The 72,089-nt window shown below is 35.5% G+C and overlaps 3 protein-coding genes and 1 pseudogene across 4 annotated transcripts in view; all 4 read right to left on the reverse strand.

Moving 5' to 3' along the window:
* Positions 1–719: 719 nt before the first annotated feature.
* Positions 720–2,093, reverse strand: LOC133300994 (stemmadenine O-acetyltransferase-like; annotated as a pseudogene).
* Positions 2,094–18,416: 16,323 nt separating this feature from the next.
* Positions 18,417–22,111, reverse strand: LOC133301004 (disease resistance protein Roq1-like). The gene is made up of 4 exons (XM_061500601.1): positions 21,497–22,111; positions 20,281–21,388; positions 19,801–20,073; positions 18,417–19,685 (listed from the first exon to the last, which is right to left on the reverse strand). Exons 1-4 carry the CDS (start codon positions 21,988–21,990, stop codon positions 18,549–18,551), a joined length of 3,012 nt encoding a protein of 1,003 aa, XP_061356585.1. The 5' UTR covers positions 21,991–22,111; the 3' UTR covers positions 18,417–18,548.
* A 17,121-nt stretch (positions 22,112–39,232) lies between these two features.
* LOC133300996 (uncharacterized) lies at positions 39,233–41,248 on the reverse strand. Its single transcript, XM_061500588.1, has 3 exons — positions 40,968–41,248; positions 39,387–39,814; positions 39,233–39,291 (listed from the first exon to the last, which is right to left on the reverse strand). The coding sequence occupies exons 1-3, from the start codon at positions 41,246–41,248 to the stop codon at positions 39,233–39,235; spliced, it is 768 nt and encodes a 255-aa protein (XP_061356572.1).
* Positions 41,249–68,806: 27,558 nt separating this feature from the next.
* LOC133301001 (BTB/POZ domain-containing protein At2g30600) overlaps positions 68,807–72,089 on the reverse strand; it is a 6,861-nt gene continuing 3,578 nt past the window's right edge. The window contains exons 6-12 of one of the 2 annotated variants that reach the window (XM_061500597.1): positions 71,957–72,004; positions 71,803–71,861; positions 70,586–70,718; positions 70,410–70,484; positions 70,247–70,327; positions 69,618–69,686; positions 68,807–69,251 (exon numbers count right to left, since the gene is read on the reverse strand). In XM_061500597.1, the coding sequence (XP_061356581.1) occupies positions 69,033–69,251; positions 69,618–69,686; positions 70,247–70,327; positions 70,410–70,484; positions 70,586–70,718; positions 71,803–71,861; positions 71,957–72,004 (684 nt within the window). In that variant the 3' untranslated portion in view covers positions 68,807–69,032. Of the gene's footprint in view, positions 69,252–69,617; positions 69,687–70,246; positions 70,328–70,409; positions 70,491–70,585; positions 70,719–71,802; positions 71,862–71,956; positions 72,005–72,089 lie in introns of both variants that reach the window. The other variant, XM_061500596.1, reaches the window with a different exon arrangement.

Below are 72,089 nucleotides of genomic sequence, written 5' to 3' on the forward strand. Positions count from 1 at the left end.
AAAATTTTCAAAATACTATATATATTCTTCTTTAAACAACATCATTTTGGTATTGTTGGAAATAACTTTATCTCTTATAATTGGAAAAAAAACTCTCTTCTTTTTTTGTGTCATAAGTTATCATTGCTCTTATTGATTCACCTTCTTCTTTTCCTTATAGTTAGAAGTTCCTTAATTATTTACCTATTCAACCTTAAATAACATTCCTGAGAGAAGGTACGATTATGATGTGGCTGACCACCACCGTACAATTCCTTCTTCATTATTATTATATCTCGCTTCAATTAACACGCAGTAATTCCCATTATTTTACTTCACGTCAAGCAATTCTATTATTGAAACTACAAAAGGAAGTAGGATGACGGGGAAACAAAGGGAACCTAGAAAAAAAAAAAAAAAAAATTAAAGACCAAATTCTAGCTGATATTTAATGCAATTCGTCTACCTATCAACTTCTATTGGCCTCATTTTATATAGAATAATCAATAATGTGCACATTACTCTATACAAGCCATTGCAAATTCTCAAATCAAATTTATTCTCATATTAAAATTTATTTTATTATAACATATTTAGAAATTTTCCATACATAGAAAATTTTAATCATTAACCAAATTCCACTAGAATCTTATCCTCTCAATAAGTCTCACAAGCCACCCCAACAAGATAAACTAGTAAAGCATCAATTACACAACCTCACAAATCATCAAGAAGAACAATCATGCATTCGACATATAATCATTTAGTTTTAAAGGATTTGGATCTAAGGTAGCGAAAGTAAGGAGCTCCTTGTCTTGTTGCAATATGGCCATATCATCTTCATTTAAATAAACCCAAGCTTCTATTCCACCGCGTGATGGCGTATCCAATAGCAAAACATTGTTTATTGTCACGAGATCAGCTTCTGATATTGGAGGGCGAGACAACCAAGTTGGTTTTCCCCATCCATAATCAACATTATAAAGACCAAAGTTACACCAACTTACATAGTTAATGTAGTTCACTCCTCTTGGCAATGCAATACTTGAGTCTATCTTATCCATCACCTCTTTAAAAGCTTCACAATATCTAATAAACCCTCCTTCGCCTTCTAAGCTTTTAACAAAGTCAGAGTTAATAGTTTTCAATGCTTCCCTCCAATTCATCACCGAGTCAGGTAACTCCTTTGCACTCATTATTAGAACAGCAGTAACCCAACTGAAATTACACATATACGATTCTGGAAAAGTAGGAGATGCCCTTCGACGCATATTTACTGAATAGGTTACCAAAGTAGGTCTTTCTAAACCAGAGTTTGCCTTGAATGCCGATGTGGCACATTTGCTTATGAGGGATGATACTACCTCCACTCGAGTTGGGCTTTGCACACCTAAGCTAGACACTTGGCCTTTTAACTTAGAAATAGCTTCTGCATCAAACAAAAATCTCCTCATGAAAGGTTTACCTTTGTACAAGAATGGGAATTTCAAAGTCATTATGTTTGCATCTTTTGGGCATGCATCATTTTGGGGGAAAGGAGTAACAAAGTTAGGAAGTGTATGTTGAAATTCCCCACGAGAGGTAGAACCCCAACTATTAAAAAAGAAACTCATAGCAGATGCATCCGCTATCATATGAGACACTAAGACACCAATCACCATGCCCCCACATGCAAAGCTAGTCACTTGTATCATAGCCATATATCCTTCAGTTTCTACTTCTGATGAATATTGACCTGGAAGAAATTTATGGATGAATTATAAGAAATTACATTGGTTTAAAAATTCAACCAGAGTACAACTTGCTTTGACCTCAGTGTAGTAGACTCCTTCATCATTGCAATCTATGGAAAGCTTGTCTTTCACCCTTCCAGCGAAGGGGTAAAAGTGAGTTAATACTTCTGATAAGGATTTCTTTAATTGTTTGAGTCTCTGTTCAGTGTTACCACTATCAGTGATGGCTTGAGTGCCCTGATCAGCAGAGTAGAAAAATCCAAAGGGTACATGTGAAGGATGTATAAACTGATCTAAAAGAGAGAGCTTGTGAGTTTTTAGGTGTATTGGTGTTGGGGAAGAGGGTTTGATGCATTCTGTGGATATTATTTCAAATTCCATTCTCTTGTTTGGTGCAAAAGTGATTGAGAAAATAAGAAGTGTGATCTAATCTGTTCTCTCCCCCTCTTTATATATAAGAAACATTTCAAAAAAATTTCCATTTTTTTATTATTTTGAAACTGTTTACTAGTTTTCAACACTTGAAAATTTTATTAAATGCATGTAATGAAATACAATTTTATTTATATATTGTTTGCATTAAATGCATTTAATATAATATATTTTCCAATTTTAAAATTATTTATTTGTATTTTACATTGTTTGCCTTTAATGCATTTAATATACTATATGCAAAAAATGTAAAAAATAAATAAATAATTTTAAAATTGGAAAATCTATTATATTAAATGCATTTAATGCAAACAATATATAAATAAAATTGTATTTTATTACATGCATTTAATAAAATTTTCAAGTGTTGAAAACTAGTAAACAGTTTCAAAATAGTAAAAAAATGGAAAAAATTTGAAATTTTCTAAAAAAATATTAAATACATTAATTATTAATTTTGAAAATGAAAATGAAAGATATCAATTAAAAAGGGGAAAAGTATTTCTGCAGTTAATGCAGATAAGTTATCTGCATTTACTTCCAAAACAACGTCGTTTTGGGATTGAAATATTAGAAAAATATAATTATAAAGACTATAATAACTCTGAAATAAATTAAAATTACAAAAACACCATGATTTCCGTTCAAAACGACGTCGTATTGGGTTTACTGTAGATAACTTATATGTAGTAACTGCATAAAAAACAAACCCAATTAAATTATATCATTCATTTTATTAAATGTGATTAAGTCCGACTCGAGATTAGTTCCAAAATTGACTCGAAAGTTGAATTACCGGAAGCGGACTTGCTCAAGAAAATAATTATGGTTGGTTTATCATTCATTTTGAATTTCCACCTTTGTCGTTAATTAATGTGTTTAATAACTTTTACTACATTATATTATTTTGAAAGTAATTAAACCGGGATTGAATTCTCTCATTAAAATTTCACTTGACTTGATCATGTGATATTTTGTATTTATATCTCTTTACATGTATTAAATAGATGAGGTCAAATTATCATTAATGAAGAAAGAGATAAATACAAAAATTTTACATGATGATCAAGTCATATAAAATTTTAATATAAGAGGATAAATTATGAAAAATATTTATTGTACTTATACCCAAATTTAAATAATTTTTTCACTTTCGTTTCCATTTTCATTATTTCAACTAATAAGTTTAACATTATATTTTCTAAGAAAATATCTTTCATTTTAATTTTCAACCTTTATAATTAATGCATTAATTTTTTTATATTTTAAAATTATTCTCTTTTTATATTCTTATGAAACCGTACTATTTTCAACACTTTTATAATAAAATGTATTTATTGAATTCAATATCATATTTTTAAATAATTTTCTTTTATATTCATTTATAGTGCTTCATTTTATGCATTTAATATACTAGATGTTTTTAAACTATAGCTTTGATTTCCATTTTCTTCCTATGTCATTAATGCTTTTAATAAATTTTAAAATTTTGGAATTATTTATAATTTATGTTATTTAAAAACCATTTCAACGTTCGAAAGTTTTATAAATTATAAAAAAATATTTATCGAACTTATATCAGAATTTTTTCAATTACATGATTTGCCTTAATGCATTTAACAACTTTGAGACTAGATTTTTTAACGATTGAATATAATGATATTTTAAATTTTAAAATTATTCCCATCTTATTTTATTTTTTTTGAAACTTTCTGCTATTTTTAACAATTTCATCAATGCCTTTAATAAATTATTACAAAATATCTTTATTGAATTCGATATCTGATTTCTAAATGAATTTTTTTTATTTTCATTTACATTATTTCATCTGCCTTTAATGCATTTAATGTACTAGATGTTACTAAATTATATCATTCATTTTTATTTTCAACCTTTGTCATGAATTAATGCATTTAATATTTTTTAAAATTATTTATATTTATATATTTTGAAAGCCTTTCAACATTTGAAAGTTTTATTAATACCAATAGTAAAATTTGGGTTTAACAAGTCTATTTTTTTATTTTCGTTTACCATGTTTACAATTAATGCATCTAATAGAGTAGAAGTTATTAAATTATATCTATAACACTGCAATTATTAGGAATATTTACACTAGAATAAAAAAAACACAACTAAACTATAGCATGCGTCTCCAATACACGGACACGTCACTTTCTAAAATATTTGTGTGTCGAACACGTGTCCGACACGGACACGCTCCGACACGCGTCTGACACGTGGTCAACATTTAAGGACACGCGGTCAACTCTCGGACACGTTCCAACACATTTTTCGGACACATTCCGACACGTTTTTCGGATACGCAGTCAACCTTTTCCGACACGCGGTCAACGCTCAGACACGTTTTTTTTAATCTTAATTTTATTTATTAACTAAATAAAAATAATAATTTGTAAATTAATTTTTTTCTGTTATGAAATATGATATAAAAAATTAACAAATTACAAAAAATTATTTTTATTTTTATTTATGTTATGAAATTTAAATATTTGATTAGTTATATAACTTATTATGGACTCTTATATGTATTAAATATAAATTATCTTATATATATTAAAAATTTTATTTAATATCAAAATGTGTCCCAACGTGTCAAAATATGACATTTTTTAGAACTAACGTGTCAGCGTATCGTATCGTATCGTGTCCCGTGTCAGTGTCCGTGCATCATAGGCATGCGTCTTTACATAACTATTCATATTCTCAGGCACTAACATTCTTGGCACAAAATCTCAAAACAAAAGAACAAATGTCTAGACTACAATAATGTCAAAACATATAAAATACATCAAAAACATTGTCCAAAGCGCACACTGACAAAAGTCTTTTAAGCTGTTATACTTGATCTGATATCCTGAAATGAAATCCTCAACAGGGGTGAGATGTGAATCCTAATAAATTATAAAACTATCTTGCTTTGTCGTAATACGAGATTATGTCCAGCTGATGATACCTAATAATAACAATCCTACTAATGATTTCTGTAACAGCCCGTTATACACCGGTATTGTTAACATTAATTATGATATTAAGCGCAGTTACAATCACAGCAATTCATTTATAAAAATGCGAGTAAACTTTTTCCGTTTATTACGCGAGTATTTAAAACAATAAAAAGCGTAATAACAAAAGCTGACCGTAACTGTAAACTATTTAAGGAATAATTATTTAACTACTTTTATAACATATTTTACTTCCCACAAGTCACTAAGGGATTCCCATAAACCCACTTAGCATGAATCTCACTTTTATGTTTTCTACCCTTCCGAACATGGTTCAGTCTCTGAATTTCTGCGGACAAACCTCATACGACAAGCCTCCCATATTTTAGTATGTTATTCTAGACTCAATTACCTTTCTAGGAAGCTATTACACGAGTCATAAAGTTCTCGTTTGCTTCGGATATCGCTGTTTGAAGTTGGACAAACAAATCTGTCAGCCAACCCCAAAACAACTCCAAACATCCTTAACTCAATCAATTATTACAGAAAGTCCACTCAACTAATTGCTCTCAAATTTTTATACAAAACATTAGACACCTCTAGCTTCAATTTGATATATCATACACCTAATTTGACCAAGAAATGAAGCGGGAATAATTTTCCCAAACTCGGTCCAGAACTACCACATGTGCAGTAACCAAATGGCCGTCTTGTTCTCTGCCTTCTACAGGCCGACTCTCAACCTTGAAAAATCCCAATTTTGAGACGAGATAGAGGACATCTCAAGCTTCAAAACAGCGTATGGCACGTCCCTATCGGACCTCTATGGAGGGAGATATACTCTCCCGAAGTTCGCCTAAATTATGCCAATTTCTAGAAAATTAGCCAAAGTTTCCTTTGTTTTTCCAATAATCCCCAAATTTTTACAAATGTTCTATGACCTCAAATTGTACCTAATAATCTTTGGGAGGCACACACACGGACCAGCAATGCCTTGGGGCTCTTACAACCCATCACAGTTTATATCAAATTACTCAATTCATATCATATTGCTTACTTTATTAACACTTAACATATTTCAATCACCAAAATTCATTTGCATGCATTTTCTAAACGTACACATAATCATAATCCTAAAATAGGCCTATTTCTCTTTCATCATATTACATGCTTCCATATTACATCAAGTATTCATGTACAAATTACAACTCCCAAATGAAATATTACACTTTACAAACCAAAATCTTCAAATACAACATAATGAATAAACCTCAAAATGACATATGTAACTAGACTTAGGCAAAATGACATGAACAAATATGACAATAACTCTCATCCTAAATTCCATATGCAATGTTCATGCCCTAAGTCTAGCCTAGGCCCAATGACCACCAAAATGCAAAATACATAGTCCTCCAGCTAATCATCCTACGGGCTTCTTGCCCGCCGCTCCGACGCCACTGCTACCTCCTGAAATAAAGCCTCCAAGACGGGGAGAGATATACGAATATATCTCAGTAACCCAGAGGTTCTAGAGAATACTCTGTCCAATGGCTCACTTCGATGCATATAAATAACATAACATAACATCTTGAAAACGGGATAAAGGAAGGGGTTTAGAGAAATAGGGGAGCATAAGGAAACAAAATACGACGAAGCTGGAATGGTCGATGCCAATACCACACAACATCTAGTCTATTGGCCCGACATATAAGCCTACGGGTTTCAAACCATGGCGTGTTCCCAGAACATCAAACCAAGGCACCCTCCATCCATATCCACCCGAGACTTCCTAGTGTGCTCCTATCCGGATCACACACCACGATCCCAGGTCAACTGAAACTCCCTCTCGGAGACCTATCCAGTGGAAGTTCATAACGCCCGAAGGCAACACGTCTACTGGCCAGAGACACGGTACATCCTATGTACCAACACACATACAATATGCATGAACATGTTATCCTATATTATTTACATACATTTCCTACCATCACCCTAAATGGCCTTGGTGGAACACACAAGGGGATCAAACTCCAGTACCAAGGGATTACCTGTATAATCCTCTCCACTTAGCTCCAACGCAATATATTCTCCGAGCTCGTTACACAACAGAAATGCCTACACAGAGGACATTCCCAATTAATTACAATTCATACAAACACATGCAAGTTATCAACTCTTCAAGCATGGTTTCAAATACTCACCGCAATCCCACTTGGTCCGGGACCAAGGGCAACCCACCGAGCTCACGGTTCGGGGTTCAAATCCACGTACGACAACCTACAACGATCATATACGAATCGTCAGAGCACGACAGTTCTATCAAAATATAAAAACGTCAAAATCCTCCCCCACACCTAGGTAGGTTCGGCCATTTTAGTGTAATTTCACAAATTATTTTTCTAATTTTTCTTTTCATTTTTCTTAGGTACTCTTAGGTTACCAACATCCCATTTTAGGTGCCAATTTTCAACCTACATCATTCAAACATCATTTTGCCTAATAATTTGCTCTAGGTCCAATTCCATCCAATACTTTCCCATTGATTCTCCAACCTTCCAACCATCACACGACCCTTCTAATTACCATACAATACGCAACATATCATCCAAATAATTTTACAACATCTCATTCCTCTCATTTTCTCTCTTGGCCAAATTCAACATAGACAAACTCCAAAGGATTTTCAATCCAATCCAATTATTCCACACATCATACAATCCTATTATAACATCATACAACATACAACAACTCACCAAAACAATCCTAACAAATTTCCAAATCACAAAGTCATGGCATCATCCAAAATTTCCTAAGTTAAAATCACATTTTCATCAATAATTTTTATTGCATTTCTAGCTCTAACACATCATTCTAAGACATAATCATTTAATACACATTTTCCATTTGAGCTCTCTAACAACACAAATCAACCAAGACAAGCTTAGGGTTCATGAAATCAAATCCATGAATCAAACCATTCAAATATGAGGAAACTTACTCAAAAGGTAGGCATATGGCTCCTCCTCATCATACTAAACCATTGGAGCTCCAAACAACTCCATGAACACAAATCTACAACACTTGGCCACGGATTTTGGGAGGGTTTTTCTCAAAATATGGTGGGTTTCAAGGCTCAAGACCACCACCAATGGGTTTGGAAGATGATTTACAACAAGTTTCAAGTCCAACTTTTCTTAATTTGGTGAGGATTTGATGGAGTTATGCAAGGAAGAATCAAATACTAAAACATGGACAAAGGGGGGGGAGGGCTGTCGCGGTTTTGAACAAGGGACAGAGAGAGAAGATGATGAATAAGACATGTGCTTAGGTGTCTCAAGTGGTTTAAGTGAGGTGGGCCCCACCGCTACCTCACGCGATTTCAAATTAACTTGAATTTCCCTCCGATTCCACTAAACGTCCATAAATTCACAACCTATTTAAAAACTCTAATTTTTAACATTAACCATTATCCTTTAATTACCCTTGATCAGATGAATCCGACGTTTTCCAGTTGTTCAGAGAAAATGTCGTTTCAAGCTGTTGCGCGCGTTGTTGGCACGCTTCCCCAAACTTACTAATTTCCATCAATTTTCATCGGAATACATATTTCCTAGTCCTATATACCCTTTATAACTTGTATTCAAAACCTAGAGCTCAAAACTCAATCGTCACGCTTTACGGTGTAACTGTACCGCTGTATTTTTACTAAAAACACTATTCACTGAATTTTCTGAAACTTGCCTAACCACTCAATTTTTCGTTCTGAATTCATTTCTAGGATTATTTTTATCATATGAGACCTTCTACTCAATTTTTTATCTTCCTAGGGTTGTGTGTTTGACAATTTACCGTTTTACCCTTCCTTTGTATTTTGACCTAATTTTCAGGATTTTCACTAATCCTTCCCTTTAATCCATGTTTAATATATTAATATATAATTTAGAATTGCAAGGTGTTATAATCACCCCTCCTTTTAGAATTTTGACCGTAAAATTAAATCATACATGTCCGCTAACTCAGGATACAACCGGAGAATCTGATCCTCCCGTTCCCAAGTAGCCTCCTCAGGTGTACGTCCTTCCCATTGAATCTTTACCATTGGAATAATTTTACTTCTAAGCCTCTTTTCACTGCGGTCGAGGACATCAATAGGACCTCTGGGAGTCTTTAATTCTCCTGAATCTCAATATCATCTGGTATCACCACATATGATTCATCCGAAATATAACGCCGCAACTGCGATACATGAAACACATCGTGCAAATTCGACAACTGTGGGGGCAAGGCAAGATGATAGGCCACTAATCCCACTCTTTTCATTATCTGATACGGCCCAATAAAACGAGGACTCAGCTTCCTCACGACCAACACCCGTAACTGGAGATAACCGCACAAATACATGATCACCTTCTTCAAATTCCAGCGGTTTATGTCTATTATCGTAATAAATTTTTTTCCGATTCTGTGCCTGTTTAAGTTTTTCTCTGATCATTTCAATCTGTGCTGTAGTTTCTTGCACAAAATCTGGCCCAAATCTTTCTTTATCACCTACCTCAGTCTAACAAGTAGGAGTACGACATCTCCGTCCATACAATGCCTCATATGGTGCCATGCCCAGACTGGAATGAAAACTTTTATTATAAGAAAATTCCACTCATGCGATCCTTCTCAGGTTGTGACTTAGGACACATAGCCTTTGAAAGATGTACCCCATGACTGACGGGAAGAAAACCCATTTTCGACCCTTCCATGCTAAACCTCTTTAGCATCTTGTCAACATACGTGGATTGAGATAAACCCAGCAGCCTCTTGGATCTATCTCTATAGATCTTTATACCAAGTATAAAGGCCACTTCTCCCAAATCCTTCATGGTGAAGCTTTTTGAAAGCCACTCTTTCGTTATTTGTAATGTGGGGATGTCATTTCCTATTAGCAATATGTCATCTACATAAAGTACCAGGAAGACGACACTACTCCCACTAACCTTCTTGTAAACACAAGGTTCATCCTCGTTCTTGATAAAACCGTTACTCTTAACGACTTCATCAAAACGAATATTCCAACTCTTTGATGCTTGCTTTAGCCCATATATCGACCTTTGTAGTTTGCATACCATATGCTCCTGAACTTTGATTTCAAAGCCTTCAGGTTGTGTCATGTACACTTCCTCCTTCAAGAACCCATTCAAGAAGGCGGTCTTGACATCCATTTGCCAAATTTCATAGTCGTGATATGCTGCTATTGCAAGCATGATCCTAATAGATTTGATCATGGCAACTAGTGAGAAAGTCTCATCATAGTCAACTTCTTGTCTTTGACGATACCCTTTCGCAACCAACCTAGCTTTGTAGGTCTGAACGTTGCCATCTGCATCAGTCTTTCTTTTAAAGACCCATTTGTTACCGATAGGAACTATTCCTTGCGGTTTAGGAACCAAGGTCCATACCTTGTTTTGATACATCGAATCCATTTCAGATTCCATGGCTTCAAGCCATCTAGAAGAGTCAACATCCTTGACTGCCTCTTCGTAGTTACTTGGTTCATCATCCTCGATGGTTTGCTGATTCTCAATCACAAACCCATACTTCTCAGGTGGATGGATGACCCTTGTTGACCTACGGAGTTGTGTGTTTACTTCTCCAATGGAGAACGTCGTCTGCGGAGCAGACTCGGGTTCCTCAATCTGTTCATGTGGTTCTTGAACTTCTTCAAGATCAATCTTACTCCCACTGGCTCCTTGAGAGATGAAATCTTACTCAAGGAACTCAACATTCTTTGACACCAACACCTTGTGTTCATCCATGGAGTAAAAGTAGTATCCCTTAGTACCTTTAGGATACCCCACAAATAGACATTTAGTACTCTTAGCACTAAGCTTGTCTGATGCTAACGCTTTGATATAAGCTGGCGATCCCCATACCCTGAGGTAACTCAGGTTGGGTCTCTTACCATTCCATATCTCATATGGTGTGGTCTGAACAAATTTAGAAGGTACCCTATTTAGGAGGTATGCCGCTGTATGTAAGGCATATCCCCAAAACGATTTTGGAAGTTGAGTCTCACTCATCATAGACCTGACTATGTCTAACAAGGTCCTGTTTCTCCTTTCGGAGACACCATTTTGGTGTGGTGTGTAAGGTGCGGTAAACTGCGAGAGAATTCCATTTTATCTCAGATAATCCTGAAACGCATGGCTCAGATATTCACCACCACAATCTGATCGTAATGTCTTAATCATCTTGCCATGCTGTTTCTTTACTTCATTCCTAAACTCTTTGAATTTTTCAAAAGCTTCGGATTTATATCTCATTAGGTACACGTACCCAAATCTTGATTTATCATCAGCAAAGGTAATGAAATAAGAGTATCCTCCTCTAGCCTCTATAGACATTGGCCCACAAACATCAGTGTGAATGAGTTCTAATAACTCACTAGCCCTATGACTCCCAAGCCCTTTGGGCTTGTGACAAGTCATTTTCCCAGCTAGACAAGATTCACATTGTCCATAGGATTCCAAATCCATGGAATCTAGGTATCCATTTGCATGCATCCTAGACAATCTTGTTTCGTTTATGTGCCCTAGTCTACAATGCCAAAGATAAGATTGATTATCTATCCTAGGTCGTTTCACATTTACATTGAGCAGTTCAGTTCTCATTTCCAAAACATATAAGTCATTTATTAAAGAAGCAGCAGCAAAACAATATCATTCGAAATGATAGAAAATGTACCATTCCTAATAGTGAAAGCAAAACCATCTTGTTCTAAACAAGAAATAGAAATAATGTTTCTAGAAATGCTAGGAACATAAAGACAATTATTCAAATGCAATAAAAGGTTCGTAGGCAAAATGAGGTCGGCATCTCTAACAGCTTGAGCAGCAACTCTTGCTCCATTACCAATGTGGAGGTCCACCTCGTTCTTTTCCAATCTTCTAGGGTTCCTAAGCACCTACAACGAATTGCAAATATGAGAACGACAACCGGTATCCAATACCCACGAAGTCGGATTAGCAAAGAATAATTTATCTCAATCATGTAAATACCTGAGGTAGAAGCATCACCATGCTTCTTGTCCTTCACACTCTTCAGGTAGTCTGGACAATTCCTCTTCCAATGGCCTTTCTTGCCACGATGGAAGCACTCAGCATCGCTTTTGTCCTTGGATGCATTCTTACCCTTCTTTTTTCCTTTCTTCTTCTTGGGTTTTCCTTTGGGCTTAAGGGAGTCGCCTTTCGTAGGCTCCTTGCCCTTACCCTTGGCCTTGCTAGGCCCACCAATCAGAAGAGCATGTGTCATATCCTTATTGATAGACACTTCAGCAGTTGTTAACATGCTTAACAATTCAGGCAAGCTCACAAGCATCCCATGCATGTTGTAATTCATAATGAATTGACTGAAGGAAGGTGGAAGCGAGGTCAGGACTAAGTCATTACTTAGCTCGACAATCGACATCCATCACGAAGCCTAGATTTCCTAGCTTCTCAATGAGCCCGATCATCTTAAGAACATGACTGCTCACAGACATGCTCTCAGACATCCTGCATGAGAACAATTCTCTAGAGGCCTCATACCTCTCATGTATGCCTTTAATGTCATACAACTTTTTGAGATGTAAGACAATAGAGGGAGCATCCATATGCTCATGCTGCTTTTGCAGTTCAGGCGACATGGATGCCAACATGATGCAGACAGTCAACACATTGTCATCCATGTGCTGTTTGTGGGCCTCGAAATCAAATTCTGTGAACCCATCTTCCCCTTCCTTAGGAGCTACGGGTAATGCAGCATCCAGGACATTAGCTATTTTTTCGGCCCTAAGAACAATTCTTAAGTTCCGATACCAGTCCATAAAGTTTGAACCGGTCAGTTTGTTCGTATCGAGTATTGAGCGCAGTGACAGTGGATTAGTCATACTAAAAAACTGAAAAGATGTAAAGATAATTTAATTAATATATTTTGACATGTAGTAAAAACAAATTATTAAAGACTTTAAGTAATTTGCCTCTCCCACTATTTTATCTAAGTCAATGACCCTTACCGTTTGACTTAGGGTTAATCTACTTTTAGATTTTACCTTAGTGAGATTAAGAGTGCGTTTATCTATTTTAACCCTCGTCTGTGACCGCAAGATTAATTTAAATAATGGGTTGATCCTTATTAACAGTATCTCATACCCTCTCTTAACATTAGGTTGACAACTTCTTGTCACTTAGTGGTGCATCTCATGCAACCAACCTAGCATTATTACCCTAAGCACATAAGCCCGGCTGAGCTTGCAACTTATGCCTCAGTTAAGCATTAACCAGCACCCTAAGTGTCTAACACTTCTAATACTACTCTTACTCAACGAAACAGTGGGTCCCAACTGAGTTGTGGAGCACCACTATTTAGAGGAGGTTTGAGTAATATTGGTGGTGGGAGGTAATCATGCTTAATAATTTTATTCCTTTTAAGGGTTCCTTTTATTTAGGGTTTATTAAGTCTCATCAAACGCATAGGTATAATTATCATGCTAGTCGTATCCTATGTCAAACATCTATCGGATTACACTAGTCGTAATTGGACGTGCATAATAATACATACAAACGCGATTTGTCCAATTTCATGCATACTAGTCGTTTTTAAAATATAAAAGCATACATGCATATAAAACAATTTTATTTGAGACGGTCATGGTGCTCGTGCATTCGTCCTTCTTGCTTCTCAAGCCACGACTCCTTGTCGTCTAAACGCCACTAGCCTAATTCTCTAATTACAAAATGATTAAAGAAACTCCAAAACATCTTTGGAGGGACAAATGAATATTCAAAATTTAAAATTCAAATTTACATTTTAATTCAAATAGAGCAAAATTACACCTTTAATTTAAAATATAAAATTTGAAATTCAAACTCGGGCACCATGACCATCCCCTTCCAATTTGCACTTGAAAATTCAAATAACTTGCAAGCACATAATATCAAATTTTATATAACATGTTCATCCATACGTCTTATCATTTTAACAATTAAAATATCATTGCAAGAATCATGATTCAAATTTTCTTAATGGCCGAATTATATAACAATTAATATAATTCAAATTTTGATGACTCTTTCTCAAAGAACACAAAATTAAACCACACATGTAGACACCACACCTTGTATGGCCGAATCACATATCCATATATATGATAAAAAATTTCACAAAAATTTCATGTCATTCTCATGGAACAATTCATAGAGAAAAATAGGAAAACAATCAAGGTACTCAAAGTACCCCTCATGGCCGAGTCATCCCTTTCAAAAAGGTGTTTCTTTTCAAAACTTTCACAAAGAAAAAGAAACAAAACCATGAACACATACAGATATATGAACATAGCAATCACATTAACATGTTCATAAAATAAGAACTTTAACAATTTAAAGCACAGTATTTCAAAATCCATATGCTATGATTCATGCTTTAATTCTTTAAAGATTTTTTGACCGTAAGGAACAAGTTTTTACAAACAAAGTACAATCACCCGCCGATGGTAAAGCAACCGGGCTCTGATACCACTTGAAAGAAAATGGCCTTGAAGGCCGTAGGAATGTGAGGATGAAAACAAAATTTTCAAAGCGGAATTACACATACCATATCAAGAAACATGCTTTAGGACATGGATGTTACCTTGTTTGCTTTCCAAAACTTGAAGATGATCAAGGTGAGACTTAAAGATACAAGCCCTCTAATGTTGATCCACACCACCCTTTGTCAAGACGGAAGAACTCTTCTTCAAGGCCACCAACGAACACCAAGGGAGGCAAGCTAGGCGTCCCTAATGGAGAGGTAGGAGGCAAGGTTTCAAGGTGTTTAGTTGAGTGAATTTTCAGCAAGAAAAAACACAAAAGTGGCGCATGGAATTCACTTAGAAAGTTCTAGGTAATTTTCAAAACTCTCTTAAGAAAAACCTCACAAAAGGATGACCAAAGGAGATGAGAGAATGAGTGAATAAAAATCTGATTTCTTCACTCAAAAATCAGCCCTATGTAGCGCACACTAGGAGAGGAATGAGTGGAGTTGTTGTAAATCAAATCTTACCAACAACTTCCTATCATATCCTCATGATCTCAAGTGCATATCTCAACAAAAATCTGACTTAACAACCATCATATGGCCAGCCATATGGTGCGCCCCATTTAGCCTCAAAACAGTTCAGATATATTGAGCAGTTGCATTCAAACTTGAGCCAACTCACTCACTTATTCTCTCAACAAACCAAATCTGATTGGAGCTCATTTGGTTGATCCTATGACCATCACAAGCCCCAAAATCAGCGCCCCAAATCAGCCTTGGATGATGCCTAAAGATCTCCTCTTGATACTTGGGATTTGTTCCAACAAGATCTTATATTATCCTTTTGTTATGAAACAACTTTTCATAGCCAATTCAAATTCAAATTCAAACATTTAAATTCAAACGTTCAAACATTTAAATTCTAAATTTAAATTCTAAATTCTATATTCTAAATTCAAATTTCAAATTTCAAATTCAAAATTCGAATTTCAAAATTCTAATTTGAAAAATTCAAAATTCAAATTCAAAATTGAAAATTTAAATATTTGATAATTAATTTAACTAATTAAATTAATTAGTAATGTCTTGGACCATCCAAGCCCATTACATGATCCATGCGCCCTTTTCCATTTTGGTGGGCTTCAAACTTCTTCTTGGGCTAACAACCATTATTAGGCCCAATACCTTTAATGCTATATTATCATGACAATAAGGTGTTAGTGTGTGACCCATTAGGCCCAACATAGCCACTGACATAAATGGGCTTGGGCCCAACAAGCCCACAACCCATCTAATGACAACACAGAGCACTAGCAATGCTTTGTTGCCCCAGAGCTAGTTAGGTTAATGACATAATCATCCTATTACACATATTTGGTTGCCGTATGTATTTCCTTTCGTCTCGGTTACCTTCCTCATTAAACCTAGGGTAAGGAAACGTATCAACCCTTGCGATTTAAGGTAAGCTTTATTCAAAATTGGAAATCTTCAATTTACTGACTCTAACGGCAGATCATCTCATGACTTTTTTTACTATGCATAGATTCCTGAGTCCTTGTAAATGTCATCCCGATTTCTCCGGTTTATAGATAACCTAATCTCTCACAGAGATTTGACGAATTCCTTCAGCTTATCACCCTAGCCTTGTGCTCTTTCAGGACAAGCCCAACAGTGTACCTATGAGTCTCCATGTTTCAGGCAGACGAGGTATACCGTCAAAGCGTGCCTTCTAGAACACAATCTAGGTAATAACTTCTGGTCTAAGGAAAGACATACCCAAATATAAAGAGACTACTCTAATGATACTCTCTGTGAGATTTCCTCATAGAGTCTCTTTGTGGGTCTGTTCAGTGCGAGCTATACCCTTATAGGTCCATCCACGACTTTAGCTAAGACATCTCCATATCTATAGCAGATAAGGTCTTTACCTTGTATCTAAATACAAGTAGATAAGTCGTGCTAGTCTTACCCGAGGTCACTGATCCCCATTCTCAGTGTCTCTAGACTAGGAACATAGAATTAGGAATAAAAGTGCGGTATCCTTGAATCCTCATAATCGTGATCTCATCACAGATACTCAAGAAATACCTGTTCTATTCCAAGGAGTTTATCTAGTTTATTCATAATATATTAACAATAATATCGAGACAAAATATGAAACAGGATAAAGAGTGCTTATTATTTATTTGCGACAAAAGGTCCACATCTTATGTCTTTATTTAATCAAAAAAAATTGTCTCTAGGACACCCATATACTAACACTGGAGTGAAGCCTATGACGCGGTGGAGGCAACACTGGTGCTCTGGTGTGCGCGGTGGCAAGGGGGCGTGCACAGTGTTTGGTGTGACTTTGTTGTGTTGGATTTGAAAGTTTATGTTTGTTTTAGAGTAAATATCATTTTTGGTCCTCAGTAAATTTCACGATGCCCGCTTTAGTCCTTAGCAAATAAAAAGACTCATCGTGGTCCCTAAGAAATTCAAAATGGACCCATTTTAGTCCTTTTAGGGACTAATATGGGTCTTTTTTGAATTTGTGAGGGACCACAATTTCAACTAAATAGATCCATTTTGAATTTTTTAGGGATCACAATGAGCATTTTTATTTGCTAAGGACTAAATCGGGTATCATGAAATTTGCTGAGAACCAAAAAATGTATTTACTCTTTTTTGTAAGTTTATGGGTATTTTTGGTGCAGGGAACTTGGCGTTTTTCTACCCCTCTTCTTCTGTTTTTCTCATATTTTTCTGTCTTCTCATTTTCTCACCAAGCCACCAGAAGCTGAAAAAAAGTCCTCACTTTGCTTCAGCATTTTCTCTCCAAAAACCTAGAAGTCTCTCCGAACGGTGAACTTGGTCTCCTTTGTAAAGACTAGAATCCTCTTTTCCCGCCTTTTCATATCTTCAAAGATCCTCTCCACCCGCGAGTCTTCGTTTCAGCCAAGAGATCACGCTAATACCTGTTCCTCAAATTTCTCAACAGCTGAAAATTATGACCGAAGAGCAAATAAAGAAGGAAAAAAATACTATACAACAACGTGTGTGCCGGAGGAATAGTTTTTTTTTTGTTCCTCTAATTTCTCCACTCTTTTCTTTTTTCTATATGTGCTTCTGCTTCTGCTTCTGCCTATTTCAACTTAGATGTCCATGGCCCACCTGTAAGCAGCTCATGCAGCCTACAATTTTTTACAAAAAGGAAGACAACAAAATCATAAAAAATGATTCGCATCTGTGACCCTTTTTTTACCATAATTTTTTAATAAAAATTTTGGTAAAAAGATGAGTATTTATAATCAAAGACAAAAATAAGTGTTGACACATAATAAAAAGAAAAGAAAAGAAAAAAAGGGTTAATGAACGTCGTCATATATACACACTCTTATTCCATTTCTCTCTTTCCATTAAAAAATATTCATTTTTCTACCTTTGATATATATACTTGGGTCAACAAAATAAATATGCAATCTGGCACATAATTAAAATTGGTTTTAATTATTAACATTAAGCTTGAATCCCTAACAAATATTGTATTTGAAGTTTATATAACGAATTCACGGAGTTGAAACTAACCTCCTCTTTTATGCATATATGAATATTAGTCCCGTGATATTAATCATAACTTTTAGAAAGTTTTAGTGGTATGCATTCAATGGCATAGATGGATTTAGAGAGAGAGAGAAAAAAATGAAATCGCAACCAAGTTTGAATATTTTCTTCACCTTACAATAGTTAGATTAATTATACATAAAATTAAAGACCTAAGATTACCAAAAAAAAATAAAAATTAAAGACCTAGGTGTGACATGAATTTCATAGAATAAACTATGGGGGGAAAATCATCATTGTCCATATCAAATATATTATAAGATGATGCAGATTCGACAACGGGTCGGAATCCCTAACTTGTTTCCTTTATTATCAACTTTTGAATTCTCTGTAAGGCTGGCGGAGGGAGATGAGATGGTTCTTCGCTTTTGATATCCTCCATGTTGTTTTCTTTGTAGACATGAATGTAGGGTAAATCTACACCTTCCAATGTTGTGATCCCGCACTGGGTCCCCATTACCCTTTCAGAATCACATGGCAAGAGGTATTCTAACTCCCAAAAAATCTCTACTTCATTCCATTCATGCTCTGAAAATGCCCTCGCCACTTTGCATTGTAGATCACAGCAAAGAGTTAGTGTCTTCCTTCCTCGTGTGGAAAATATGTAGTTACATGAAGAACTGAATTGCTTAGTGCCATTGATGACTACACTGAACTTGAAATCCAATACCGCATTGTCTTCGTACAAGCGAGGTTCTGTAAAATAAAACAGAGCTATCTTGGGGAATTTCTTTCTGAACCAGAAACACATTGACTTTTCCTGCTCTCTGTAGAAGGAAGAATCCCTCCAGGATTCAAAATCAGGATCCGCAGGAGGTGGACGTAATTCTATGACAACACTATTGGGGTTTATGTTATGATAATACACATCAAGTACCAACAAATTGCCTGTATCAAAAACAAGCATGGCTTTTGGGAACATTTCTGAGCTCACTTGTTCTGTATCTTCAAATAATTGAAAACCCCTACGACCGTAAGTCATTATTATCTCCAGTTGAGGCAATATACGGATACTATTTGGCAGCTGGTTCAGCTTTTTGCATTCCCTCAAGAACAATCGTTGGAGCCCCACAAGATTTCCAATTGAAAATGGCAATTCAACTATGGCAGTCTCGTCTAAATAAACATCTCTTATATTCTCCATTATTCCCAAAACTTCGGGGAAGCTCACAAGACTTGAACAACCCCTCAAGTCCAGAGTTTCTAGAGATGTCAAGTGGATGGAGGGTACCAAAATTTCTAGTTGGGTGCATCCTTGAGCACTCAGTAACACGAGTCTATCAAGAAATCCAACCGAACCATGAATTTCAATTAAATTAGTACAGTTATCAAGACACAGTGCCCCCAAATTTGGTACTCCAGATAAGCTAGGTAGTTCGGTTAAGAACTTGCAACCTTCAAAATCCATAAAGTTCAACGACTCAAACACCTACAAAACAAAAGTTGATGACTCAAATTATGAGTTTGCAAATGGAAATACATATCAGTGCTGAAGGCCAACAAAAACTGTTAAAAGATACAAAATATTTTAAGAGAATACTTGCCTTGAGTGGTTTAAATGCTTTAAGGCAACTTTCAGGCAGACTAAGTATCACAAGATTCTTTGGATTAAAATCAGATGGTAAAGATGGTGATGGATAACCACTCCAATCGAGCACTCTCAAACTATTTGGTAGATTCTGAGGTCCTCTAGAAAAGCGTGCATCTCTGATTATAAGAATTCTCAGGTTTTTCATCTTCTCGAAGGCTTTTCCACTCCACTGCACTTCTTTGTCTTTGCACAAGTTCATGATGATGGCTTCAATTGTGTCAGTTCCCTATCAACTCCAAATCATAAGTTAAATAGAATGTAAACTTTAGGAATGTCATCCACATATATATCTGGTCAAATTTTCAAATTTCATCAAACAGTTGAAACTGAGAACAGAGAACTAAGAATCCAGCAATCTAATCCATATTAATCAAAATGCCTAAATAAAGGACATCGAAGATTAGAAATACCAACGAGGTGTTTTTTAAAATACCGTATCATCTTCCAAAACATGAACAATGTCTTCGTTAAACCATAATCTACTGCGTCTGCCAGGCTCCAATGCTGATTCCTGCCTAACGATTTCTCTGCCCATGTCCTGAATTAAGTCATGCATCCTCACAAAACCATTGCGGTCAATCTTTATGAGAGATTTGTCAGTCAACACTTGAATACCATTTTCCTCATGAAAACCATGCAAGTATAGTATTTGTTTGACATAGCGTATTTCGTAAGAATTGAAGAAACAAGCAATGTCAAGAAAAATTCCCTTCTCATCATCGTCCAAATCATCATAGCTAACTTCAAGTGTTTTTTGGATCTCTTTATGAGGAAATCTTTCATATTTATCTAATGCAGATTTCCATACATCTAAACTTCTGCCACACAAGTGAGAACCTATCACCTCCAAAGCCAATGGAAGGCCATGAGCATACGAAACTGCACGTTTTGAAATATCCTCATAAATTGGATCAATATTGTTATTTTTAAAGGCATGCCAACCAAACAATTCAAGAGCTTGTTCATCATTTAACTGTTTAACCTCATACGATTTAACAATCCCATGAGCAGCTAGCAAATGCTTGTCTCTTGTTGTGATTATGATCTTGCTGCCAGAGCCAAACCAATCTTGTCCTCCTGCAAGTACCTTTAACTGCTTCGGTTTGTCAACACCATCAAGAATCAAAAGGATCTTCTTTCGATGAAGCCTTCTTTTTATTATTGGAATTCCTCTGTTAACATCTCCCACTTTAATATCTTTCTCCCCGAGAAGTTCAGAGAGCAGTGTTTCTTGGAGTTGTACAAGACCATGATTATTAATTGGCCTTTCTCGCATGTCATCAAGGAAACAAAAACCTTCAAATTGATCAGCAATCAAGTTATACACAGCACGAGCAAGTGTTGATTTCCCTATCCCACCGATTCCATGAATGCCTACCATGTTGACTCCCTCATCAGACCCGAGTCCTAGGAGAGATGTCACTTCTAGCACTCGAGGCTCTAATGCAACCGGCTTATCAGCAACATATAACGGACTGCGATTGACCTTTTTAGAGACTTCTTCAACAATCTTTCTAATAAACTGATATTCTGATTGAGAACTGCACATTATGCAAAATTAATGTTGAATTAGTGTTTAATTAGTTCATGCACAGTATACATGCTATTTCTTTTGTGCAAACAACAAAAAAAAGGGTGGTGTGCGATACCCGTGTTGGAAATGAGATCCAGAAATATTAGCAGCTCGATGTAAAGCATCCCTCCATTTTTTCACCTCATCCTTGTCATCCTTGAACCTCTCCTCATGTTTAGCCAAAGCTTCTGCATAAGTTCCACTTTGGTGCCGAACTTGTGATGGGTCCACATCATAAAAAACAGGCCAAAATAACCGTCCTTGTGCCTTTGAGCACTCAAGGATCATGACAAGTTCACGCAAACAAAATGTTGAGAATGCATATTTCTTAGAGAAAATAGCAATGAAAATCCTAGAATCTTGAATGGCTTGGAAAAGAGATGGTGTGATTTCTTCACCTGCGTTAAGTCCTTTTTCATCAAAGAAGGTGTGGATACCCCTTTCAGTAAGAGAACTGTAGAGATCAGTAGTGAAATTGTGGCGCGTATCAACACCTCTGAAGTTGAGGAAGACATCATAAGTCCATTCATAGGTGAAGGAAGAAGGATGAGGTAGTGTTTTGTGTGTCATGATGATATGAGAGCAAGAAAAACAAGGTTGCTAAACGAATCTGGTCAAAGCAAATGCGCTAAACCAAGAAAAACAGTACCCCATTATCAAACACCAAGATCAAACCTGCCCATAAACTATAACTCACAATCATCACATCTTAATCAAGAACAGAGCACCTGAATTGTAAACAAACTCATCATTTTTATTAAGGAGAAATCATAGCTCAGCTTTTCATCAAGCAAAGTGGTGATCAGCTGTTTTGTTTCAAGGCACTCATATATCATCAAGGAAAACTTTCTCTCCCAGTCATCCACTCTTGCTTGCTTCTTTCCACTATGGTTCGTGGAAGATGCTGTGAAAGTGGCGTGCAGATTCATCCGACTAAGTATTGACTTGGCAGAAAGCATCACATTACTCACAACTCATTTTTTTTTAAAAGAAAACCAACCTTGTGAAAGTTGACAAGCATTTTACTAAAGATAAAGGAGTAAATGTTGAAGATATATTAATCAATGGGCTTTCTAAAAGGATCTTTGAAAGTTGATGGGCCTCAAAAATTGAGTTTCATTGATAGGTTAGTTGCTCCTCAAATCCAAATTTTCATTGTGAAATAAATGCTCTAACTCAATTTTTACTATTAAATACAGTTTATTGATAAATTGGGTTGGAGCCATAGTAAATTTGGGAATTAGTATAGTACTGGAGTAATTTGACTAGATGTATTAATTGTGAGCTTAATGGGTTGAATTACTCTTGCAGGAAATCTAAGATCCAAACCAAGAAGAAGTTCGGTTATGCAAAGAAAGAAACTTGGAGGAAAAGAAAACATAAAATACAAAAAAGGAGACAAGAAAGCAGTTACAGTACGGGAGCAAAAAAAGCAACCAATCGGATACAGACACGTCAGCGACAGAAGAGAATGTGGGAACAACACCTCACTGTGCAGAATCGGCTCAGAATTTTGTGCAGAAGAAGAAGGGGATCATAGTATATTAGGGCTAAGCTGGAATGGAGCAATGCTCTGATTGGAGAGAATTTGAGAAAATGTGAACCTTTGATCTAAGCAGCAGCTGGGATTGCAAGCTAATACCTTTACTAAAACTGGATAGGGCAATAACGAGAGTACCTTCAACCTCTTGCAGTAAACAGTTTAGAATTGAAAATCTTTCCTTTGCTAGTTTTTATCATGCTCCTTATGAGCTAAATTTCTTAAGTAGGTTGAGGGTGAGATAGAAGTAACCCTCTTTGTCTTACGATTTTCTTGTAATAAAACATTGTTTTCCTTAATGAACTGAGTTGTTTCTTGGTTTAATGCTCTGATTTCGTAAAACTCTTTGGTTTGCAACCTCATCCCAAGACCACTTGGTTGATGAAACCCTCACAAAGCAGTGTTGAGCGAAGTTAGAAATTTTAGGATACTTTGCTCTGAGTCAGGGGAATATCCAGAAAGGGAAATACTGTATCGTGTAAATCACTTTTGCTAGTGATCCCTTCTGCCATGCTCTTTTGAGAAGGCAAACTTGTCTTTGCAACATCCCTGTCTCGAGCCGGTTCAATTAACATGCATATGATACAAACAGAAACAGCGGAAGACTTAACTTACAAAAATATGAGCTAACTTTTTCTTTTTCTAGTTTAATTCTTATTCGGCGGAGACGAAAATCGGACAGAGTAACCTCTGTAATTCGGACAACTGGAGATTTTCCAATCCCACTCTCAAGAGTTCCTGATAGACAGTTTATACAACATATAAATTCAGAAGTATCAGACATCCAAATATAATCATATACCCATCCATGGGCGCATGCATAACTTGGCTCTGTGCCACTATATCTAACAGCATGCAATCCAACACGTAAACATAACTGAATAATACATCGTCATATCGACATGCCTGAATACACAAATGTGCATGCATCGTACTGAAAGACATGTACAAAACATATACAGGCCATATACAAAATAAAGGATCAGACATCATGAACCACAAAATGCTAAAGTACTGAATAACATAAATACACTCCAAAATAGTAGTAGCCTACAGCTACTCAAAATCTGGTCTGTCCAAACGCCTCAGCCTCGGGTCGCGTCCCTGCCTAGTGAGGGCTCACCTGGAATCTGAGAACCTGAAATGATGTCCCCAAAGAGGGGTGAGATAACAATCTCAATAAGCTCCAGGTTTATAGAGAATTATCCATACCCCTGGCTCACTCCTGCATGAAGGTCAGATACAGAGTATACAAGTGCAACATATAACAGATATCATAACAGAACAAAACATATATCCATATCTTATCAGAGGTGTAATGCCTAGCCGCTTCAAGAATCAATTACTATCCCCACATACTAACACGAGACTTTTCAGTGTGCTTTTTCCTCACTCGCACACTTCCCGGGGAACTTCCCAGGATGTCACCCATCCCAGAATTGCTCCAAGTCAAGCACGCTTAACTATGGAGTTCTTCCGTTCCGGCTACCAAAAAGTAGATGCATCTTGTTAGTATAGGTAGTACCAATTAATTCTTATAAGCTATCCCAAACTGTGCAATCTCATACCTACACAGTCTTTGGAATCTCTTTCGGGTGTCGATTCGATTTATTCATGCATCTAACCCCTGCTGGAAGCCTGTCAGGAGCCGCTCCTTATCCATGCCCTTTTGCACCGGCGATCACTCCCCGCCCTCGTCATTGCTTGGGATATTACATGCCCACCAGCTTCCGCCTAGTTCGTCCTCGAACCACACCGTACTGGAAGAGAGGCTCTGCTCTGATACAACTTGTAATGCCTGGCCGCTTCAAGAATCAATGACTATCCCCACATACTAACACGAGACTTTTCAGTGTGCTTTTTCTTCACTCGCACACTTCCCGGGAAAACTTCCTAGGAGGTCACCCATCCCAGAATTTCTCCAAGTCAAGCACGCTTAACTATGAAGTTCTTTCGTTCTGGGTTACCGAAAAGTAGATGCATCTTGTTAGTATAGGTAGTACCAATTAATTCTTATAAGCTATCCCAAATTGTGCAGTCTCATACCTGTACAGTCTTTGGAATCCCTCTCTTTCGGGTGTCGATTCGATTTATTTATGCATGTAACCCCCTGCTGGAAGCCTGTCACGAGCCGCTCCTTGTCCATGCCCTTTCGCACCGGCGATCACTCCCCGCCCTCGTCAGCGCTTGGGATATTACAAGAGGCGTGCGCCGTCATTCCCAAGGGAGGACCCCAAGCGGAAATCAACGCACATGTTCCCAAGGGAGGACCCCAAGCGGAACCAGAACATGTCAGAGGCGTACACCGTCAATCTCAGGGGAACCCCAAGAAGACATCTGTGTACCATACTATCAATACATAAATCATATCAGAACAAGTCATATCATGTTATCAAATAGCTATATATGAATGCACCTATACAAAGCATCAAAACAATCATACAATCCAACCATAGTCCACTAACCATGGTGGAGCATTCAAGTAGGAAAAGACTCCTTAAACATAGAGCTTACCTCTTGAAGCTTTACCAATCCGCTTACTTGTGGCACAAGTTACTTATATAGCTTCAACAAGATTCGAACCCTTTTCAGCCCCTAGGCAAACCTAGAGAAGAATCCACAACAAAAATCAATAAAATGATACTATGCCATGATTCTTACATAAGGCATACATTTTATCGCTTACTTTTGTTTCTTTACATTTTTTGTCAATCCTATGCCAATTTACAAGTCAAGACCATGCCTTTATAATTTCCTTTAATTTAACATTTTACAATCGTTAGTGTTCCCTAAATTAACTAAGTATCCACATGAGAATTTCAAGCCTAATTTCATGCCATTTTTCTCCATAAGGCCGTGGGTACACATAAAGGGAGCCAATATTTCTTTCAACAATTTTTCAAGTCATTTCACTTCTTCAACTCATCAATCTCATGCATTGGAAGCTCCACATTTTATTAAATAAAATGTAACTTAGTCTATTCATAAAATCCCTCTATAGGTCGAAATCTCTAAGGGAACTTCCAAGGATTCTTTTCTTTTACAATTCATTTTCTTCACTTAAATTGCAACTTGCACATACCTATGCATGTATCCAGTATGTCCAATTAAATTTTGAACATCAAACTCTTCTATGGTTCATTAGGGACGAAACATAGAGGTATAATAACATAGGATTTTTTTCTACTTTGGTACTCTCACTAATTCACTAAAATTTCACTTACTCCAACATATTAACCTTCCCAATACATGAATTAAAATTTTTCACATCATTCCCCTCATTACTCCATCAAGGCCGAAACATAGTGGAAGAGGAGACATAGGATTTCTTTTAAAAATTTTATACATGTTATGTCTACTTCTACATTACAAATCACTACCAATACTAACACATCACAACTTTCTAATTTCAATCACAAGCTTTCCACCAAAAATACATTTCAAAATCTCAAACTTAAATCACAAAATCAAACCATAGAAATAGAGATTTATTACCTCTAATCACTTATCCAAAGCCTAGAGAATCATCTCCAAGTAAAGCTCCATCAAAAGCTCCATTTTTCACCTTTGATGAATAGTAAACCGAAAAGGGGAAAGGGAAGAGCTCCTCACACAAGCAATTATAGCTCAAACTAATAGGTGGGATGGATTCATTGGGTGGTTTACTATCAATTTCATGTAGTAGACTTTTGCATTTGGAAGATTGTTGATGGAGAAATCAAACAAAGAAGTTTCAAACCCTAAACCCCCCTTTGTAGATGAGCAACTCGGGTAGGAAGAGAGAGAAAAGAGCAAAAATCTGATGTGAATAATGATTTTAAAGTCACTTAAGGTTTTTAAGCACATGTGGCTTTTCGCCTGATATTTTTCTTTCGCGTATTTTCACTTAAACTGACCCGGAACTTAAAGCTACGGACATATTTTTTTTTTCTAAAATATTTTACATTAATTTTTATTTCCTAAGGAACAATATTCATAATTCACAGTATGGTTTCTGCACCGTTTTTGGCGAAATACACTGTGAATCACTAACTGTACATCGTTTGCTTACGAAACTTAAAACTTATAAACTTATCATTCTTGGGCCTATTTTGACTTGTATGGCATATATTGGAATTTATTATTCTTATTTCATTAATTATTTGTTTCTGAACTCTACAGGTTGCTTAAACAGCAGTACAAAATACCCGGTAGAAACACTATTCACGAGATTTTCACGAAAAGTGCCAGACTATACAATTTTTTGTTCTGAGCTCATATTTGGCATCAGAATTATCCAATTATGTCTCTAAAATCATTTTTCTCATTTAAGCTCTACCGGTTAATTCACAAGACTGCTGATTATCCGGCATAATGCACTGTTCATGACCTAGTCATTATTACAGTCAAAATACTCGAAATCACACTCTGAATCTAATTATGGAATTTAAATCCTTAAATTAAATCTCTAATTAGGATTTACCAGTTAGGGTCAATATAATCTTCTTGAATATCGAATTGAAGAATTTCAAGTGTAATTTGGTGCAACAGGTCATTGCTCCATATTATGCGAAATAAGTTGTAATGGTGACAGGAGCATAGTTTATTTTTGAATTCATGTAACATTACAGGATTATCTACGAGGGTGAAAATATTAATCTCAAGACCTACTATTTTTCTATCGGAACACTATTCTTTTAAACTACACAGTATTCACAATTGCTCTTGATAAAATTTGACTCGATGGTAGCTTATTGCTCTTTGTTTTTTCTTGCTCTTGTTTTTACTTCTATCAAATTTGAATTTCTTATTTGTTTATCTCATCACATTTAAAGTTCTGTGAAGGTTAAGAAAGGCACCCAACATTAGTCTACTTAGAATGGTTAACCTTATTTAACTAGCTAGTAGAAAATGCTCCTTGGTGGATTATGTCAGAGAACAACTGCTCTTTGATTTTCTTTCTATTTTCTTTTTCTGTTTCCTTTTAAAACGTAACTTTTACATGTGTTCCCTTATGACGATAATCTGGGGCTCATATTAACCCTATATTGCTTGATGTGTGCGCTTGCGCATCTTGGGAAGAGTTTCTCCTAAATAGATTAATTGCTCCTCGAAGGAATATTTTCTTGCTACTCATACTCTTTTTGCTCCTATATTATCCCAGAGCACCTCTCGGCCCTGACAAGCAACAATATAGGTAGATGTTGTCCATCGAAGACATGGTCAAGCCAGATTGAGTGATTCATATTTAATTAAAAAATATAGATTCCGCTTATTTTATTCTGATCGGATGTGAACATTTGCTCCTTGATTTATTTACTCCCTGGTTGTGCTATGTGCGTGGCTCTTTTTTGTTTTATTATGAATATTCTATAGATACAACTACTCAAAAAATTTAAAGTTTTTTACCAACTAAACTAGACAACGGAGTCACCATCAATTTTACTTAAATTAGAAAAAATTAAAAAAAATCATTTTCCTTTCCATATTGTTCTTTAGTAATTTAGATCGAGGTTCGGGAGCCTGATTAATTATCCACAAAGAAAGGTGAATTCATAATTCCACTGCGCACCTAATACATCCATTCAAAATGATTACCTTAAGATAATTGTGTAATTTACTTAGAAACCTTAAAATATTTGTTTGCCCCCTAGACGAAAAAAACTATTAGGACTAAATTATTAAAAATATATCTTCACTTGACAAGAAAAATCCCATGCTACAACATATCCTCGATGCAATAGAAAATTCAAAGCTATGTCCTTCTTTAAAAAATGTGGAAACATTATTATAAAATATTCATTATTAAGTTTATTGAATAACAAGATACGAAAGGAATTTGTTTGTCGTCTCCGCAAGTCTTTATATGGTTTCAAGCAATCTCCACGAGCTTGGTTTGGCAGATTTAGCAATGTTGTTCAACAATTTGATATGACTCAAAGTGAGGCCGATCATTCTTTTTTTTTTTTCATTCAGCTACTATATCTACCTGGTGGTGTATGTGGATAAAATTGTCATCACAGATAGTGATAATCATGGGATTACTCAATTGAAGCAACATTTATGTCATCAGTTTCAGACCAAGGATCTTGGAAAACTTCGATATTTCTTGGGAATCGAAGTGGCCCAATCTAAAGATGGTGTTGTGATATCTCAGAGGAAATATGCTCTGGATATCCTTGAAGAGACTGTCGTGTTAAATTCTAAGTCTACTGAGATAGCTATGGATCCGAATGTTAAGCTTATACCAAATCAGGGGGAGCCCTTCTCAAATCCTGAAAGGTATAGAAGATTAGTTGAAAAACTGAACTATCTCACAATCACTCGTCCTAACATTTCATTTGCAGTTAGTGTGGTAAGTCAGTTTGTTAATTCTCCATGTCAAGAACACTGGAATTAGGGGTGTAAATGGGCCAGGCTGGCCTAGCCCAGCCTACGGCCCGGCCTTTCAGAAAAGTAGAGTAGGCTTAGGCTTATAAAAAAACTTTTCTAATAAATAGGTCATAGGCCAATTTTGTCAAGCCCGGCCTACAGCCTTGTAGGCTGGCCTATTTAATTTATTAAAATAAAATAATAAAATAATATTTATTTTATGTGGCAACGACACAAAGTACCAAATACCAATATCTCTTACTTTTTGTGCTATTTTTTTTTATGAAAGGAAAACTTGTTTAATGTCTCCAAATTTTACATGTTGTTGCAACTTACCATGGAGCAATGGGTACCTTGCTGGATTATGATGTTACTGATGAAGATCTTTCAATAATACTCTTCTTTCCCTTGTCTTGATGGTGGTTTAAAGATTTTTAGATGAATGACATTCTCTTGTAGACTTTATTTCAGCATCCAGTAATTGTATTTTTCTTATTTTTCCCATTCCTTTGACTCTATTCCTCTATGATATACATTCTAGAGCTGAGGTATTATGTTGACTCTTTCTTATTGTCATTTTTTTCTTATGAGAAGTACTAGTGCATGTATGAATGAAATTTTCTTTGTTCTATACAATTTTTTTTTTTTTGCGTAGTATATATAGTGGGAGGCCTACAAGGCCTATAGGCCATGTAGGACTTTCTTATTTTTGAAAATGGGCTGGGCTTGACCTACAAATAAAGTCTTTAATAGGCCAGTAGGCCAGATAGGCTGAATTTTTTTTGACGTAGGCTTGGGCCAGGATGGTCAAAGCCCAGCCCAGCCCCGCCCATTTACACCCCTAACTGGAATGTTGTTATTCGGATTCTCAAGTTTATCAAGATATCTCCAGGAAAAGGCCTTGAATATAAAAATAAAGATCATAGTAAAGTTGTTGGAAGCTCTGATACCATATTGAATAACTAGAGACGAAAGAAATTGGAAAATAATCTGTATATTGAATTGGTACATATGTGTACAATATATAGAAATCTAATGGGCTTAGCGCAAACTTAACCTAAATACTAATAAGGAATATATATATATATATATATATATATATATATATATATATATATATATATATATACAATATTATTTCCAACAAAGTTTGCACACTTTAAATCATCAAGGTATCTAGATGGTGGCTATAGAGCTAAAATGTCGTAACGGTTAAGCCAACCCCTTTAGATAATTTGATTTTAACATTATTATGTATTTCAACTTAACAAAGCTTATAATAAATTTAAATAAGTTTTAGATTATCAAGTTGTCATAGCTAAAATAACCTCAAATATTATAAGACCAACAAGTGATCACATCTAAGTCATCCCTTTTACTAATAAAATTATTTCTCTTTTTAAAAAAAATTAATTATTAAGAAAATTATTGTTGTTGCTGTTTTTATTATTATTGTTAGGGTTTAGTGTTTCTCATGTTATAGGAGATAAATTTATTTCTTATATACATATAAAAATATATGTGGTCCATGAAAGGAGAATAGAGAGAAAGAGAAAATATGAGCCCCTCATACTTTTGTATATATGTAGAAGATAAATTTATCTCACACAACATGAAAAATAATAAACCCTTATTATTATTGCTACTTCTAATATGTTTATTATTTATTTATTTTATTAAAATTATATCTTAACTTTCACTACTATTAGATAAGAGTGAGATAAAGTGTCTGCTGTGACTTTAGATAAGAGTGTCTGTTGTGCAATTAAACGGTGTCGTTTTGGTCCTTTTTTAAAATCAAATTGCTTACGGTGCAACTCTTACGTATTCATCTCGTACGCCTGCTGTAACAGCCCGTTGTACACCAGTATTGTTAACATTAATTATGATATTAAGCGCAGTTACAATCACATCAATTCATTTATAAAATACGAGTAAACTTTTTTCGTTTATTACGCGAGCATTTAAAACAATAAAAAGCATAATAATTAAAAGCTGTGACCGTAACTATAAAATCTTTGCGAAATACTTATTTAGACTACTTTTATAACTTATTTTAGTTACTACAAGTCACTAAGGGGTTCCCATAAACCCACTTAGCATAATTTTCACTTTTACGTTTTTTACTCTTCTGAACATGGTTCGGTCTTTAATTTTCTGCGGATAAGCCGCATTCTACAAGCCTCCCATCTTTTGATATGATATTTTAAACTCATTTACCTTTCTATGAAGCTATCACACGAGTTATTTAGAGCTTGTTTGCTTCGGATATCGCCGTTTGAAGTTGGACAAGCAAAACTGCCAACCAACCCCAAAATAGCTCCAACATCCCTCACTCCACGAATTACTGCAGAAAATACAATCAACCAATTGCTCTCAAATTTTTATACAAGAAACTAGATACCTCAAGCTTCATTTTTACATATCATGCACTTAATTTGACTAAGAAAAGAATCGGGAATTAATTTCCCAAAACCGGTCCAGAACTGCCACAAGTGCAGTGAGCAGATGAGCAGTCTACACTCTTTGCCTTCTCCAGGCCGACGTTCAACCCAGAATTCTATCAAATTTTACCAAAAGATATAGGACATCTCAAACTTCAAAATGGCATATGGAACGTCCCTATCGGACCTCTGTGGAAGGATATATGCTCTCCTGAAGTTTGCCTAAATTATGCCAATTTCTAGAAATTTCGCGAGAGTTATCTTTGTTTTTACCAAAAATCCCCAAGCTTGCTAATGTGATCTAGGACCTCAAATGTACCTAATAATCATTGGGTGGCACACACAAGGACCAACAATACCTTGGGACACTTACAACCCATCACGATTTATTTTACTTATATAATACGTATCACATTGCTTACTTTATTAGTACTCAATACGTTTCAATCATCAAAGTCCATTTGCATGCATTTACTAATCATACAAATAATCACAATCCTAAAATAGGCCTATTGCCCTTTCATCATATTACATATTCTTTAATTACACAAGATCCAAATTACAATACTTACAATTATCCAAATTACAACATAATTCATAAATCTCCAAATGTCATAAACTACATGTACCTAGACTTAGGCAAAAATAGCATGAACAAATATAACATAAATCTCATCCTAACAACATATACAATGTTCATGCCCTAAGTCTAGCCTAGGCTCAATGGCCATCAGAATGCAAAAAGCATAAAGTCCTCCAACGACTCATCCTACGGGCTTTTTGCTCGCCGCTCCTGTACCACTGCTACCTCCTGAAATAAAGCCCTCAGGACGGGGTGAGATATACAAATATATCTCAGCAACCCAGAGGTTCCGGAGAAAACTCCGCCCAATGGCTCACTTCGATGCATATAAATAATATAAAATAACATCTTGAAAAACGGGATATAGCAAGGGATTTAGAGAAACTAGGGAACATAGGGATACAAAATACGACGAGGCTGGAATGGTAGCTACCAATACCACGCAACGTCTTGCCTAATGGCTCGGCATATAAGCCTACGGGTCTAACCAAGGCGTGTTCCTAGAACATCCAACCAAGGCACCATTCCCATCCACATACACCTGAGACTTCCTAGTGTGCTCCTATCCGGATCTCACACCACGACCCTAGGTCAACTGGAACTCCCTCTCGGAGACCTATCCAGTGGAAGTCCGAAACGCCCGAAGGAAAAACTGTCTACTGGCCAGAGACTCGGTACATCTAGTGTACCACTAACATACATAACAAATGCATGATCATGTTATTCTACAATACTTACATACACTTCCTACCATCACCCTCAACGGGCAGGGTGGAACACAAAAGGGGATCAAGCCCCAGTACCAAGAGGTTACCTCAATAAGCCTCTCCACTTAGCTCCAATGCAGTGTATTCTCCGAGCTCGTTACTAACAGAAATGCCTACACAGTGGACATTCCCAATTACTTAAAACTCATACGAACACATGCAAGTTAACAATAATACAAGCATGCTTCCAATCACTTACCTCAATCCCACTTGGTCCAGGACCAAGGACAATCCACCGACTCACGATTCGGGGTTCAAATCAACGTACGGCAACCTACAACAACCATGTACGAATCATCAGTACACGGCAATTCTATCAGAATACGAAAAACGTCAAAACCACCCCTACACCCTTGTAGGTTCGACCAAAGTAGTGTAAATTTGAGATTTATTTTTCTAAATTTTCTTTGTCATTTTCTTTGGCATCCTTAGGTTGCTAAAAGGCCATATCAAGTGCCGTTTTTCATTTTACGTCTTTTAAACATCGTTTTGCTTAATAATTTGCTCTATGTCCAATTAAACACTCAACACTACCAAATATATTTCTATTGGTTTTCCAACCTTCCAACCACCACACAACCCATCTAACTACCATTTAACACATGATACATCATCCAAGCAAAGTCAACAACATCCAACTTCTAATTCTCCTCAATGGCCGAATTGTAACATAGGCAATTTCAAAGGATTTTCACTCAATTTTAACCACTCCACACCTCATGAAATCTCATTATATCAACATACAATCATGCAACAACTCACCAATCCAATCCTAACACATTTCCAAAACTCAAAGTCATGACAACCTAAAATTTTTCTAAGTTAAAAATTCACATTTTTCATCAATAATTTTTATTACATATATGGCTACTACACATCATTCTAAGACACATTCATGTACAAACATTTTCCATTTGAACTCTCTAAACACATCAATCAACCAAGACCTCTTTAGGGTTCATAAATCCAATCACAAGATTCAACCGTTTAAATGCAAGGAAACTTACTCAAAAGCTTGACACAAGGCTCCTCCTAAACATACTCCACCATTGGAGCATCTTGAAGCTCCATGAACACAGATTTAAGCAACTTGGCCGCAGACTTAGGGAGGAGATATCTCAAAAACTAGTGGCTTTCAAGGCATAGGAGTACCACCAATGGGTTTAGAAGGCAATTTCCAATGAATTTCAAAACAAAAGTCAAAGTATTTGGTGGAGAAATGAGGTGGTTAGGAGTGAAGCAAGTTTTGTTCAAAAACTTGCTCATGGAGCCATGGAGGCCGCGGGTAGGAGAGAGGGAGAGGGGAAGGAGAAGAGGAATAGTGACATGGTGTCACATGTGGCAAGTTACTTAAGTGAGGTGGGCCCCACCGCCACCTCACGCGATTTCAACTTCATTTGAATTTTCCTCCGATTCCGCTAAACGTCCATAAATTCACAACCTATTTAGAAACTCTAATTTTTAACATTAACCATTGCCCTTTAGTAATACTTGATCAGATTAATCCAGAGTTTTCTGGTCATTCGGAGAAAATGTTGTTTTAAGCTATTGCGCGCGCCGTTGGCACGCTTCCCCAAACTTACTTATTTCCATCAATTTCATCAGAATTCATATTCCCTATTTATATAAACCATTTATAACTCATATTTAAAACCTAGAGCTCAAAACTCAATCGGCACGCTTTACAGTGCAATTGTACCGCAGTATTTTTACCCGGTAAAAACACTATTCACTGAATTTTCTGAAACTTTCCTAACCACTCAATTTTTCGTTCTGAATCCATTTCCATGTTATTTTTATCATCTGAGACCCTCTACTCAATTTTTATCTTCCTAGGATTGCGTGTTGGCTAATTACCGTTTTGTCCTTTCTTTGTATTTTGGCCTAACTTTCAGGATTTTCACTAATCCTTCCTTTTAATTCTTATTTAATATTTTAGTATTTGATTTAGAATTGCGATGTGTTATACCTTACTTCTCTGTTCTATTTTGTTTCTTCTTTCATAGTCATCTTCGTATCTCTGGTACGTGAATTTATCCATGAATTCCAATTCTTTCGCTACTATTGTGGGCACTCCTCAGAATTGGTACCCGAGGAAGGTACTCATCTTTCTCCTTTTTTGCATTTTTTCTGCTTCTGGGGTCTGCTCATAACAGCTTAAATGGAAGGGATGACTTTCAATGACTTCATTGCTAAGGCTTGGTATGTACTGTTTAGCATTATTTTAGGCTTTTACTGGCATTGACTTATCATTTTATGAGAAATGCATATCCATATGGTTAGAACTTGTCCATCGAATATTCTTACTTGGTCTAGCACTAAAATAGCACATATGGGGGATTATGTGATAGAGCTGTTTGAGGCCACAAGTAGAGAATATTAGCTACACAAATTTAAGTTTTTTTTTTCCAAAGCCTTGGAGACTTAAAAGATCAATTCTTACCCATTTATGTAGCTGGTGATTCACTACTCTGTTGTGAACTACTTGGCAGATTTGAGAGGTGCTAAACAGGTTCTATATATTTTTGAAGGATATTAAGTAGGTGATTCACATAATGTTTAGGACCTGTTTCATCATAAACATATTAAGTAGGAGCTTCTTTCCATAGGTGCTTCTGTGAACAGAGCTGGTGTAAGTTGCAGGTCTTATAATAGGTTCTGCCTCAATAGCGTGGCACCACCAACTATATTGTCAATATTTCATAAAGTAAGCTTTACTCTTTCCTTGCTTAGTTTCATGTGGACATTTTAGCTTAGATAAGAATTCTGAGGTTGGTGGCAGACTTACTGTGAACTGAAATAACATTAAATGTTATTTTCCAAAAAATAAAATTAAATGTAAAGGGAAAAAGCATTCTTTGATCACCACCGAACATATATTATAAGTAGAAGATATTGGATGGTCATGTCCCTTTTTTTCCAACAAACTTGATCCTGAACCTGTGTCATATTTGCTATTGAAGTAACCTCTTTTGAAGGTTCCATCTTCAGTCTTTGATGAAGCATGGCCTATTACAGCTCTACCTATTCTGGTTTGATTATGGTGAGTACGATTTCAACTCTTATGCTGTCAATTATGATTATGATGAAGTTCCAGCCTTTATGGCTTACAAGAGTCATGAGTACGATCAACCATATTATGGGCATGATCCAAGTTTGTATTTTGCTCCTAATTACCCTGCTCAGAGTTACCCAACCATGGCATACTCTTCCGCTACTTTTAGTATCCCAAAATCAATTGAGTATGATCCCAATTATGGTATGACTCATCTTGTGATATTAAGTAATGGCAGATGTGGTTGTACTAGTTTATCTTTGATATTAAGTAATGGCAGGCTATATATCCCTACAATTCAGCCTTATATTTCTTTCTTTTTTCTATTTGGAAGGTAGATAACTTCCGAGGAATCACCCCTCCAGATGCTCCAAAATTTGGGAAGGTATTTGGGGGACAGTTAATTGGACATGTATGATAAAACTGTTTTATCTTCTTCATATTACAACATGTACTGATGTCAGTAGCACCTTCTAGGCCTAGACTGCTTACGAGATAATGTGTAAAATCCAGGCACTGGTTGCAGCACCAAAATCTGTTGATTATCTCAAAGTTGTTCATAGCTTGCATGCCTATTTTCTTCTTGTGGGGTATTTTAACAGTAAGCGTGTTTAATCACTGTACTTTGTTGACAATGCTCTGCTGAAACTCCTTTTTCTGTTTCTTTTTACACCTTTTCATTACAGTTACTTTAAAGATTCATTTTTTTCTTGGTCCACTTGTTACATTGTTTTCTATAAACAAGTTTTCTCCTATTTTCGTTAGCAGTTTAATAATTTTCTTCTTCTTAACAAATCCTATTCCTGCCTTTACATCACTAGTTTCTCTTTACCAATGTGCATGTTTATTTTGTTAGGATAGCTCCAATTGTTTATCTTTTACTTAATTGTCTTGAACTGAGAGATAAGAAAAATCAGTAGACAATCCTAGTGAACCAAATTCTGAGTTAAGTTATGCCTAAAATAGGTAATAGTCTATAATAACAGAAAATGGTAGAATTAAGCACAAGCAATTTTCTTTAGGTTAACATTTCAGACTAGTACTTCTAGGAATAAGATGAAAAAAAACCATTTGGAGGACCATACATGATATATAACATCCCTATCATTAATTATAGTAAGGCTAATATCTAATTGATGTTAAAACCCATGTGTAAAAGAAGGATGTCTTCTATAATTTTGGAATGAAATGTATCTATATTGAGCTAGGTTATGGCATGACAATGTTTAGTTCTACGAGCAGTAGGTAGATTGATGCAATATCAACAGTTGGTAAATGAGATGCCATTTAGCTTAATACAATATGAAGAATATGAATCTATGATAAGATTCCCTTTTTATAGTATAACATGGTTGATGTGTAGGCTATTATCATTTTGACTAATATAAGTTCTTTTAGCATATATGCTCTAACTCTAGTTGAGGAATTCAGCTCTAACTTCCAGAGCACATTTGACTTTGCTATTACCTTAATTCTACAAAAAGAAGAATTAGGGTTTGACCACTAGGAAGTGTGTATACAATCTTTCCCTGCTCCAGATAAGGCAAGCAATGAGCTTATATTCATAAAAATAGTCAATTTGCTGTTATGGATTTTGGACTATTACATTTTGTTATCTGTATAGCTTCTGTCAATGGAAGAGTTATGGCAGCAACGTCTTACTGACCCTCATCTTCCAAGGTAAATTCACCATCAAGTATGTCCTGCTTTATGCATTGTAGTTGTATGGTTGTATATTTGTTTGTTTATATTCAGTTCAGCTCCAGATAATAAGATACATAGGAATTTACAACCTTGCCAAAATTGAGGAGATGAACTAAGGTGAACTGGGACAACAAAAGCAGGAGCCTAGATGATGTTCTGTTTAATCCTTTACATATTTTATGTTGTGTTTTTTTATACATGGCCTCAATGCCTGATCATTGGTGAACAAAATATCTATTGTAACTCTATTTCTCTTTTCTAGCAGATTGCAAAACAAAATTTCAAGGAGTAACACGTGTTAGAATGGATTCATTCAATCAGAGTCGTCAGAATGACAAGCTTTAGGTACAATCCATGGAAGACCAGCTTTTGGGCTTTGCTTTGGTCCCAATTTCACAAGTTGTTGGCAAAGGAAATATGACTGAAGATTACAGCCTTTCCTCCACTGACCTTTTCCTTTCTCATGCTGGAACTGTCCAATTAACACTTTCTTTAGACACATATTTGGATATCAATTCCACAATGAACTTGATATCTGAATCAACAAACAGTTCATCCATATCATCAGAAGTTATTTTGCTTGATAGAAAAATCTCAGAAGTTATGTTGGACCCAGTTGAGTATTTTAGAATTGAATTTCCTGATATTAGTGTGGTAAAGGAAAACCAGCGAATGGTTACTGAATACTTCAATTTGGCTTCTCATGGTTCTACTTCTTCTTCAAAGTCTAACTCAGGAGAGCTAATACCATTTCTTCAACTCAGTGCATCACCTATGTGCAAATTATTTTAAACTGGGACAACAAAAGCAGGAGCCTAGATGATGTTCATATGAAATTGGAAGTTCTTAAACATTGCATAGTACAGAAGGAAAGGCATGAAAGTAATCAACATGGAAGATGCTTTAAAAGAAGACTTTCACATAGACTTCAAGAAATACTATGACTAGGAAGAGTCATTATAGAATATTGTGTATGAGTTGTAACTTTGATTTTAGTAGTCATTATAGAATATCGATGTCAATGTAATATAAATCCATGTACATTGCTATTCGATTTCTATAGCTCAATATATGTGCATTGAAAGTTTGATGTATTGCTGTTAGATTTTTAGCGTGATGCAAAGTTTGCTGTTTTGCTGTCAAATTTTCAGCAAAACAGTTTGCTTCACTAAACTACTGCGAACTGTAGATACATCAAAATAATTTAAAATTTTCCATAAATAAACTATATCAAGATTTATTTACAATGCAATTCCTTACATTCAAAAAATACATCTACAACTCAACTTATGCACAAAATAATTCATCTATGTCAAAACAATTCAGCCATGTTAAAGCTTCATCTTCATTGAAAAATCTACAATGTCATCAGGGACAGCTTTCAAATGAAACTATTATTCGTTTTGCTTCTCTCTTGCAGCATCCATCTACAAATGAAAAATAACATTTTTTTATCAAGTTCAGAGAGGAAAGACATAGCATAAATAGGAAAAATATATGAGAAATATCATTTGCTTCTTACAACTGGACTTATTATGACCCTTCTCTCGACAATAACTGCAAGCATTTTGTTGTTTGACTGCTAACTCAATGCTTGATTTTATTCGTGAAGCAACTTTTGGACGCCCCTTAGTTTTGATTGCTTGAGTGGGGTCTCGAACATAATTAAGTGAAACTTGAGAAGGAATGAAACCACTTTGCGAAGGTACAATTGAGGTTATGGTTTCTTCTTCGGTTCTTTTTCTCTTTCTTTCTAATTGTTGTTGAATAAATTTATCAACAATAGCATCAAATCTTCTAATTTCATGAAAACAATCTTTTGCTTCAGAAATAGCCAAATTGCACTTCGACTGAGTTGACAACAAAGACAACTCACTTACTTCACGGGTTGTTGTTTCAGAATGAACATACAAAAGATTTTCAGCCTTATAGCTTGCATTCATGGTCCATCTAGTCAAAATATACTTTTCAGGAAGGATCATCATTTGTTTCTTCTTGAAGATGTACAAAATATGTTTGCATAAAATCCCCATTGTAACATCCCGAGCGCTGACGAGGGCGGAGAGTGATCGCCGGTGCAAAGAGGCGCAGACAAGGAGCGGCTCCTGACAGGCTTCCAGCGGGGGGTTACATGCATGAATGAATCAAATCAACACCCGAAAGAAAGGGATTCCAAAGGTTGTGCAGGTATAGGACTACACAGTTCGGGATAGCTTATAAGAATTAATTGGTACTACCTATGCTAACAAGATGCATCTGTTTTTCGGTAATCCGGATCGGAAGAACTTCACAGTTAAGCGTGATTGACTTGGAGCAATTCTGGGATGGGTGACCTCCTGGGAAGTTTTCCCGAGAAATGTGCGAGTGAGGAAAAAGCACACTGAAAAGTCTCGTGTTAATATGTGGGGATAGTCATTGATTCTTGAAGTAGTCGGGCGTTACAAGTGGTATCAGAGTAGGGCCTCTCATCCAGTACGGTGTGGTTCGAGGACGAACCAGTCGGAAGCTGGTGGGCATGTAACATCCCAAGCGCTGACGAGGGCAGAGAGTGATCGCCGGTGCAAAGAGGCGCAGACAAGGAGCGGCTCCTGACAGGCTTCCAGCGGGGGGTTACATGCATGAATGAATCGAATCGACACCCGAAAGAGAGGGATTCCAAAGGCTGTGCAGGTATAAGACTGCACAGTTTGGGATAACTTATAAGAATTAATTGGTACTACCTATGCTAACAAGATGCATCTGCTTTTCGGTAACCCGGATCGGAAGAACTCCACAGTTAAGCGTGCTTGACTTGGAGCAATTCTGGGATGGGTGACCTCCTGGGAAGTTTTCTCGAGAAGTGTGCGAGTGAGGAAAAAGCAAACTGAAAAGTCTCGTGTTAGTATGTGGGGATAGTCATTGATTCTTGAAGCGGTCGGGCGTTACACCTATAGTCTCAAACTTTGCACAAGAACAATGAGTAGTGGAACTTTCTATCAAATTGGAATCAACAATTGCCCATAACTCTTTATTACAGTACCTAATATTATGCTCGTCTGTTGACATCTTTTCATGAAAATAATCTTGTGTGGCAGCCCTCCACTCTTTTTTAAAAATTTCAAACAGTTTTCTTATGTTGCGCTCTCCAGCTATTGCTTCAATTGGATGATTACTCTCCAAATTTGCTTTTGTATTTCTAGTTTTAAAATCTTCATCTTCTTCTGCATCTCTTCTAGACTTGATTGCTTTATCATATTGGGTAACAAAGTCATTTAACATTGTGTTGGAGTTGACATATCCATCAAAAAATGCATTGATGCTCTCACTTCGGCCACTTGTAGGCATTCCAGCAAAAAAAGTATCTTTTAAGTATGCCTTTACCCAATGGTTACGTGAAGCACACATGTTAACCAACCAACTACTTACTTTAATATCATAGTTAGTTCTTAATACTTCCTATTTGTCTTCAAATTCATCTATGCTTCGACTTTTATACCATGCATGAAAGTCAACATCAAAAATATCTGTAAAATGTGCACGTAATGCTTGACTATGCTCCAAAACATGCTTTTTGATGTGCCATGCACAAAAACGATATCGTGCTTTTGGAAATATCTTAGCAAATGCTTTCCCAGTTGCTTTGTCTTGTTCAGTAATAATCTCAACAGGAGACTTATCAAACATGCATATCCAAAACTGTTCAAACAACCAAGTAAAAGTTGCCTCTGTTTCATCCTCTAACAAAGCAGCAGCAATTAAAATTGATTGCCCATGGTGATTAACTACAACAAAAGGGGAAAAAGGAAACTTGAACTTGTTTGTAAGTCACGTCAAAGACAAGGACTTCCCCAAATTGACCATAGGAAGCTCTCGACCTACCATCCGCCCAAAAGACGCTTCTTAATGTACCATCTTCTGCCAGCTGCATATCAAAATAAAAACATCCATCATGAGTAGACTTCTTTTGAAAGTGTTTGATGATGCCCTGACATTCTCGTCCTACATTATTCTTACGTTGGCTTGATATAATAGTGCTGATTTGACCCGGAGAGATGTTCACTTATTTATTCATGGCATTCACCACCTTTGAGATTTTTGAAGACGTTAAACCCTCCTCATAAAGTTTAGAAACAATGGATTTAGTAAAATCGGAGCGACGTAAGTCATTATGAGAAGGAAACTTATTCACCTTAGACGGAGTGTTAATCAATGGATGATTATGTGAATCATTGAACTTCTCCACTTTCCATAATCCATTCACCAACTTTATTTGGAACATCCCCAAACAATCAGTCCTTGTATCCCTTCTCCTTTTGACATTGCTAACATCAATTCTTTTATCATTTAGATTCTTGACTCCTTGCTTTGAGCACACATAATTCAACAAATGTGGTTATTGTGTTCTTCTACTCTTGTTAAAGTAACGCTTACGTATTCCAAACCCCTTAACTTTTGTAAAATCATTATAAAAATCGTAGGCTTCTTCAGCTGTGTCAAAAACTCTACCCAATATAGGAGGCTCATTAAACTCACTATCATCTCCCATAATTTCTTGGCAATTGTCTTGCGTACAATCACCATCTTTGTCTTGATTCATAATTTCACACTGGACCATCTTCGCTTATCTCATCACTCTCTTTCTCCAATTCAACAACGTCATCTAAAGATACTACACTTTCACTCATGTCTTCAATAGTTGTTATTTGGGAATGTTCCATCAATAGCATGTAAAGACGAAAAAAGAAAGGAATCATGAGTCTATATATTTAGTTTGTTGTTTGTATCAAGAACAAAATAGAAAATTTGAGAATATACATGTTGTTTGTGATCAAAAAGCAAAAAACTACTCTACGAAAAAAAAGCAAGAACAAAATGGAAGAGTCTATATATTCAGTTTCTTGTTTGTGAATTCAAACAAGAGAGGAATAGAGTGGAGAACAAGAAGGAAGAGTGCTCAACGGTTCAAAGCTAATCTAGTAACCACAGTGGCTCTAATAAGTGACATAGCCATAATTAGACCTTCTAATGTGGGTTCACTTTCTAATTTAAATTCCCTCTTTATGTACAAAATGGATCCTGCATACAAAAAATAAAGCAAGAACAATGATGAAGATGCAACGTTGACTTGGCTAACCAAATGAAAAATCTCACAAATAGGAAAATAGAAAATGACCTACAATTGTAGCATTATCCCATCCTTGCAGCAAGTTACCAATTGCAGCATCAACGACAATAAGAATAGCTTCAGTCATTTTTTTTATTTTTCTTTTACAAAAGAATTAAATTTGAAATTTGGGGGCATGTGGGAGAGATTGCTCTTTCTTTCTTTTTCCTCAAATGATTAACTAATACTAGGTTGGTGTAGCAGTACCGCAATAACACGTCAATGGCAAAACAAGACAAAGTAAATTATCAAAGGATCATCATTCACACGACACGACATATCTAAATTACTATGCATTTACATCTATGGTCCAATATCAACTTAATCAACCTAGATGAGCATCAATGTAGAAGACAAGAAAAACCCTGTAAATTATAGCAACCACCCAAATCACAAATCTTCGCAAAAGCTATATAGTAGTGAAATAACTGAAATTCAGGTACAGAGCAGCATAATTTCACGTACCAGAGAGACGAAGATGAAGATGATTCAAACAAAAACCCTAGGCTTCAATAAGGAAGCGCAAGAAAAAGATACGAAGATGACTATGAAAGAAGAAACAAAATAGAACAGAGAAGGCTGGCGAACGAGATGAATACGAAAGAGTTGCACCGTAAGAAATTTGATTTTTAAAAAAGGACCAAAACGACACCGTTTAATTGCACAATAGACACTCTTATCTAAAGTCACAGCAGACACTCTAATCCCAAAAAAATGCATTTTGTTTACTAACACCAAGAAAGCTTCACCATTTTAATTTCGTATGTATATTTCTTGTACCATTTCACGTGGACACAAGTAAATGTAGAGCCATCTTCTTGAATCTTTGATTACTTAAATCAATCTATTATTTTTTTCTTCATTTAATTTTTTCATTATAAGTATCAAAACAAAATAAATATACTTTATTCAATCAAAAAAATGCATACCTACACGTCTTTATAGAGAAAAGGATGGTAAAATCAACGAGGTGCTACTTCTTGGTTGAAGACGGCTCCAAATTATTTATTATTATATCCACCTTGAAGATACATGAATATGGTAGAACATATGACTCAAGATGTGATCGGGGTTCAGAGCATTTTTGTCAAACTCCTGCAGAATAGTTTATGGGCAAGGCCAACACAAATTCAAGTAGGTTTAAACACACAAATTATTTGGTTGGTCCTAAATATCTCTAATAGATTTTATTCTTTACTTTCTTCTCCCAACCTCCTTCTTTACCTCTATTTTGTGCTCTTTCTACCTATAACACCCAACAATACTTCTGTTGTTAACATCATGATATTATAGCATACACAGCGGAAGGTTTTATTGAATAATTAAAGAAACGTCTTGTAAAAATACGAATAAACTTTTTCCAACACATTTTCTGAAAATATTTCTAAAAACGTTCACAGGAGATATCGCGAAAGCATAAATCTAAAACACATAATTACTAATTATTCATATTTGATAGTATTAGTGGCCATTGACTAACCGGATATGACAACAAGTGTTATTCCTGCCAGAGTCTCATGGACAGCATAACGGTTGTTAAACGGATAACTGAGAGATAAGAATCTCATACACAATCACACCTAATAAACATAGTTACATAACAGAGAGCTTGCAAGTCCCATACGGACTGCAATCCCCTCATAGGGTCAGTACATAAATAATGGCTTCGTGCCCAAATTAATACATCCATACATCATGTCTATATGTCCTCATCACATGCATCTAACATAACTTGTAACAAAACAACCATAATCCAGAAGCTCAATTAATAACAAACCTGAGCATTATTACATACAGCAACATAGTCTCAAAATAAGCTAACTAGGCATGTCAAAACACTACACATGCCACATAACAACATAACAGCATAAAATAAACAGCAGCCTCAATCCACTAATCCGTAGCTGGGCCCTTGCCCTTAGACTGCACACTGCTACCATGGGTACCTGAAATGATGTCCCCAAAAAAAGGTGAGATAACAACATCTCAGTAAGCTCAAGGTTCTCAGAGAATCCTCTAATCCTCTGAGCTCACTTCCTGTATGACAAGTAAAATATAAAGCATATATAACAAACATACAGCATAAACATAGCATCATACATCATCGTCTGGTTAACTATTCAAGTGCTCTTCCCAAGAATAGCTAACTAACATGTCCAACATGCCTATTTTGACTTTCAGGGTCAAGCCATAAACAATCAACACAAACTGTAGTATGAAATAACTCTCAGGGTCAAGCCATAGGCAGCCTACATACATATTCACTGGCCAGGAACCTCAAAACATACATCATCAGTGCATCATCAAAACATCAAGAATCATATAATATCTATATGAATGTGAATAAATGCACATATACCACATATCACATACTTTCATACCATTCAACCATAATGCCCATCATCATGGTGGGGCCACAAGAGAGGGGAGCAACCAAAACCAGGATCTTATCTGAAGGAGCTTAGCACAAGCCCACGCTCCAATATAACACGTATGCTCTAAATAAATCCTCAAGTGCAAGGTTCTCTAGGCACACCTAGAGTAGGAATCATTCACATCATTAATTAAATAGTAATTAACCAAGTCATATACAAGACTTAACCATTTAATGATTCCACTTTACATACTTATATGGAAATAATATCCCCAACACAAGTCTAGACCATTAATTACATAATTACATGTTTTAGTTCATAAGGAATTGTTATCTTACAACAAAATTAACTGTATGATTTAAGCACTTCAATCAACTTAGAATTACACTCTAAGGCAACTAAGATAACTTTTATTATTTTTAACTCATCCTAGCCATATATATCCTTCATGGCTGCGACATACATAGGGTACGTAAGGTGTTCATTTGTTCCCTAAGTCCACAATAACTCATTAGACACTTAGTCCATTAATAAACTCTTTTAGATTGAGGCCTTTTTCACTTAACTTATAACTAATCAAGACATTTATCATCAATATATATCATTCATAACCTTGAATATTAATTATTATAAGTTACTAAGGGGTTCTCATAAACTCACTTAGCCTAAATCTCACTTTTACGATTTTCCTATAAATGTCCACTCTTCTTTTTTTGTCACTGTGCGCAACTCACTTGTGATAACATTCTCATCTTTCAGTATGTTAATCTAGACTCAATTATATTTCCAACAAGGTATCACATGCCTCATTTGGGGTTCTCTAGCTCCGGTTATCACCGTTTGAAGTTGGACAAGCAAAACTGTCTGCCAACTCCAAACAGAGCCCCAAACATCCCTCACCATTTCTTCTATTCTGGAAAATCTACTAAACCAATTTCTATCAAATTTTTATTTAAAAAACTAGGCACCTTCAGTTTTAATTTGATATATCATGAGCCTAATTTGACTAAGAACTGAGGGAGAGACAATTCATGGAAGATGCAGTCACGTACAACCCTTGCACATGGCCTCCCTGGGCAGTCTCCACTCAATCAGACTTATAGAATGCTACACATCTTCAAATATTACTAAATTTTGATACAACATGGCTTATATCTCAAGCTTTAAAATGATGTATGGCACATATCTATTGGACCTCTATGGAGGGAGATATTCTCTTCCAAAATTAGCTTAAAAACTGGTGATTTAACCATAGTGGGTTTAATTAGCAAATCCTAATTAGGTTTAGTTGGAAACCCTAAGTTACTTTAATTATACGATTTTTCCATTATTAGGTCACTTATACATTCACACATATTCACATTAGGTCTTAGTTCATTAATTTCACTAATTATATAATTAGTGCTTCTAAACCCTAATTAGGTCCAATTTTAGGATTTTATAATTAATTAGTCCATTAAGCATGGTCCACCTCACTTAAACCTTAGATTAGTATCCTAATTAGGTCTTGAACCAATATTTAACATACTAACCCTAATTGGCCGAATTTTTTAAGTGCTATAAACAAGGTTTTTAGCTTGCCAACTTTCCCATTGCTTTAGTTAATTAAGTCCTACACTTAATTAGTCTACTAATCTATTATTTAATTAAATTTTAAACATAAAATCCTAATTATACTCATTAGGGTAGATTTTACATGATAGTGTCATTAGGGTTCCAAAGCCATCCTTAATCAAGATTAGGGTTCTTAATTTAAAGATTACATTTTTAACAATTTTTATTGGTCCCACTTATGATTTTCCACCCTTTAACACTTCAAGAATCCATTTTTACAAAAATCAAAACATCAACCCCACAAGAAAGCATGGTGGCCGAATTGCAAAGGTGGTTGGAGGAGGGTTTTGGTCACCATTTCACTAAGGTTTCATGCTTACTTCTTCAAGTGAGCACCAAGGCTTCAAGCTCCCATCTTTCTCAAGCAAAAATACTTTCTTTCCACAAAGAACACACCTTTAAGCAAGGCACTATGTTAGAACTCAAGAACACAACTCAAAGGAGAGATTTTTCAAGAACAAGGTTCAAGAGACTTACACTAGAATTCAAGGGAATAAGCACCAAAGGAGTGTTTATAACACCTCGCATTTCTAATTTTAAATATTAAAATATTAAATGAGTAATTAAGTGAAGGATTAGTGAATATCCTAAAGATTATGCCAAAATACAAAGAAAAGACAAAACGGTAATTAGCCAACACGCAACCCTAGGAAGATAAAAATTTAGTTGAAGGTCCCAGATGATAAAAATAACCCTGGAAATGGATTCAGAACGAAAAATTGAGTGGTTAGGCAAGTTTCAGAAAAATCAGTGAATAGTATTTTTATCGGGTCAAAATACCGCAGAACGATTGCACCGTAAAACATGCCAGTTGAGTTTTGAGCTCTAGATATGAGTTATAAATGGTCTATAGAACTAGGAAATATGATTTTTGATAATATTTGATGGAATTAAGTCAGTTTGGGGAAGCGTGCCAACGGCACGCGCAACAGCTTAAAACAGTGTTTTCTCCGAACGATCGGAAAATTCAGGATTCATATGATCAAGTATAATTAAAGGAGAATAGTTAATGTTAAAAATTAGAGTTTCTATATAGGTGGTGAATTATTGGACGTTTAGTGATAGTTCAGATGAAATTTCGATCGCGTGACGTGGCATGGGACCCACCCACTTAAACCTCACTTAAGCCACCTCACCCTCGCTATTCATCATCACCTTTCTTTCCCTCTTCCTTGCCAAACCCGAGCTGCAGCCCTCTCTCCCCCCTTCATTGTGCAAAATTTCATTTGATCACAACTTAGTCGTTTCTCCACCGAATCCATCGATTTTTGTCTTGAATCTTGATGGAAAACACCTTCTAAACACATTGGTACCATTCTTGAGCCTTGAAACCGTGTATTAGGGGAGATCCAAGCCATTTTTAGATTCAAATTTTGGGAAAAAAATGGAGGTTCATGGAGTCATTTGAGCTTCCATTGCTTGGAGGAGTCTTGGGGTAGCATCAAGCCTTGGTTGTGAGTATATTTCCATCTCATTTACATGGTTTGATTGTAGTTGATATTCATGAACCCTAAACCTTGACTTTTTTATGTGTGATGTTAGAGAGCTCAATTGGGAAAAGTTTGTACATGAAAGTGTCTTAGAATAATGTGTATTAACTATAGATGCAATGAAAATTTTAGGTGAAAAATGTGATTTTGTAACATAGAATATTTTTGAAGTGTCATGACTTGGATTTTGGAAAATGTTTTAAGATGTTATTGGTGAGTTGTTAGATGATTATATGTTAATGTAATGGTGTTGTATAAGGTGTGGAATGATTAAAATTGAGTGAAAATCCTTTGGAAATTCCAAGTGTGTAATTCGGCCATAAAGGGAGCATTAGGGAGTTGAGGTTGTTTGTGTTGATTGAATGGTATTAAAATGGGTTGTGTGGTGGTTGGAAAGTGGTAGAATCAATGAAAAATAATAAATTGTATTTAGGGACATAAAAGAACCTAGAGTGAATTATTTAGCAAAACGATGCTTAAAAGACGTAAAACGGAAAACGACACTTGAATTAGCCTCTTGGCAACCTAAGGATGTGTAATAAAATGAGAAAGAAAATTTAGAAAAATAAAATTGAAAATTTGCTTTGTTTGGCCGAACCTTCCATAGGGAGGGGGGTGATTTTGATGTTTTCACGTTTTGATGGAATTGACGTATACTGATGGTTGTACATGGTTGTGTAGGTTGTCGTACGTCGATTTGAATCCCGAACCATGAGTCGGTGGATTGCCCTTGGTCCTGGACCAAGTGGATTGAGGTAAGTGGTTCGATCAATGCATGTAAAATTGTAAATTGGCATGTGTTGTGTGAGTTGTTGAGTAATTGGGAATGTCCTCTGTGTAGGCATTCTGTTGACTAAAGAGTTTGGAAAATAAGCTGCTGCGGAGCTAAGTGGAGGAACAGATTGAGGTAACCTCTTGATATTGGGGTTTGTTCCCCTCGTATGTTCCACCATGCTAGTTGATGGTATTGGTAGGAAATGTGTATGAGTAGTGTAGAATAGCATGAGCATGCATGTAGTATTTATGAGGGTACTTATGTACAGAGTCTCTGGCCAGTAGACAGTGTAGCCTTCGGGCAATGCGGACTTCCACTGGATAGGTCTCTGAGAGGGAGTTCCAGTTGACCTAGGGTCGTGGTGTGTCATCCGGGTAGGAGCACACTAGGAAGTCTCGGGTGTATATGGATGGAAGGGGTACCTTGGTTGTGGTTCTTGGAACACACCTTGGATGAGACCCGTAGGCTTATATGCCAAGGACGTTGCGTGGTATTGGTAGCTATCATTCCAGCTTCGTCGTATTTTATATCCCGATATTCCCCAGTTTCTCTAAATCCCTTGCTATATCCCGTTTTTAAAAGTGGTTGTTTTATATTACTTATATGCATCGAAGTGAGCCATTGGGCGGAGTTTTCTCCAGAACCTCTGGGTTACTGAGATATATCCGTATATCTCACCCCGTCTTGGGGGCACTACTTCAGGAGGTAGCAGTGGCAGTGGAGCGACGGGCAAGAAGCCCGTAGGATGACTAGTGGGAGCACCTTTACCATTTTGCATTTTGTTGGCCATGTAGCCTAGGCTAGACTTAGGGCATGGACATCTCATATGTATGTAGGATGAGTTTCATTAGCATATTTGTTCATGTCGTTTTGCCTAAGTCTAGTAGTTTGTGTCATTTAAGCTTATGTTTCGATTTGTAATTAAAGTTGTAATATTTATAAGTTGTAATATGTACGTTAAATGTTGTAAATGTACAAGAAATGCATGATATACTATGATGGAAGGGCTTTAGGCCTATTGTAGGTTTATGATTACTTGTATGTTGGAAATATGCATGAAAAGGGATCTTGTTGATTGAAACCATTTAAGGATTTAAAGTGAGCTATATTGTGTAATAAATATAAACTGAGATGGGTTGTAAGTGCCCCAAGGCATTGTTGGTCCTTGTGTGTGCCACCCATTGGATTATTAGGTACATTTGAGGTACTAGTGAGCTTATGCAAATTTGGGGATTTTAGGAAAAACAAATGAAACTCTGGCGAATTTTTTATAGAATTGGCAGATTTTAGACAAACTTAGGGAGAGCATATCTCCCTCCACAGAGATCCGATAGGGACGTGCCATACGCCATTTTAAAGCTTGAGATGTCCCTTAAAATGTGTCAAAATCTTGGAATATTCTGGGCTTCACGAAGCCCTGTAGGAGCCAGTGAAAACCGACTGTCCAGAACCCCCTTATGCAGGGGCTGTTTCTGGCAGTTTTTGTGAAATTAATTCCCGCTTCGTTTCTCAGTAAAATTAAGCGTGCGATATACCAAATTGAATTTTGAGATGTCTAGTTTATAGTATAAAAATTTTAGAGCATTTCGAAGAGTGTATTTTGTGCAGTAATTCGTGGAGTGAGAGTGGTTTTGAGCTGTTTTGGGGTTGGTTGGCAGTTTTGCTTGTCCAACTTCAAACGGCGATAACCGGAGCAAATGAGCTCGGAATTGAGCGTGTGATGGCTTCTTAGAAAGGTAATTAAGTAAGAAAAAAATTTACCTAGAGGTAAAGGTCTGATTTGGTCCGGTGTGTTCACAGAAAAATAATTAGTGAACCATGTTCGAATAGGTAAAAACATAAGATTGAGAAATTGGCTAAGTGGGTTTATGGGGACCCCTTAATGACTTATAATAAGTAAATTAATATGTAAAAATAGTTAAAATAAGTATTCCGCAAGAGTTTACAGTTATGATCACAGCTTTTAATTATTACGCTTTTTATTGTTTTAAATGCTCGCGTAATAATCAGAAAAAATTTATTTGCATTTTTATAAATGAATTGTTGTGATTGTAACTGCGCTTAATATCATAATTAATGTTAACAATACCTGTGTACAACGGGCTGTTACAGTGTTCTTCCAAGAGAACTCAAAACACCGTCACCTTGGCTTGAAGAAGCCAAGAAAATGCTGCTGTATGGAGAGTTCTTCACCATGAAAATTTGGTTTTCAAGAACAAAGATGGTATGTTCTTCGAGAGGAGAGTGAGAGGAACAAGTTTTGTGAAGGGGGTTTGGTGATTTGGTGGAGTTTTGGTGGTGGAAAGCTAGAGAGAAGGAGGAGAAAAGCTTGAGATTCAAATATGGTGGAGAGAGAGAGAAAGTGGCGCTAGAAATTTTGAATGGAGGGTGCCCTAATCTTCTAGGGTTTTGACTAAGTCACTTAAGCGACTTTCTGTCCTTTAGTGTCATCCAATGTAATTTTTATCTGAATTGTTATCAATTTTTCCACCCGGAATCTCCAAGACTCAAATTTTAAGTAATTAATATTAATTTTGTCTAATTATCGTGTTCCTAACTTAAAATTTGATTAGTAGATCACAGATCCACTTACTGCTGTTTAATTGCACTTTAGTCTTTACCGGTGTTCTCAACTGTACCCGGATTTTATAATCTTCTTAACTTTAACATTATTGGTCTAATTATGACTTGTTAGGCATATATTGGTCTTTCTTTCCATTTTCTCATATTTTTCCCGTTCTGGGATTCTACCGGCTGCTCCTACAGCAGTATAAAATGCCCAGCAGAAGTAACTTTTTCAAAATATCCCAATATGGGTATCAAACTTCATCAAATCATATACTAACCTCATATATGATAATCATATCATCAAAATAGATCTCTAACTCAAATATGCTCAATTGGAGCTATTCTACTGACTATTACTGCATCAGCAGTCAAAATAAAATATGAAAATTCACCTGTGTAAAATACCCTCAATATGGATATCAAACTTCTTAGAATTTCATCCTCATTCCATTTATGACCCTATGGTCTTCATAATAATCCTCTAATTTCAAAATTATAAAATTAGGGTTATTATACTACCCACTTCTAAATGCTTTAAATTTCTTTCTTCAATTCTCTACTCCCTCCCCATCTTTTTTCCTCCTTTTTATTCTCTTTTTTATTTTTTCCTCCTTTTCTTTCTGAAGCCCCCTCACCTTTTAAAAACGAGGATTCCAGATTCCCCATTATATGAGTACTAAGAACAAGATGTCTGGCAATAAATCACATGTAATGCATGTCCTCACTGTTCGAATCTTATCATGTATGGAGTAACAACATTCACTAACAAGGGTACGAAAAGATTTGGTCTTCTCATCACAGGGTACACTCATTTACTAATCAGCGATGGAAACTGTTGTATATGCAGAGTAAAAATAGTATAGGTTTAGTCCCACATTATGTATTTTAGGTTGTATATATCCAGTAACTTTATATATATCATATCCTCCGTTGTGCTAATATAAACTCGGAAATGTTATTTTCGTCTCTTGTTTCTTTACATGGTATTTAGAGCTAGGCGAGAGGATCCTTAATCCACTTATTCTCTTCGGTGAACCAACTATTCATCGTCTTTTCAAAAAAAAAATTGGATACTGTCTCCTTGTCAGTTTTTTGAAGTCTCCTTTGTTCTTCGGTCATCTTAACGTTGTTGTCGGTCGTCTCTCATCGCGAACTGCCGTCGAAAACTCGTTGACCACTATCGTCTGGTAGCTTTTCCTAGCCAGCCACCTATCGTTGTGTCATCTCAGTCGCGCGTATAATTCTGTCCAGGTTGCGTCTTCATCGGACCAGTCAGGCACTCTCATACGCGTGTGTAAGTGACGCGCCTCCCTTCGGCTAGCCGACGCGTGGCGTACCTTTTTCGGCAGTGAACGATTGTGTTTTTTCTCCTCTCCAAGATAGTCCTCGATCTGGTCTTGTTTTGAAGTGTTGACTTCGTTATTGGAGATGCACAGATTGTAACACCCCTTTCTAGAACCAGTTTGTTAACATTACGTATGACATTAAGTGCAGTTACAATCACAGCAATTGAATTATAATACGGATAAACTTTTGCCTTTTGCGTTAATAATGTGGCTGTTTAAAAATCAATTTCTGTAATTGAAACAATTTCAAAAGCTATAACCATTAATTAAAAAATATGCGGAACACTTAAGGTTTATTTAACCATGCCATACATCGCCCCATAAAGTGCCAATTAGTCCCCTTAGACCAACAAGGCTTAAAAACTCATCTCTTATTGATATTCAACACTAAATACCTTCACTTTTTTTTTACTCAAGGAATTATATACTTCCTCTATGGTCCTGATATCCCACTACCTTATAGAACTATTCATTAGCTACGCGTAAGTTCAAACTGCGCTCAATTTGAAACTCCGTAGCTCAAGTTATGAATTTTTGAAGAAAACGGTGTCGAATTTCACAAGGCCCGGCGTTGATAGCACCAGAACACTGACTTCCCACTATCTTATGGCACTATCAGCGCCAACAGCGCCAGCCCACTGTTTGGTTGCGCCAATAGCACCACAGGTCTGGATATTACACTCTACTTCAGTATTTCACCCATAACTTGAGTTATACTTATCTGATTGACGTAATCTTGGTCTCATTGAAAAGCTAAGAAAAAGATATATAACTTCCAAGAAGATCAAATGATCCAAATCTATCATATAGGATATGAAAAATGAATAACAAGACATGATATCCTTATATTTACATTGATTCCCAACCTAAATGTCTTTTTCACCTAATTGGCATTGTATAACTACTACAATACCTAATCCTTATCATTCTAAGGTTCACATGTTATCAAAATAGGCTTGAAAGCCCTTTCATCATCCATTAGCATATAATTACCCCAGATTAACTATACAATTCAAAATGATAAATATAACACCACATTTCCTCAATGTACCAATATATCAATTACATCATGCTCTTCAAGAGTATACATGCCAAAAAACATGATCAAAGCCATTGCCTATATACATCATGACAAATGCTACTACAATGATCATGGACTAAGTCCTCCAAAGATACATCATATGACCTCAAAATGCACATATACATGTAATCCTAGATGGCATGCAATCCCAAGATGATAGGATATCAGCATACGATAACTAGCTCAAGTACGGCCACTTGCCACTAAAGGGTCTTGCAACATCTGTACCTGAAAGGGGGTCCCCACAATACGAGATGAGATACGAATATACCTCAGTAAACCAGGGATCCTTGGAGCCTTTCTTCACCCCCGTTGTTCACTCATAGTATAATAGCAATAACAATAAATAATGCAATAAATACATATCCATGTTGTAACGCCCCAATTTAATAATCGGATTGTTAACTACATACGGTCACGCTATGCGCATCTAGCTAAGTTAAAGTAGCGGAAGACTCAATAAAATTTCTAATTACTTGATGTAACTTTGTTGTATAACTTTTTCTTTTCAATTAACTTCTACTATTAATTATAATTATTTGTATAGTCCCATACTTGTCCAAATTCCAAATTAAATTCCAAGTGATCATAATCAATGACCAATCACTATCTGGGTATGATAATTTATATCATTCTGTAAAAAGTTTAACGGACAGCATAACAGCTGTAAATCGGACTATACCAGAGATTAGATCCCAATGTTTTAACTTGTTCCTGAAATACAGAAAAGTCTAACCAATATGTGTGTGTGTGTGTGAAAATGGCTCCGCCAATACAGAATCAAACTACTTGACTTGATAAAACACACACAGGAAAACGCATGCCTCTCAAAATGATTATCAACTATATGATGATATACTTCATGCACGAAAAAAACATGTCTACACAGACATTCAAAATAGCTAAGTGCCCACTCCTCTAAAGTCCTCTATCCTCACTGAACTGGTCCTTTGCCCTTTGAGACATCTCTTGCTGCTGATGTACCTATAATTTAAATTACAGCCCTACGACGGGGTGAGAAATGAATCCCAATAAGACTCTGGGATTATGGAGTAGACTCCACCCAAGAGTTCACTTTTTGCATGAAAGATCATATATAAAGCATAATACAGCATGTAATTTTATTAGTATATCCTACTTATTATATATCACTGACTATATCTCACTGACTGTTTCGGAAGCCTTTATACTCCCCTACATCTCATTGTTTTATATTAAGGAAGATGTATACTTCCCTGATTTATGATAATACAGAAGATTATACTCCCCTGCTTTTTGTAATACGGAAGATTATACTTCCCTGCTTCTGTAATACGGAAGATTTATACTTCCCTGTATTATGGTAATACAGAAGATTATACTTCCCTGCTTTTGTAATACGGAAGATTTATACTTCCCTGCTTTTTTATAATTTAATATTAATTTATTATATAACTAAAAACACATTTCTACGTCTTGATTACTCAATCACCTTTCTACGTCTTGATTTCTTAATAATCTTAATGTTACGGAAGATTTATACTTTCGTTATCCATCTTTATATTTTTACTACGGAAGATATGTACTTTCGCTAACCTTCTTTCTACTTACCTACGTACGTTATATCACATCACAATAACAATGTACATAAATTAAACACACCATCAATGTATCTGTCTATATGAATGCACATGTATGCATATATACTAAATATCTCATTGTCAATCATATATACAATTTAACCATCATCCTTAATGGACTTTGGTGGAACAACAAAGACGGGGGAAAACTCCTAACCAAGAACTTACCTGTCAGTGCTTTTGTATCATGCTTACTTGATATACAAGTAATTTTTGCAAAATTCACAGAATCCTAACTTGGAATCACTGTATTACCTGCTACACATTACAATACTTGTTTACTAACTATATTTGATAATTTCATGCCATTCCACAAGTTATACTTAAATACCCACAACTTGACCTACATTTACATAATATAAAACCTACTTAATCATATTACCAATTGAAGGTTCATCATACTAATTTTACTTGAAACATAATTCAATTTCATTTATAAATTTCATCATTAAACAACTTGATTTTTAACCCAATAAACCACTAAGTGGCCGAACCTTATATGTCCCATTAACTCACATTTTTCAAGCTTAATATTTGTAACTTTAAGTGCCATTACACATTAATACAAACCAATAACATCAAACATCATTTAATTATACAAAATAGTTCATAAAGCTGAATTTCCACAGCATGAACACTTTGTACTATAAAATACACGAAAAATCCATTTTAAATCCAATTACCCTGAAATTTGTATATGTTAAACTAGACAAGTGTGCCTTTAATTTTCAACACTCAATTTGAAGTTCTAAAAATCCAGATATAATTTTTTGCAAACAGGACAGATTTGAGGTCTATATGTTCCACAAATTTATACCACTTTCAAAACTAACTCAATAAACTCCATACCTATTAAATACCATGAATACACATCAAAACATTACATATACACATGATTTAACATCATCCATGTTCAGCCATGTTCAAGAGAAAATCCTAAAATCATAGCTTGAAAACTAACCATTTAAACTTGAGTATCTTGACACCAATGAACTCCCAATCACCTAGAGATCCTTCTTCAAGCTTCAAAACATGAAAACACTCATCTTTAGACCCATAAATAGTACATAGGTCACAGCCTTCATGAAAAAAATCAAGAGATTGAAGGCTTCAAAGAAGAAACTAAAACCATAGATAGGTTCCTAAGATTTCAAGGAAGATTTTTTGTGAGATAGTCTTGATGTTTTTGTAAGGTTTTCTATGAGAAATGAGCTCTCAAAGATCTTTAATAGTGGCTGGTCATGGAGGAGAAAATATGACAGAAATTTCGTGGTCTTTGAAGAAGAAACAAGAAGAAAACATTTAAAGACACTTTAAAGATATTTTTGTTGGACAAGTGGCCTCAAACTCGAGAGGAGGGATGAATTGAGTTTTAAAAATATTTTCGCAAAATGCCTCACTTTCTTTCTTGAAAAATCTATTCTTGAATTAATATGATTTATACACTAGCAAGACTAAGAGAAAAGAAATCAATACAAGTGAATAGTATGCAAAGTGTAAATTTAAATAAGCTCAAGTAATCAAATAATGCTAATGTAACAAGATAAAGGGTTAGAGAGATTGCAAACACTATATATCCTGGTTCGGTCACCACCACCGTGACCTACGTCCAGATTGAAGCCACCCGTTCAACTTTCCACTAATGATCAAGCTTCAAGGATGCTTGACAAACCACTACAACCTTCAAGACTTTTGGTTCTTGAAACCCTTACACTTCCACTCACTTTCTAAGGCTATAAGCAACCTTTACAGTAGGGTCTCACTACCCTCAACTCAAATAAACAGAATGAGAGTGTTTAGAAATGAATTTGTACTCTTAAAGTACATATTATACAAGTTGAAGCTTATGGGTATTTATCAATAACACAAGAATAGAGCTCAAAGGAGTTTTATGATCAAAATGAGTAAGAACAAGCAATGAATGAGTTTAATTCAAAGAGAATGATCAAAGATGATTGCAAAATCAATGGAACAGTAAAACTTTGCTTGCTGGTTCATAATAGATGAGTTTATATAGGTGTTGGAACGAAAGTAGTCGTTTATAGCTATTACACTGCTTATTGTCCAGTAAGTATTCGAATACTTTTCGTGAAGTATTTGAATACTTCATCTGGTATTCGAATACTTTGTTCTCAGCACAAGTATTCGAATACCGTCAAGAAAGTATTCGAATACTTTCTTGACAGAACATCAATAATGCAGTTTTATGAGTTGTAATGCATTTCTTTTTGTCTCTAATCACTCTTAATGTATTTCCTTGACTTGTAGAACATGTTTTGAAATATGTCAAGGGTCTTTTTCATAATGATTAAAGCTTTCAAGTGATTGATGACATGGATAATGCATGCATAGAGTTAAATATCCTTTGAGCTCATTTATGCATCATTAATTTTACATTTAGATCTAAGCTCTCAAGAGCATGTTTCAATCTTGATCTTGTGTGTTGAATGTTTTGCTCTTATTGTCTTGTTTGAATTGCTTCCTTGGACTTTTGATTGTTGCGAGTTGTATTATCTTTGACGTCGCTTCTATGCTTGTTTGTTATCATCAAAACTCTTGTATAAATGAACTCTTCATTTTAAGCGCATTGGTTTCACAATTTTAGCCACTTTATTTGACTTTCTTTGATTTCTAACCAATTAAATTGCATAAGTTACTAACCAATCTTCCTTCCCTTAAGTGTAGGTTGGCCAATGAGTCTTTTTGAAGAGGAAAAATATAGCACCCTTCACAGTCAAAATAGTTGACAATAAACTAGTTCAGTGTTTAAATGAATTGAACACTTGTTCAAGGAAACGGTGACTGCCATTTTTAGAACTTGAGAAGAAAAGGACAGCTTGAGAACTTCATCTTCTAGCCATTTTTAGATCAAGCTTATTTCACAAAACTTGTAGCCCTTGATCTCGTGATCAAAACCCTTCTATTCTTTCTTCTTAGAGAGCTTTATATCTTGAGATAGTCCCCTCTAAAGGTGACTGCCCATGTTCATGTTTTATAGGAAATCAAGTGTTCTTCAAGGATCAAAGCTTGGAAAGTGTTGGTGAGGTGTTTAGGAAGCTATAAAAGGTAAAAGGCCAAAACTTTGATGGTTTAAAATGGATTGTTGAAGTGGTTTATAACTGATTATGGTTATGTGTAAACATGATCTTAAGATGTTATTTTAAGTGGTTTAATGTTCTTTGGTGATGGTTTGTTGGTTTGTTGGTTTGAAGTTAAAGGAAGCAAGATTGAGTTGTTAAGAAGTGCACAAAACCTACTGGAGTGTAATCTGGATTCTATTTTGTGAAATTCATAATTGGAGTTGTAGGGCTCCAAATTGAATGTGGTTTGTACCAAATTAAAGTTACACAAGTCTATTATAATATATTAAAATATTAGAGGAATCAAATCATAATTGTAGAAATGTAAATTGCTAAAATATGAATTGCAAAAGTGTAAATTGCTGCAATATAAATTGCAAAAATATAAAGTGCAAAATTATAAATTGTTGAAATGAAAATTGCTGAAATAAATAATAAAAATAAATTGGAACGCGGTATCCTATCGGGATCGGCTAGGGGAAGAAAAAGAAGAGTAAAATAAATAATAAAATAACACTTCAATTGGAGTTTATATTTTAGAAGAAAGAAAGAAATAGTCCACACCCTTAGTATTACTTTTACTTTCCTTATTATCAAGTTTTCTCACTTTGAAATTTCTTTCTTTTTCTCTCCATATTTCTTAGTAGAGTTTTCTCTAAATTTTCTAAAACATTTCACTCCTTGATTTCTCTCAATTTTCAAACAATGGCAAATGGTTCATCAAGTCTCTATTTATATAAAAAAATATTACTATGTCAATGGTAAAATTAATATGCCAATAGTAAAATATTATTTACCTAATAATTATTAAAGAAAACATTCTCATGTGGAATATCTTGGAATTTTGTCTCTGATAATTTGTTGTTGATTTTTATATTTTTGGAGTGTAGTTTATAATAATTTATGATTGATTTATATATTTTGGAGTGTTGTTTATAATAACTTTGTGATTGATTGATTATTATTATTATTATTATTATTATAGGATTTTACATTTTAACTAACTCAAATTAGGAGGTTTATTTGTCCATAATTCCGTGGAAATTTTAAATCCAATAACAAATAAGGGAGCTTTGTTAATAGAGTTGTTTTGGCTTAAAACACTTTTCCAAGGCCTAATTTAATTGATATGCATCTAACTTTATTCAAGATGGTCCCATTCATCACCCCATTTTTATGGAGTGTCTATAACTCCTCGTATTTCTAAATATATATTTATATGTGATGATGTTGATTAAAAGGGTAGGATTAGTGAAATCTTGAAATTAGGGTTGAAATATGTAAAAAGGGCAAAATGGTAATTTACCAAACACGTATTCCTAGGCATGAAAAAAATTGAGTAGAAGGTCCTAAATGATAAAAATAAGGTCAAAAATGGATTCAGGACAAAAAATTGAGTGGATAGGCAAGTTTCAAAAAATTTGATGAATAGTGATTTTCCCGGTGTAAAATACTGCGGTATAATTGTACCGATAAGCGTGAAATTTTGATCAGTATTTTTAAAAAACAAAAATATGATGCGAACGAGAAAAATGCGTAGGTTATGAATTTGTGGTTTAAATTAGGTGATTCATTAAGTTAATTCGCATGTGGGACCCACCTAAGGATTTAAGTGACTAAGTGAACCCCTTCCATTTGAAAAATCTGATCTTCTCTCTCCTCATTCTTCTTCCCCATTGTGACTTCCCACCATTAATAGGGCAAGAGAGCTTTTGCTCTACAACCTTGTTTTCTAGCCACTTTTAGGAAAAACTTGTTGAGATATTCAAGTGTGATGAGTCCCACATTGGTTGGTAATGAGCTAAGTGAAGAGTATATAAGTGAAAGGACCTATGAACTCAATGCCTTAAGATTTTGGGTTGAGACATGGTGTTAGATTCACTTGCTACGGTTGGTGTAGCCTTAGCTCATTGGTGGTGGCCCCCCGCCACGGGCTTCCCCTGGACCCGCTTGACATTGGAATTTGAGGGAACGAATTTCCCGACAGTGGTATCAGAGCCGGATTGGGCTCGAGCTAGCCTGGTGATTGGCTAGGAGGTGGGTCGAGTACTTTGCGCTTCGGGTACTCGGTTGAGGGGGAGCATACTAATGGTGGGTTTCACACTTGAGGGGGAGATTGTTGAGATATTCAAGTGTGATGAGTCTCACATTGGTTGGTAATGAGCTAAGTGAAGAGTATATAAGTGAAAGGACCTATGAACCCAATGCCTTAAGATTTTGGGTTGAGACATGGTGTTAGATTCACTTGCTACGGTTGGTGTAGCCTTAGCTCATTGGTGGTGGCCCCCCGCCACGGGCTTCCCCTGGACCCGCTTGACATTGGAGTTTGAGGGAACGAATTTCCCGAAAAAACTTCCAACTACAAAGTTGTTCCCCACACTCTTGTGTATGACTTCCATGTAGAGTGCATCTTGTGGGGAGCATTGTGGAGGGAGAAAACCCCATTGAACAACCACGAAATTTGTGAGGTTTTGGATAATTTTTGGAGCTTTTAGGGTTGAATCATTGCTTGGAGATCATCCCCTTGGATCCTTGGAAGCTATTGGTGGTAAGAATTCTCACTCTCATTGAGTTTTCATGAAGATCATAAAATGGTGAGGGTTTGTGAAGTTGTGAGTTGAGTGATGATAGTTAGGAGCTTTAAATGGTATGTCTCCTTGTGTGCTCCACTACACCTAGTGGAAAGTTGTGGTTGGATTTTGTGCCTTTGGACATTGTGTGAATATGTATGTTCATGCATTATTGCATGATTGTGTGACATGCTTGGAGCATGTTGTGTGAAATTTTGTGATCTCTGGCCAGTAGATGTGTGTTGGTTTGGACTTCCGCTGGAGATATCCTTTGGGGATTCCGGTCGGGTTTTACCGTGGGGCCGACTCTGGGAGCGGTACCAGGATGATCCAAACGTAGGACTTCCGCTGGATAGGGCTCGTGAGGAGTTCCAGTTGGGTTTTGCCATGGGGTCGTCTCATCCATGGGAGAGGCACCAGGAAGCTTCCCGGGAGTTATATGATGGGGTCCTTGAACGGAATCCGTATGTGGATGTTCTTGGATTTGTACCCAGTTGTTGTGATTTTGTATGTTATGCATTTTACATGATGTTATTTGTTGCACATTGAGTGAGCCATGGTTGTGGAGTGATCCTCTAGTACCCTTGGTTTACTGAGATATATTTGTATATCTCACCCCGCGTTTGGGGACATTATTTCAGGCTATAGTGAGCATGGAGGAGCTTCGGGCAAGAGGCCCTCTTAGTGGATGAGTTGAGGATGATGTGCATATGGAGAGCATGGCATTTTGGAGGAGCATATTTGATGCACATAGCATTACATTTAGCATTTTGGACTTAGATCATGAACATATTGCATGTTGAGGTTTCCATGCTTTTGTGGTGTTCATGGTTATATTCTAAGTCTTTTGTATTTGGTTTAGATTTCATGCCTATTGTGTATATTGGTATTTTGGTGAGCATGGGACTTGTCCATGGCCACACATTATGTTTAAAGGCATTTAAAGACTTATGAAGTAAAATGAGCCATATGATGTGTAAATGGCAAAGGATATTGTGAATTATTGTAAATGATGCATTGATTAATGAATATGCATGATGGAAGAGCCTAGAGCCTACTTTAGTACTTGTGGTAAGATGTCTAATGAGTATTAAGGTGTTAAGAGTGTATTACATGACCCAAATAGTGCATTAAAAGCTGTCAAAATGTGATTCTGCAGTTAAGGAATCGATTCCCTCTTGAAAGGAATCGATTCCCAACATCACAGTGGCTTAATTCTGCGTTCTCTGCTTCAAGGAATCGATTCCTTTTGGGAGGGAATCGATTCCTCAAAATAGGGAGTCAAATTTTAGCTTATGTGTGTTACTATAGCTGCTGGGAATCGATTCCTTGAGGTTGGGAATCGATTCCAACTGTGCACAATTTTGAAAAAGTGTTATTTTACAACCTAAAGTGATGGTATTGCTTAGAGGGGTGATAATAAATGCTTCCGCGAGTTTTGCACTTACGATTAGTGTTGTTTTTAATTGATTACGGAAATGGTTAATATTTAATGTTTAAGGATTTAATAAAAGAAAAAGTTTATCCGTAATTTTATTAACTTAATTACTGTGATTGTAACTGCGCTTAATACCATATGCAATGATAAGGTCACCGGTACGTAACGGGCTGTTACAGTGTCTAAGCACAAGTCTTGTGCCTTAAGATGCCATGTTGATTACATAAATCTTAAAATTGATTATTACAAAATTTTAGGCCATTATCTATCCTAAGAACTTTTACCTTCTTTTTTGTCTTAGTTTCAACAAGGGCTTTCTATTCTTGAAAATAGTCAAAAGCTCGATCTTTTTGTTTTAAAAAATGGGTCCAAACTCTCGTTGAATTAGAATCAACACTGAGAGGAAGTAATGGCAGTCTGATAAGGAACTAAAGTTATTGGGCGAACCCCACAGATCATAATGTATATAGTCAAGGGTCCCTTTAGATAAATCTTTTCACTTTTCAAAACTTAACTTGTGAGGCTTTCCTAAAATTCAATTTTCACAAAAATCAAGAGGTTTAAAGCCTTTAAAACTTAGGATTCCCTGCTTATACAGCTCCTTCAAGCCTTTATTATTGATGTGCCCTAACCTTTTGTGCCAAATGAGAGACTCGTCAAGCTTCTTAGAAGCCACATAGGATTTTGGCCCAACGGCCTTACCTTCGAGAATTATACAATCCATTTTCTAAGACCCCTTTCATGGCCACCAGGGAATCTTCCACCACTTTAAGAGTTCTTTTTTCACTTTTGAAAATGTAGCCATTAGAGACTAACATCCCTAAGGATATTAGACTTCTTCTCGGTCTCACATCCCTTAGGACTTTTAAAGTCTCATCCCTCATTCTAAATCTAACAGGATCCTATACCTGTAACTTGGCAAGTATGATCATTTCCTATAAGAATTTCCACTTTCAATTGACTTGAAATCAACAAGTCAATCCTAGAATCCAATCCATAACCCACTCTTCATCATGAGAAGGAGGGGTGAAAGTGGACTGGGTTGGGCAGCTTGCCTCCAAAAGCCCAAGCCTATGTCAAATTTTCAATTTGACCTGGCCCGAGCCTAGTAGAGTCTAACTGTTAGCCTGACTTTACCCGTTTATAAAAAAAAACAAATGGCCTGCCTTGACCCGTTAGCTTGTTAATTTTTAACTTCCAAGCAAAACCTTGAACCAACTACACAAAATACTCAAACTTTGTTGCTAAAACAAAAATTACAATTTTAACGTCCCAACAGAACCATGAATCACAACAAAACTCATAACAATCTGCATTTAAGTTATTTTCAAAAGCAAAATGTTCAAACTAAATAACATATATTTCATCATATCCAACAAACAAATCTATACTATGTAAATTAAAATAACTATATGAATCCAATAAACACATCATGATGTTTGTAGTAGCCAAAAACTTCATTTCATATTCTCCCCTACAAATACAATTCCAAGATTACATAAGTTGGCAAACAAATTGTAAATGTAGAAAACAAATTGTTAATAGATTCATATAGGCAATCTCACATGCTGAGATGTTGGTTCCTCCTACATAAAAAATAAAGTCAAATTTCTATTAAAATTTAATCGAATATAATGAAATTATAAAATAATTTCAATTGATTAAATTTATATTTTTTGTTTTTTCTTCAAGTCATACCTATTACTTAGCCAATCTCCGTCGTATATTCTTGGATGATATCTTCAGCCAAGCTAAAACGGTAGGCATCAATAACTCTTCCTCCAGCACTAATTGTTGTTTCTGATGGTACTCTAGAGATTGATACAAATTTCATGTCACTCTCAAAGATAGTATTGGTGAGGGAATAAACCTAAGTCCTTCCACCACCTACTTAGCTCACATGCACCAACTGAACTATCACCATTTGGTACTACTATGAATAATATAATTTTATTTAACTTAAAATAAATAATATGATAGGTCGACCTGTAGGCTTATAGGACCGACATGTTAAAAAAAAGTCTATCATCTACTTTCTAAATAGGCTTCTTTCAGAGCCCGAGCCTGTTCAATTTGACTATAAGTAATAGGCCAAGCCCGACCTGATATAGGCTAGGCCGAAGGCCCCTATAGGCCCGCTCAGCCCACTTTCACCCCTAATGAGAAGCATATTAACAACTCAAGCTCCTAAGACCACGGTCAAGTAGGTCAAGGGAACTCCATGACAGGGGACCACCACCAATTAGTTAAACTACTCCAATTGTAATAAGTGGGTCCGACTGTAACGCCTGGCAACTTGCAAGGATCAACGACTGTCCCCACACACTAACACGAGACTTTTCAGCGTGCTTTGTCCTCACTCGCACACTTCCTGGGAAAACTTCCCAGGAGGTCACCCATCCCTGAATTGCTCCAAGTCAAGCACGCTTAACTGTGGAGTTCTTCCGATCCACGCTACCAAAAAGTAGATGCATCTTGTTAGTATAGGTAGTATCAATTAATTCTTATAAGCCATTCCCAACTGTACCGTCCCATACCAGCACAGTCTCTGGAATCCCTCTCTTTCGGGTGTTGATTCGATTCATTCATGTACCCCCGTCCCTAGAAGCCTGCCAGGAGCCGCTCCTTGTCCGTGCCCTTGCGCACCGCCGATCACTCCCCGCCCTCGTCAGCGCCCGGGATGTTACACCGACAATATATCTCAACTCAAAACCTTAAAGCATTGAGTTCATGGGTCTTCCTACTTATATAGACTTCATTTAACCCATTATTAACCAATGTGGGACTTTATCATACTTGAATATGTCAACACCATTAATTAATTTATAGATATTTTTAATATTTTCAACATATTTCATTTTATGATTTTCATGAATACCTTTGATTTTGTTGATAGTATTAAAACCCAATCAACAAACATTCGTCTAAAAAATATAAAACAACTGTTTAAGTCTATGGTTAAAGGTGTGTAAAAGAACCAAAAAAATCGAACTGAACTATGAACCGAATTGAATTGCACTTAAAATGATTTTTTAAAACTAGTTCATAAACCGAATTTTTTTTTTTTTTTCTTTTTCTCTTCCTTTTTTATTTCTTTTATTTCTCTATTTTCCTTATTTATTTATTTATTTATTTAGTGGCTTCTCTTATTTTTATCTTTATTACTTTCTTTTTTCTTTTTTCTTTTTTCTTTTCTTTTCAGAATAGGTTCATCCCAAACTGATTCCGAACCAAACCAAACCATTTTCAAACTGAATTGAATCAGTTTAGGGTAAAAAAAAATTTGGTTCTTTGAACCAAATTGGTTTAAAAAAATTAGGTCCAGTTTTTAAAAAAATTCAATTCAATTCGACTCATGTCCACCAATGTTGTACTGTACATTTGTCTATTAATGCAGTATTACTGTATTATTATATTATAAAACATACCTAAAATTTATCTGTTACAATGGATATACCTTCGTTCATTAACAAAAGAATTGAAAGAGGATGAGCGTTTTAGTATTTCCGTATTATTCTGCACTAGATAGTATTTTCACTTTATTATAGTAATATATGTGAGACTTAGATGAGAATAACCATAAAAGTGGATAAAGTGAAAAAAGTCAATTACATTTTTTTTTTAAATTTAGTAAATGATATATTGAGTCTTCAGTACTATAGGAGTATGGAAAATATTTTCCCTATTTAGGCTCGCAAGTTTGCTTGTATTTTGGGCCAATCAATTTAGCCTGTTACTTACAAGGAGCAGGCCCAAAAGACTACAATTAACTTGTTTGCAAATCATATTCCTAACTATGGTCTCCTATGAATGAAATGTAAAAAAAAAAAAAAAAAAAAAAAAAAAAACAAATTTTTATGACTTCTTTTTTTTAAAATTAAAACTACTTTTACGTTTAGATGGAATATATAAAAATTAATTTTAAATAAAAAAATTTATTTACATGTTAAAATTTATAAGCACTTTTTATATATAAAACTAAGGACTTTATGTTTATCATGTGACATAATCTAATTCCATTTTCCTACACACACATCAAAGAGGTGGAGTCATATTTTTTTCTTCTCTTTCATCATTTCACTTTCTCTCTATTTTATTGTGTTAGTAGGAAAATCAAGTTGGGTTATGTAACATAATAATCATAAAACCCTAAAACTAAAGGTTCGCTTTGTCTGCAGTTACTGCAGATAAGTTATCTGCAGTAAGCCCAATACGACGTCGTTTTGGGAGGGAAATCACAGTGTTTTTGTAATTTTAATTTATTTCAGGATTATAATAGTCTTTATATTTATAATTTTTAAGATTTCAAAACCAAAACGACGTTGTTTTGGAATAAATGCAGATAACTTATCTGCATTAACTGCAGAAATATTTTTTCCTAAAACTAATAAAAAGGATATGTCAAGTTGGTGGCAACAAAGCACCCACACGCAGGTTTTTGAAAAAATTGCGTGTCGGACACGTGTCCGACACGTTCTGACACGCGGTCAATATTTTGTGACACGCGGTCAACGCTTCGACACGTTCCACGTTCCGACACATTTTTTCGACACGCAATCAACTTTTTCCGAAACGCAATCAACCATCCGACACGTTTTTTTTTTAGATCTTAATTTTATTTTATTAACTAAATATAAAAAAAAATTATAAATTAATTTTTTTCTGTTCTGAAATTTGGCATGAAAAATTAAAAAGGTACGAAAAATTATTTTTGTTTATATTTATGTTGTGAAATTTAAATATTTGATTGGTTATATGACTTATTATGGATTGTTATATGTATTAAATATAGATTATATTATATATATTAAAATATTATTTAATATCAAAACGTATCCCAACGTGTCAAAAAATGACATTTTTTAAAATTAACGTGTTTGCGTGTCGTGTCGTATCTCGTGTCAGTGCATCGTAAGATGGTGGTAATGGAATAGAATGGTTAGAGTAGAGTTAGGATAAAATTTAATTTTTAAAACAAATTTATTTTTCCCTTCTACTTTTTTCATAAGCAGAAATCCTAACTTCTAAAAAAATATTATTTTTAACTTTTTTTTAAATTCTATTTTTAAAAAAAAAAAATTACTATCCAAACTCATAAAATGACTAAAAAATCTTTAAAAAAAACAGCATTTTTTAGAAGAAAAAAGCCCATCCAAGTATTAAGGTCGCGTTTAGGATCCCCATTTTATTAGGTTCAAATTAAACAAAACAACAAATTTATCTAATTAGATATTTTATATTATTAATTTTTTGATGATTTTATGCATTAAGTAATAAATAAATAATATAATACCAAATTAGGTTTAAATTTGACACAATCCTCACATGAATTACAATTTTTAATTTAAAAAAATAATTATCTTCCATTTAAAAAAAATAAAATCTGTTGATAAATGAAAAATATTTAAAAACCCACAAAAAATAGCAGCAACCACAGCCATGGTTGATTCCAGTATTATTAAAATCGAATTTCATCAATTATATATATAATTATTTCATAAGCTGTTTTACGACCAAGCATACATCTAAAGAAACCAAGTTCGAGCTTGGTAGTTATATTAGTATTACAACCATACATTTAAAGATACTAAGTTCGACATTCAGCACACGCAATCATCCAACATTTTGCACCAAAAATTCAAAACCAGATCAGCTTCAAATCTGATACTGGTTTGATACCGGTCAAATCCGATTTATGAGTCTGATCCAATTTTAACAACCATGATTAATTCCATTACAGATAATTTCATTCTATCAGGAGCATATATGAAATCAAAAAAGCAAAAATTCTCAGTTTAACCTCCGCCGCTCTCTATTAAAAAAGAAAAGCATGCAAAAAAAATCAATTTCATTATTTTATTTTTCCTTTAAATGATACAATAATAATAACATTTGAACATTAAAATTTGAACCATCATTTTCTCTCAGCAAAACAGCATGACCTTTATCCATAACATTATTCAAATAAATTAGTCTATAAGCAAACCATAATAATGCACATGACGGAGCTGGATTCTTAGGAAAGTGTGGTATGGGCATGCCTATTATTATTACCAAACCAAAAGCATTTTAGAGGAAGTAGCCATATAGTTCCAGGTAACAAATGCAAAAGTTCCATGGGTTGGTGGCATCAGTAGTGGGTCCCGAGAGAACAACCCGGAAATACCTAAAGGGAAGCAAAGCATTGGGGCCAATTATAGGCCAAGATGCAAACTGACTAGGTTTGCATACTGTCTTATCATTTTCATGGACTCTCAACTTCGTCCAGCTCTTCCCGTCCAGTGAGCCCTGAAAATATCACATTAGTTAACCCTTTCCATATACATGAGACTGAATCCTCTAATGTATTATTTAATATAACCATATCATATGAGCCTCGAATAGTGGTACTGAAAGATCACTAGTTTGAATCTGGGAAATAGCATATTTGCAAATATGCAAGAGTAAAGTTGATCACCGTTAATTTGATAATAAATGGTTATTATCCTTTCAGATGACATGGTCATGTTAAATAACACATAAAAATATCTACCCTTATACATGCACAGTTACACACCCAGATACGTATATATACATACTCGAATAGAAGAGAAACACCACTCCTAGATCCTAGATAAGATGACAGAAACCATTCCCAGAACAAAGATTGTGTACCTGAATATTCCAAAATCTCGGGAAGGCCTTGGAACCGTCCTGCCTCAGAGTATAGTAGTTGCACATAAGCTGCATCCAATGATTTTCCTTTTTGAATCAGAATGCTGATTCCATACAACCAGTAATCATATACTCATATTGAGGCGCAATTCTACTTCAATTACTACCTTTGTTAAATGAGGTTGGAGGGTGGCAATAAAATCTTCAAACAAATAGTCTTACTATGCAGTCACGTGTAATTTTGTTGTTTTTCTAAAACTAAATATATAGCCGACCCCACATTGCAGGAAAAAGATTTTTTTTTATTGTTATTGTTATTGTCAAGGGAAGCGAACCGGAGCAGTGGTAAAGCTGTTCTCTCATGACTGAAATGTCATGGGTTCGAATCCAGAAAACGGCCTCTTTGCAATTATGCAAGAGTAAGGCTGCGTACAAGAATTTACCTCCACCTCACACTCGCTAGTCGGGTTTAACGGAGAGTGGTTTTTTTTTTTTATTGTTATTGTCATCTACAACATTCTCTCTCTCTCTCTCTCTCTCTCATCTACTTGCTTAAAGTGCATGATAAAAAGCATGCCAACGAACTACTACAAAATACGTCAAACGTACACATTCAGCATATTGTATACCTGATGATCTTGGCCAAGATCAACCATCCACCAGGTACAATTATGTCCATTTTCCAATCGAGGCCCAGCAAAACATGTTCCCTGTAATAGTCAAATGAAGTTTAATTACCATCCAATAAATTAAGAGTTCAATAGGAAATTACAGTTATAAAATTCAGTATACCTGGTAGGTTCTTGAGACCAAAACCTTGGGATCCGTGTATCTTGAGTTGGGACTGCTGGCTGTAATGGTAATTTTCTTTGGCTGCCACACATAATTTTTATGAAGAGATTGACCATCCATTAGCATCAAAATTCCTAAAAAAAAAGTGAAAGGGGAAAAATAAAGCAGAAATCTACCTCTGCTAAAAGAGGATTAACCCACGGGTGTTCACCATAGGATGTTCCAGCAAAGTACAGAACTCCATGGTCATCCCCATCACAAATGTACTGGAGCTCCCTGTAACTAGAACGTCTATGTTGGAATCTAATACTGCAAAGAAAGCCAAAGTAAGTTAACTCCTGTTGGACATGTGACGAAACTTTTTCTTTTTTTTTGAGAGAGAGAGAGAAATGAGAGGGAAAAGAAGAGGGCATCAGGGGAGGAAATAATAGGGAGAACAAACATAATAAATCAATAAAAATAATCTAAAAACATAAACTGAGAACAAAAAGCACATTGCAATCCTTTAAAGGCAAACCAACAACTCCTAATATGCCTAACTTGGTAGCAACTAAGCCCAATTCTGAATAGAACTCCTAATTTATTTAGTAAACCCTAAAGCAGCCAAGCAACTATTAAGTACCTAATGATATATGCTGAATCCATATAAGGCAGCCTAGTGCTATAAAGCACCCGCTGTACCCAAGGTCTATAATAGGCAGCCTTATCTTGCATTTGGATGCAAGAGGCTGATTATCCATATAAATGATATATTTCCACAACTCTAATATTCCTTTCCCATACGCAATATTCCTACTTCAAAATCCAGCAGCATGTTAGTTTTAATATCCGGAAGTACAAATATAATTCTTGATAGGATCTTTGAATAAAAAAATTTGTGACCTAATAAATGCGCCCTCTCTAGCAGTGTTTCAATTCTCGATAGGATCTTTAAATACAAAAATAGTGACCTAATAAGCAAATGCAAGTAGTGTCTGCACTAGAATATTTCCCCTCACAATGCACCCTAAAACTGTTACCCGGAGGCAGAAAATAAGGATAGTGTGTGTAGCTTGATCAAGAAAGAGATAGAGAGAGAGAGAAAATGTTTGAGTCATCAAATAGAGTAAGTAATCAAGTTTTCGTATGGAACTTGAAAAATAATGCCCTATATACATCCAAATGAGGATCATCCCCATAATATTATTGAAAAAGAATGAGAATAACCCGAAACTAATGAATCAGAATTCATAATACAGTAAAAAAAAGGATTACAGATTATTTTCACAACCAAATAAGCCATTGCTATCCATTACAGATACACTCTAAATTGTGAAAAATTACTCAAGTGCAAAGCATGACTTAATGCCCCCAGTGAAGAAGCTAGGGAGACAAACTAAGATGAAGAACTTACTTCTCTTCATTTCCAAGCCTTGCCAGTCCACATTTAACAAAATTGATAGCCTCATTAACCTGTAACAAATAAAATAACAGAACAATTACTCAGACAACATTTACAAAATCACATTACACTTTTTGCCTGAATTGAAATAAGACAGAAAACGTACAAGATTTTGGAAAACAGGAATATGACAGCCAATGTTGCTATTCTGCAACTGCACAGTAATTACAATGGTATAGTTAGAATAAGCAAATCCTATTCCTGTAAACTGCCCATAAGTGTCTGAGTGCAGAGCATAC

Source organism: Gastrolobium bilobum, unplaced genomic scaffold, assembly GCF_033153095.1.
Source record: "Gastrolobium bilobum isolate Gb01-03AN ecotype WA unplaced genomic scaffold, APGP_CSIRO_Gbil_v1 utg26659, whole genome shotgun sequence".
Taxonomy (NCBI): Eukaryota; Viridiplantae; Streptophyta; class Magnoliopsida; order Fabales; family Fabaceae; genus Gastrolobium; species Gastrolobium bilobum.

Bases quoted from the DNA above. Each gene is read 5' to 3' on its own strand.
- LOC133300996 (XM_061500588.1), bottom strand. From the start codon at position 41,248: ATGTGTGCTTCACGTAACCATTGGGTAAAGGCATACTTAAAAGATACT. The intron at 39,815-40,967 runs GTTTGAAATTTT...TATTTTGACTAG, and splicing joins GAGCGCAACATAAGAAAACT to ATGGACCATGAATGCAAGCT. The intron at 39,292-39,386 runs GTAAGAAGCAAA...TTTCATTTGTAG, and splicing joins GGGTCATAATAAGTCCAGTT to ATGGATGCTGCAAGAGAGAA.
- LOC133301004 (XM_061500601.1), bottom strand. From the start codon at position 21,990: ATGACACACAAAACACTACCTCATCCTTCTTCCTTCACCTATGAATGG. The intron at 20,074-20,280 runs GTATTTTAAAAA...TGGAGTTGATAG, and splicing joins ATGTTTTGGAAGATGATACG to GGAACTGACACAATTGAAGC. The intron at 19,686-19,800 runs GCAAGTATTCTC...TTTGTTTTGTAG, and splicing joins AAGCATTTAAACCACTCAAG to GTGTTTGAGTCGTTGAACTT.